Raw genomic sequence first — 72,089 nt, forward strand, 5'->3', positions numbered from 1 at the left:
GTCACAAAAAACAAAATCCAGAACAAAGCTGTCCAGTACAGAGGAACCACAGCTGGAAGACCAAAACTAAAATTTCACAATTTTATTAATAAGGTTAAACGCTTTCTTCCCTCAATGCAGGGACTTCCTCAAAACACTTTACATAAAATAACCCAGCCCTTAAATACACATCCAATTAAATCAATTAAAAACACAATTACAATTTCATTATTCAGTTAGATAATTACATATTTAACAGCATAAAATACAAATAAGAATAATGAAAACAAGCTCATGTCCCACTGAAAACAACTTATCCTAATAATTTTTTAGCTTTAAAATGCAAGATATATTAGTAGCTTCATTACTACCTGGATATTAAGTTGCATTCAGACACAACTGCCATTTTAGTTCACATATATCCAGATGTGTGCCCACACATTTACCTTGTGGATATTTAACTAACTGTTGTACCACTAAAAACTTAAAATAATGACCACTATACTCCTTAATGTATCTAAACAAGGCATTTGTAATTCTACCCTTTTTAAATATCCATTAACTGCTCATCAATTCTATTATATCCTGCATTCTAATATATATATATATATATATATATATATATATATATATATATATATATATTTCAGTGGGACATGAGCTTGTTTTCATTATTCTTATTTGTATTTTATGCTTTTAAATATGTAATTATTTAATTGAATAATTTAATTGTAATTGTGGTTTTTAATTGATTTAATTGGATGTGTATTTAAGGGCTGGCTTATTTTATGTAAAGTGTTCTGAGGAAGTCCCTGCATGGAGGGAAGAAAGCGCTTAACTGTATTAATAAAATTGCGAAATTTTAGTTTTGTTCTTCCAGCTGTGGTTCCTCTGTACTGGACAGCTTTGTTTAGGAGCATGAAATATCCTAAGAACTACAGAGAGGTAAAGGAAAACATAATAAGACACACAGTAGTATATTTATAGCCGGTAGCACAGCACACCTCTCCACTGTTAAGAGTTTCACACTAAGGTGATACACTTGAGCTATGAACAATGTACCAAAATTAATTTGCTAAATGTAGCACTATTGATAGGTGCAGTATTCATATAAATATACACACATACAACAAAAATGTCTAATGTCTAAACAAGGCTGGTGTACTGAAAGTTAAAGTACTAGAATTTATCAAACCTAAATGGACAGCATTCCCATTGTATTTTAAGTTTAATACATTATGGTGCATTAATTATACGTTCGTTAAGATAAAATTATTTATAGACACCGCATTTTTTTTTTTTGCTGTAAGTATAAGAGGCTATAACACAATTACATTGCAATTATTTAGTTATCTATTGTGAAATCTGAATGCCTTTGAGTCCAAGACAATACAGTGGCTCATATTCAAACAAGGCGAAACATTGACAATTCAAATTAATGACAGCAAGGTGACATAAAAAAATCAAAAGATAGACATATGAAGCCAGGTTGTATGATTTCAGATGAGATAAACTAAGGCTACTTAAAGTGGTAATAAGACAGCTAAACAGGGAATTAAGGAGGTTACATGAGAGCATTGTCCATTATTCCAAGCCTGTAAATTAAACATAATTTTGAAAATTCAACGCATGAAGCATATCTTAAAAGGCAAAGTTCTTTGTGTTGACTAATTCGAAAATGACAAATATGAAGAGCATCAGAATACTGTTCATAAGAAATCATCGGGCAAAAGGAGTTCTGCATCAGTGGACCATGACAAGCTTCTTTAATGGCCTTGGGATGAAATGTGGTTACAGTAGAATAAAACATGAGGAGGCCCTAATGTGCTGGCTAATCTCCATAATAACTAACACAGGATCAGTAAATAATTTTGTCGTCTGTTGGTTTGGATTCGTATAAAGGGGTACATATGAGTACTGAATAACGTCAGTCCTTAAACTCCCTGTCATCATGTAGGTTCATCCTAAATCACTCAGGTGACATTCTGCAGTAGGTGCTAGACACAGTAATGTCAAGGGATATTAGGGACATTATACAAATGGGGCACATTTGCAAAGCAGTTCTGGGGTACTTAAACATAGATGAACTGGTGGAACATAGAGATAAATAAAGAATGAATGAATGGATGAATATTAAATCATCCAGATTTTAGTGTGTATTTTTTTATTTTTATCTGTAACATCATTGGAGAGTTTTCATTTTACTTTTCATTGTTTTAAAAGGCAGAGTACACCTATGTTAACTCTTCTAAAAACTGACATCATAGGTTGCATTTATATTTAAATGACATTGTCCTGTTCAGTAACATGGTCCAATTTGGTTTCACTGTTGGTATTTTAATAATAATGGAGAGATTTGTTTAGACATGTCAAAATAAATATGTCAAAATGACTGCCAGGTTCCTTTACCAAAGTAATCATAATTTACCATTTTCAGTTACTCGTAATACATATACTCCATATAACATAAACATTATTATGTACTTCTTACAATACTTTTTATTGGCAATATCTATTTTAAAGTAGCAGATGTGTGGAAATTAACCTAAAGTGGGGAAAAAATACACAGAATTTTCTCTGAATACAAACTGCTGACCATCTTGGAATATTAACAGTGACTGTTAAGATTCTCAGGGTCTATGTTTTATCATCCGTGATTTACTCATGACAAGATTGTACTGACTCTCACATAAGGCAACATCCTTGTTAGAACAGTAGTAACCATAAACTTAACAGTCAGTAAGGCCCTAATGTTCTAACAGTTTATAACAGTATAACAAATCTTTGTTTTGCTTTCCTGTTCTTCAGAACCTTAGGCTGACATAACAACACATTTTGTTTTCTCTCTCTCTCTTTCTCTTAGTTAGCTATACCACAGCCTGTGTAGTGTATTAACTACAGAGCATAGCTGGCTGAACAATCACCCTATGCCAGTCCCACTAACCAATGCCCAACCCCCTCAGAGCAAAAAAAGAAAAAGGACTTCTGCAAAACTTGCAGGATGCTTCCTGCAGTATGTAATCTATGCCTCCCCCCAAGCTTTTCAAGTGGAGAGATAAAAACGCCCATTTCTTTTACTAGCACACCAATCAGGTGGACAGATACAGGACATGATCCCCTCCCTCCTGCCCCAGCAAACATAGCAAGCAATTGCTACAGTTTCTATACTGCACACAGTGCTACAGCACCCAGGTTTTAGTTAAAAAACTTTTTTTTTACATTTAAACTGTAGTAAACAGTTGCTACAGTTTATATCCTGCACGAAGTGCTAGGGCACTTCGATTTTACTTAAAAAAAAATCTCTTTTAAACTGTAGCAAACTGCTTGCTACAATGTAGCAAACAGTTGCTACAGTTAGACCACACATGGACTGCTACATTGCTCAGGACTGACCGGAAGTGAAAGCTAGTATTGCACTAAGAGTGATCGGGATGATGTTTGCCCAATCGGATTGTGACCTCTAACACTTTGCTCTCAAAGTATTTGATCCTTTCACCCCGCTCTAGCTATCTACTAATTAACTACATATAACATTCATTAATTCCAGCTCTGCATCTTATTCTGTTGGTTGTCCATGCTTTTCTTATCAATGTGAACTAGACATTATTGTTAACTAATATTTTCTGTTGACCAAAACATCTATCTCACAATGGCTGCTTGCTTAAACAGACTAACAACTTACAAATTATAACTTCTTGTTTTCTTTCTCTGGATTTAACTAATTATATCTCTTGTTTTGAGACTTATTTTCTAATTAAATATCAGAGCAGTCTCTCTGAGCATTATCTTCTCTGATAAATGATTACTAACTCTAATGTAGCCTGCCAGATTTTGATTTTTATAGCACAGTATGACACTGTCTTCTAGTTTCAGTCTGTCTGTCTCTCACACACGCACACGTGCACACACACACACACACACACACACACACACACACACACATGCACGCACGCACACACACACACACACACACACACACACACACACACACACACACACACACACACACACACAGAGCGTCTGCCTCTAAAATGTAGTCTGAGATGCACGTTTGTTTCCACACTAGCATTTAGCAAGTTTTCTGTTTTAACCAATTTGAAATAAATTATGTTCTTCCTTTTCTAGGTACAACTGAAAATTAAGCACTGTATCTAACACCAGTAACTTAATAAATACTTACAAAGGGCTCATGCTAGCTTAGGCAGAGTGAAAATACTAAAAAATTGGGAATAAACCCCTAAGTTATCTATTGGATTGCCAACTGACTCACTGATAGGATGCAGGAAATCAAAATAGAGGAATTTACCTACATAAAGAAAACAGTCATCATTGGAGTTCCACAGGGTTCTGTACTGGGAGGTCTCTTGTTTGACATCTACTTCTCTAAAGTAAAAGCCAGTACTGTAGGGCTTTGGCTCAGTTTGTAGATGACTGCATGCTAGGAGCAGTCAAAGAATCCCCAAATGACTCGACTATCCTGAAGGAAGGCGTGTCTCAAATAAACAATTGGTGTAAAAATCATATACTGAAACTAAATACCAAGAAATGCATTATCGTATCCTATGGGAAGTCATCGACCTTGGGGAACTACCTCACTGACAATACGCCCTTAACAAGTTGACCCTGTTGCTCAGGATTTGGGAACTTATGTGGACAATGACCTAACTTTCTTCCAGCATGTGCCCATTGTCATAAGGAAGTCCTTCTATATTGCACAGCTTTTAAGCAAATAAATTGTGTCTAGATCTGCAGATGTCATTGTCCCCCTTTACTCATCCTTATTAGGCTAGTCATTGAGTATATTGCACCCTTTGGCATGCATGTGCCAAGACACATACACAGGGATAACTTGCTAAAAGGATAGAAGGCCTAAACAACATGTCCTGCATGTTCTGACTCAAAACCTGTTGCAATACTCATTGTCCTCTATACTGTTATGAGGTGATCTGTGTCTGGTATACAAGGCATCCTCCCATCCAATATTGATGGATTTACTGCACATCAGCAACTGGGATGGCATCAGAAATACTCGGTCTAGGGATCTAAATCACTCCTGCAACATCCACAGAATAGTTTGGAGGGACAGTTATATCTCGCATCGGATATTGCTGTTCTGGAACAGGCTCCCTTTCCACATAAAACAAAGATCATCACTGTCCATACTCAAACATAACCTGGATCTACGGATGGTAAACAGAATACTTACCCCAGGACTCTCCCCTGTGCTACTAATGGACAGTAGCAACTCCTAAATGCTTTCACATTATCTATGGTATGGCTCAGTTATTCTCACAAAGATTAACATATAATTATTGACCATGGGATGGGGAAGTCCAGTGTAACACCAAATGTGACAGGTTAATGCAAGCACAAAAAGGGAAATCTGTTGAGCTTAAAATGACCCACAAGGGCAACTAGCCTAGTACTTTCCCATGAACCTATGAAAGGTCAAGTAATTGCATAACCCATACCGATCCAATAAAAGGTATTTCATCACGTCTGTGTTCCAGTGTCATTGTACATCTTACATTACGGTTAATTTCATAGAATAGATGGCAAAGAAATGGCTGTGATTTAGAGGTCATTTACATCAATCTAAAGCTTAGAAATGAATCTTCATCCAAGTTATATCCAATTATAGCAGCAGCATCAGTCCGAGGTGCACTTTCCAGAGGAAGTACGTTAATGTGTTACTTTTTCTAGACCCTTATTCCAGAATTAAGTCAGGCTAAAGAACTGAATTCATGGAAAGCAAACCTGATAATGTGATAACAGCACTGCTGTTGTACTTTACTTCATGTGGGGAGGGGAAAGAAATTAGAGCCAGGGGTAATGTAAGGAGTATGCATTTTTGTGGAATACCAAATGTAGGTTCGCTTCCATATTGAGTTATGACATCATAACTCAGTCCTACATTTTTCATTTTTTTTCACACTTATACATTCTTAAAAAAAAGTAGTCTTATCTGCATTAAATTTTAATTCTAATACATTCATATGTACATTTCAACTTTTTTGTCTTGTCAAATCTGTACCATAATTATTTTATCATAATTTGTAACTTTTACATATTTGTAAAATGTGTGTATTTTTTATCTTAACTTTTGTAACTTTTGCTTGGGAGCTTTTCTCCCCGGGTCTTCACTGAAAACGGGCTATGTGCACAGTTGGACACAACCTGATAATCAAATTTAAGTAAATAAATATATAAATAATAAATATTTTAATGTTGTGAAATGAATGCTAATATTAATTTGATTTAACTATTTTGCTACTTTGATATATAGTATGTTTGTTTATCTGTGTTGCAAAAAGGTTCACTACATTTTGGGAATGTAATGAATAAGCTCATGACATTCTTACGCCTCATACTCCATTGACCTATACATTTAAAGTATGAGCCATCACTCCACAGATACATATGGTGCAAAGAACAAGAAATCGAAATGTTTAGAATCTTGTCTGCCCGTGTTATTATGCCACAGGCAAGAACCTAGTAAAAATTAGAACACATTAACATAACTGTCCCTAAACTTCATGAGATGAAAAAATTACCTTAACAATGCAGAAAGCTTCATAAAAAAACAAGTACTTTATGCCACACTGGCCATTAAAACTTGAATGAGTGATGGACAATCATCGTGCATTTTTAATTTAGTTACTAACAAACTAGCATGTGTCAAGCAGATTTCTAATTAGGGATCTCTAGCAAAAAACAAATTTAAACAGTTGAGTGTGTGTGTGCGCGTGTGTGTTTGTGTGTATGTATGTATATATATATATATATATATATATATATATATATATGTATATATATATATACACACATACACACATACATATACAGGTTTACTATTGGACTCTGTGTGAGTCACAGTACTCTGAATCGACCCATTTGGTATAACTGGTAATTGGAAGAATTAATGCAAAAATATAGAAATGTACAACAGAAAATGCAATATAGCATTCACTGTTGTGACTTTCTACATTTTTATGCAGATCGCACTGTAGTGGGGATCGGAAAATGTACCCTTTCCCTCACTATAGTGTGATCTCGGAGTTTGTATATCTATGTAGCAGGGGGGGGTGTGGGGTGCAGGGGGCCTTGGCCCAATGCAAAAACATTCTTCACTGTGTGTTGCACAGTAATTCAGTTTGCCGAATTATGGTGAATGTTCGAATTCTGTCGAATTCGAACATTCACCACTTCCGCATTCAACTTTTTTGTTGTTTGCTGCACTGGATTTTCATTTATACGGTTCATACAAATGATAATTCGCTTGCAGTGAGTGCTATAAAATGATAGTAAACCTATATATATATATATATATATATATATATATATATATATAGATATATATATATATATATATATATATATATATATATATGAGTGTGTGTGTGTGTGTGTGTGTATAGCTGTATACACACACACACACACACACACACACACACACACACACACACACACACACACACACACACACACACACATGCACAAACACAGAGAAACATTCCATATAATCGAATATTTTTAATGATGAACATTTTTTACACTGGCAGAAGTGATCAAAACTGATTTGTTTGCTTCTGCCAGCACTGGGCGGCATAGTGGTGCAGCGGTTAACATTGTTGCCTCACAGCAAGAGGGTCTCTGGTTTGATTTTCAGCTGGGGTGCCTTCTGTGTGGAGTTTGCATGTTCTCCCTGTGTTTGTGTGGGTTTCCTCCCACATTCCAAAGACATGTATCTGGAGCATTTCTCCCCAGGCCTCCCCTGAAAACAGGCTCTGTGGAACCTAGTCAGACTTTCCTGGTCAACAAATGTTAAATAAATTAAGTCTGTGTGAGACTGTCAACAGTGGAGATAGGAAACATTGCCCTGTAGTCACTGGAGGTGAGATGAACTGTGAGTTGGCTTTTGATCTTTTGGGATCGATATTTGGCCATTTGAGATTTATGTACTACAATACACACACATATATATGTATATATATATATATATATATATATATATATATATATATATATATATATATATATAAATGAATACGTAAGTACCCAAAAGGAAACAAAACGAGATGTAAGATGCGGGGTGAAACCATGAATTATTTTCTGTACTCCTACAGTATAATAAGTTATATATATCCAGCTTCCATATATCATATCCATTTTTTTATTTATTAATTCTATGGTGATTTTTTTATCTTTTTTACTTTGAACTTTGTAGTATCAGACATTTTTATTTTTATGTGGAAAAGGCGTATGATGCATCACATCTATGCTTATCAATGGACATAATATCATTGGGATACAGGTTTGTTAATGCGATTATTATTATTATTATTATTACTCTGAATTTGTGGACTATTTTAGTGCAGAAGAGCACTAATCCAGATCACATTACATTTTGTGGATGAACCTCATTAAGTAGGAAAATTAAACTGTTTAAGCCAAGTGTTTTTTTCTTTCTGTTTTTGTTTGTACCCTTGACAGTTTTCTTCCATTTTTTTTTTCTTTTGGGAATAGGAAGAGGCCTGCTTTTATGCTTTTTTTAATTTGTTATAGCATTAGGCATTCATTAAATGTAAATAATGCAGTCATATTGCTTTTCACCTACTATTATTTGAATGTGTAACTGCCTGTTTGGCTTGGGTCATGGCTGAAATGTATCCATAGTCCAGTCCACCAACCCTGTTAACAAAGTAAACAAATTGGCCTGTTCCCTATTACCCAGTTCTGATTAGGCTTGTGCTCCTTATTGGCCTCCCGCATGCGCTATCCAACCCTCATGCAGGGCTGGTGAAGTCACACTGCTGACAGGAAGTGTTTTTTTCATTATGCCCTAACTTTCCACACATTTAAAATGCACTTGTTGAATGTCCTCGGGCAAGCAGGGAATGGGGACTTGTTAGTGTATTGTTGCCCCTCTGTGATGATATAGCCAGTATTCTCACCTATTCTCCTTAAGGACAACATCCACCTGCACATACTCAGCCACACCAGGGATCAACAACAAGATGTGCCCAAATGTGCACCTTCCCCAGGGTAGGCATGTTCATCCTTCCCTGCTACCTTCTCAGCTGCCCAAGCCCTAATTGAACCTGAGTCACCTGGGCTGTAGTCAGGGCTTTCCCCTCTATGCCGTAGCACTGGCATTAATACTATTCAGTTTTTAGAAGTTGTTACAAAATCTTCTTGTCCTGTCAACTTTAGGAAAGTCAGTAATAGGAGCTATTCCATTCACTCACTCTGTGATTCTTCACTGGACCAAAGCTTAACCATTTTCTGTATTTCCTCAACTGCATGGCACTGTAACTCTATTTTCTAGTATGGTTTTAAATTTGCCTTTTCACCAGGGTTGGTCTCAGTGTGGTGCTGGGTTACCATAGGTCATACCAGGTATTTCTGAAAATAAAACCCTATTCTTGAGTCTGAGTACCAATTCTTTAATTTCCTGTTTCTGGGCCACTGATAGTGCCTCACTTCAGAATATGCTGTGGGGTGAGGGGTTTTTTCCTCTTCAGCAAACATACAACCATAGAATCATGGTTACTTACTAGCCTAGTCCTGTATTCCCATGAAATTTTAGTGCATGTAATTAAAGTATAAATATCACAGAGCCAAGCATAACATTAACATGTTACTCCTATCTATAGGGGCAAGAATGCTAAACCAGGGGAGAATTTGTGGTTTCCCATCCATTTGTTCAGATGATGTTTGAATAGAATTAAGGGAAGTGCTTTGCTTTATGTTGAGAGGAAGACAATTCCAAAAAAGTGGTATTCTCTGTGATCCATATTCTGTCCCTCCAACATGGTATATTTATGTTATAAAAGAGATCAAGGACTCTTTAGCAGGTGTTTATTCCACATTGGACTTGTAGATGTGCAGTAGCTCAGAGAAGGCAGAGTAAGTTGAGGGTCTTTACTTGAGGCAGATAGTGACCCATCAGTAGCCTATATGATACTGAGAAGAGGTACAAGGCTTGAGATGGTCAGTGTAGTTTTTATGATTTAGGCTCTTGATTTTCCTGATGAGAAAGCACTGTGGTCATTCAAGTTGTGCTACATGTTTGGACAAGTACACACCAAGGGGGCATTATAGTCAATGTCAGGCCTAATAAGTGCAGAATACAGTGGAATGATGACATCCCTGGACCTAGATGCCATACCCTTACTAATAAGGTATGGAATAAAAAAGGACTTTCTTACAATACTGGATTCATGGTGATCAAAGGAAAGTTTGTTGCCCAAATAGTTTCCCAGGTCCTAACTACCAAATTAATTTTCAGTGGTGTGTTGTCAATGTGATAGCTACAGGGGATGACATGCCTGCCAAAGGAAACTATTATACATTTCTGGCAATTAGTTTTAGTTTGTAGTTATGACACCATCTATTTGTTTGTGAAAGTTCCTCTTGGAGAATCCTGGTGTCCTCATAATCATTTATGATGGTATCTAGTTCACATTCATCTACAAATTTGGTTAGCCAGAAACCCTTCCCATTAGCTTTGATCTCCAAGAAGTAAATGTCAAAGTGGACTGGACCAAGGACTGAATCCTGGGTTACATCACTAGCGCTAAGAATCAACTAACCTAATTTCCTGGGTTCGATTAGAGAGCCAGTTTTTTACCCACTGAGTTATTTAGAGATTAACATTTAGCTTAGAGTTTATCAATACCGTTGTGAGGTCTAAACATGTGGAGTGTACTGATTTTTCCCTCTTCTGTTGCTTCAGTAATGCTCTTTAATAGGTGTTGAAGAAGATGACCAGGTTAAGCAGGCATGTCTTGAGTTAAACGTTTGTAGGCTCCCTATGTCCTTATTTATTAAGTCCATAATGATCGTCTCTATAGCATCACGGATGAGGGTCATCAGATGTCGAAGTCTATAACTACCCAGTTCCACTGATGCCTCATCTTTGAGCAGGAGGTGACAGTTGCTGTCCTTCATTCTTCCAGCACAAAGCTTATTTGGAGACTGATATTGACTAATCTCTGTAGTGGGCTTGACAAGTCCTGTTTCAGGCTGGTCAGTGGTGGCCTAGTATGCTATATAGGGCATCATAGAAGCAATGTTCTAAGCCTTGGGAAGTGCTTTGAGGACATGTTCTTGGTAGATTTTGTGTGTGTGTGTGTGTGTGTGTGTGTGTGTGTGTGTGTGTGTGTGTGTGTGTGTGTGTGCGCGTGTGTGAGTATGTGTAGATGTGGGTATGTGATCCAGGAATGTAGGGGGAAGGGGGGTGGTAAAGTTAGAGCTAATTGTATCCAATAGCAGAGTGGACATGTTCAAAGGGTCTAAGTATGTACTGTCATTTACTATTAGCCCTGCACACAGCTGAATGTTGTTTCTGAGGTTTTTATCATAGGTGAAAAAAGGCTTTATGGTTGTCTTTTGCCTGGGTGTCTGTTTTTATCTCATGTCTAGCATTTGTTGATTTGATCATGGACTAGAGTTCCTTATTAAGTTTAGAAACTGTGCTTTTGAAAACTTGATAGTTACATTTATTACTCATTTATGCAATGACTTTTTTTCTTTTATTGTACAGCCTGTTTATATTTGGGTTCTACCATAGGGATTTATTTTTTTAATTTTGCTTTGTATTTGCTTTATTGGGGGACAGATGTAGCTATGCAGCTACTCATATGTGCACAAAATTTGCCAGTAAAGTATTTTGCATACACAGTGTGGTCATCAGGTTGGGGAGAGGGGTGCTGAATTGAGCCAGGTCATCACTCAGGTTTTGTGTATTAGCCTTTGCATAATCTCTGAATATTGAGGTCTTTAAGGATGTTTTTGGTTTCAGTATTATGGTGAATGTGACTAATTTATGATCTGATTTCATGAGGAAGAAGTTACAACTGGTGGAGACAAAGTTGTCCCATATAGATGAGGACCAAGTCAGGGAATTTGTCTCTTTTAGTTGGGATGTGAACTAACTGGTTCAAAGAGTTTGTATTTATGAAGCCAAAAAATGTTTGTGTGTACATTTTAGGGGATGTGTAAGTCTCCCAGTGGATAGTTGAGGCCCCCTAGAAGAAAACTGTTTGGCCTATTGCATAGGAACTCCATACTAGTCAGTTGGGAGCTATGAGCCATGGGGGAACATAGAGGGTGTCCTTTATTTAGACATGATGTGATAAACGTTTTTTTATGGATAATGTGGATGTGGAAGAGTTCCAAGAAATTATCTCGTCTAACAAGCCTGGAGGTGATATTTTGTTTTATAAATATAGAGATATTGCCACCTTTAGTGCCTTCATCTGGTACAGTTGCTCTGCTCACATAGTAGGTGTTGAAAGCCTGCACTGACAGACTGGCCTCAATACTCCTGAACGAGGTCTTTATGACAATGCAATCAGGGCAAGCAGTGCCTGTAGGGAGTGAAGTTTTTGTGAAGCAATACCTTTATGTTATCAGGATTGTTTTGTTAATTCAGAAGCTTTTGAAGACTAACATTGCCTAGAAAGACACTGGTGGTGGACAATGTTTTATTCAATATATGAAAGCCTTGTGGAGATAAATGTAGGCTATCACTGCAAAGCCTTTAGGGCTGTCTATTATTTCTTCATAGGTTGATATATATTGGTCCAGCCCTTGAATGACACCAGAAGCTAATCTAGGTTTTGAAGTCATTAATCCTTTGTTCATATTCCAGCATCATTCTCAGTGATGGTAAACAGAAATTTAAGTTTTTCTACAAGACTTTAAAACATTTATATGGTATAACTTCTTTGTTTTTCCACTTGTCAGTTTGTCTTACTTTGTAATTCTTCCAAGTTCTACCCTTTTCTATAGTTTTATGAAGCAAAGAGTTTAAAGTCCTCAAAACATTCAACTACCCTATCTGTTGGGGGGTGATGCACAGATGTTCTTAACTAGTAATATTCACGCAGTACTCTAGACAAGAATAGTATACTTTGGTCAGTAAGGATTTCTTGGGAAATTCTTATCCTGAGATATAGTAGTACTAGTTCTTTTTCTATAGGCTTGGCATTATTTCTCTTTAAGGGAGCTTCCAGGAACTTTGTTCATAATGAGGGATTACTAAAAAATACTGGTGACCTCTGACTTCTCAATTACACCTGCCATGTCCACGGCTATTAACTAAAATGGAACTTCTGTTAAAGGCAAAGTACCATAGGTTTATAGGTAAGTACTAGGCTAACTGCCCTTGGTGGGTATTTTAAGACTAGCCAATTTCCTTTTCAAAATTTAAAATCAAATCCTGTACCTTGTGTGATGTCAACACTTTGGGCCAGTAATCAAGGAGCCTGAATCCTCACCACTAACACTAGAGAGTGGTGTTCACTTGGAATACAAATGGATACACTCAGTATTTCCAGATACAGAACTCTCTGTATCAAGCACACTTTCCCTTAAGAGCATGCAGGGAACACATTCAGCCCGGGCTCTGGATTTCTCTATGTCTGTCTCTTCCCAGGTCCCCAATAAGTCTCCCTACTTTCACTGTGAAACTAGTGCTTTGTGTCCCTGCCCCAAGCAGCTAACACACACACTCTTTGTGATTTAATTTTCACACACACACACACACACACACACACACACACACACACACACACACACACACACACACACACACACACACACAGCTGGGAAAGGCTGACACAGATTTATTAGCTATGCCACCTTCTATCCAGACTATAAGGTAGTTTCACTGCCACCAGTTAGTTACTATAAGGCTCTTAAAAGGGTATCCAATTATACTCAGTGAAGTTAGTATTAATACAAATGGTAATGTTGACCAAACAACAAGGCTTTCAGGAGTGGCCAGAATTATCGTCAAATAAATATATACAGATACTCTCAATACTTAAATATTTTTCTAAAAGGACCAGCCACAATGAGAAGTTTAAATATATTTAATAATAAATAATAAAAGAACATGAGACTACTAAATATCTGTTTCAATTACCGGAAGTGTTAAAAATAACACAGAGGGAAAGTTTCACGCAATTATAGAAAACAGTATTTAACTAGTCTATCTATTCCTGATTGACTAAAAGAATTACTGTTCCTACTGACTGAATAGATCAAGGCAAGATAATGTGGATGAGTGGTCCTTGTTGTCATATCCAAGGCAGATTACAGAATGCTACTTAGACTTCAGTGTCTTCTAATATTAAAACATTATTTCTGTACAGAATGATATCACATACATCTGGTCATCTGACTCTGTTTCCCATGCTATCATCAAAACTAGAAGCTGCCAGGGTTTAGTACCTATGTGCTACAATACACACAGATACAGCATTGCTTAGATGTGGTGCAGCTGCTGGAAGTCATAAAACTATAAAACCATTCCACTCTTCCTACAGGAGCTACAATCTATTCTCTAGCACAGACATTGCATCTCTGGCTCCCTTCAAAACTGTGGGATAACATCTTTATGGCTTAACCCATAAAGAAATTTAATTTCAAGAATATTTTTTCAAAGTCAGGTGGATTAACCTATTCTCCCCCAGTATATTCTTTTACAATGTATGCATTTAAACAGTTACAATAATGCATGTTCATTTCTTTTCTGTCCAGCAGGAAACACTGTTGACACATTTTAACACAAGCAACTTTACAAATACATTTTTAAACACAAGCATCTGTACATATCAGGTTGATACACATATGACATATAACTCTTTACAAAATTCCAGTTAGCTGTGCTGGCATAAGTTATACATCCACTGCCCTACTTCTCCTGGCATGGCTGGCAATACCTCTGTTAGAAAAATATGTATTAGTAATATGCATGCTTAGTGCATTCGAGGTTTAAAAAGGGTTAACACATTTATTCTGTTCACACTGTATGAATCTGCATGAGCTATTAAAGACATTCCAATCCTGTTATGTCATAAAAATATGTGCAGCTATGATCTGCTTATGCCTTGGAAATTAACAGGAAAGCATTTGATTTCTGCTAGTGTCATGGAAATAATCATAGGTGTTTCATTTCTGCTAATGTCATGAGACTTAAACAAAGAGTTATTGATTTTCTGCTTATGCCGTGAGAAAGTACATAGCTGCTGAAGCTATTGATAATGAAAACAAAGGCTGCTTGAAAGTATAAACCGTAGTCAGCATTACTTGTAGCTAAGCTAGAAATCTACCTTGAAATGTAACACATATATTTTAGAACTGCACAATTGAAGAATAGAAAGTTTGTAGTGGGCTAAAAATAAGCCCCAAGGCCAGGTTGTTTTTCTCAAATGTTTTTCATAAATCCAGTCATGTCAGCAGGAAATCCAAGTAACATTTTCTATGTAACACATAGTGAGTTTTAAATCTGAACATGTCAGCAGGAAATCTAAGTAACATTTTCTGTAGAATAATACAGAAAGCTGTGTCTAACTACGTCAACCATAGAAAAGTAACATTTCATAGAACTGTATAAAAGAAGCATACTGCTTACTAGTAATTTAGACAAAAACCTGTATCTGCATGTTTTGTCTCCTTGCTGCAAGTAATAAAGGGTGCCATACTTGAACCTTACGTGAATTGGTCTTTGAAGTTTTTTCCTTTAACAGATTGGTCCTTTGGACCAGAGCCCTCACTTTACCTCGGATCAGACGGGCCAGGTGGTTGAAACTGTACGGGGAAGAAACCAAATTGGTTCTTCTTATTTGAAAAGCCCTCTGACTGAATTGTTGTACAAAAGAGACCAGACACTTTCTGATCTGCGACTGAAGGACGGGTCTCCACGAATCAGGTGATCAATCACGTAGGCTCAAGTAAGGTAAATCTACTTTTTTCTGTTTTCTGTTTTTGATCAGGGACTAGATTTGTATTGTTTTTGTCAGGACTGTATTTTACAAGTCTGTCAGGACTGTATTTTACAAGTCAGGGACAGAAAAGATTACTGTCTTGTCATAGATCGGGAGAAACAGAATAGGTAGGCAGTCATTCTGAAGAGACTATAACAAAATCTGTGGTACCATGTTAAAAATAAGAGAAGTTACATAACGATCAAAAGGGTAGAACAAAATGGGTAATAATTGCACAAAAAGACCCCAAAATCCACCGTTAACCGAAGACGCAAAATACATGCAGTCGCAGCGCGCTGACAATAATAAATACTATTCAAAATGGGTTAATAAATATGAATTTGATGGAAAATTAGAAAAATCCTCACTTATCAAGCTTGTCAAACAGCTCAAAACCGATTCCAAAGGTCGGGTAAAAAAGCAACGCCAATTAGGAATTCCTCAAGCACACAGGTGGATTGAGGAAGTCAACCGTAGGGAACAAAAGAACAACAATTCAAAAACAATGTTTTTAGATAAGGAGGACAATAACTTAGTAATAGCATCAGCCCCTCCACCTCTCTTACCAGAATATGAAGCAAGTGAACAGGTTAGTGCACCCCCATGATATCCTGTTGTCACTGAAAATAGAGACATTGTAAAAGTAAAACTGTTTATTAGAGATCCCACTGGGACCAGGTCTCGAACACGGGCAGGTAACTCAAATGAAGGCATTGAGTTATATCAAACGGTTAAAAATTCACGGTCTATGAGTGAAGAAGAAATATGCTCACTTATAGAAGTACCTAATCCTCAGGCAGGACAAGACGGTCAGGACCCAACTATTTTAGTGTATAGACCCTGGACTCCGGAAGATATCCGGAAAGCCAGTGAGGGAATTCCCCATCCAAAAGTTAATTTTAGAAAGTTCTCAGAAGATTTACAAGAAATGAGGCTGAGTTATAACTTAAATGGAGAAGAGGTAGAAAAAGTAGCTAGACAAATTGTGGGACCAGATTGGCACATGATTAGTGGCAACTGGAATCCACGTGATGCTGCACACAGACCCTTCCCACATAGCAGCGCAGAACTAGACAACAGAGCAAAAGGTCTTACAGACCGCATCTCTGAAAAATGGAAGCCTAGGGCAGACTGGACTTGCATTAATCGATGCATCCAACAAGAAGGTGAAACTATTGACCGGTATTATGCCAGATTATTAGAATGTTTTAATAACCACTGTGGAATGCAGGTTTCTGAAGATCAGACTCAAGATTCCCCATATGAACAGCAGTTAAAGAATGCATTTTTAAAAGGCAGTATTGCACCCATAAGCAGTTTTATTACACAACACATGGTAGACCATCGTACAAGCAGGTTACAGTCATTACTTGAATATGCTAGGCATGCCGAAAGACATTTTAATAGCAAAAAGAAAAAGAAAGCTCAAGTATTTTCTGTAGAAGATGGAGCAGAAGTTTATGTAGTACAGTCTGGGAAAAAGGGCAAGAAAAATGCCCAGGGAAACAGACAATCTGATCAATGATCAGAGGACTTTGAAGGGCGAAAGAAAAGGAGTGAATGTTTCAAATGCGGTAAAAAGGGACATTTGGCAAAGGATTGCAGGAAAAACAAGAGGGCAACCACGGAAGACAAGGAGGGTGAGGACTGACTATATGGTAGTCAGGAATCACTAGAAGGGGATAGCAGAGAAAGGACAAATGAGAATGTGATAGAGGGAGTAGAGGATGTGACAGAAGAGATAGAGGAAGTGCAAGAAGTTAGTGACAGTGAAGAAAATGAAATATTAGACCTAGCTTTATTGAGCCTGGAGCTCTATTTAGCAGACACAAAACCAGAAGTTACACTCTTGGTAGAAGGGAGGGAAGTCAAATTCTTGTGTGACTCAGGGGCATCACGAACCCTGATACATCCCTCCAAACTGCCAGTAAACACAGAGTCACCTGATTACATACTGGTAAAAGCAGCTAATGGACAGCTGTATCAGGAGCCCATCTCCTGTGATATTGCAATAACTGATCCTGTTTCAGGATTGACTCAGAAAAGCAAAATTGTTGTTTCTGCAAAATGCCCAGTAAACCTCTTGGGCAGAGACCTTATGCAACTATTTGGTATAGCAGCAGTCCCAACCATGCAGGGTATGGAAGCACAGTGACAAATTGATACCTTTGCAGTGCAATCGGAGGGTGAAATGTTTTATTGGTACAGCCAGGACTTGGTTACGACTGGTCCAGGGACTGTAACCGAAGAGTTAATGAATGTAGCCATCAGCAAGTTCCCCTCCCTTGACATTGATAAGCAACACCTGTTGCACTGTACCCTGTATTATTGTAACACACCAGGACCTGATAAGGAATATGAGCAAGAATTGTTTAAAAATCATGCAAACGGATTGATATTATGTAACCTGTACTGGGACACAGAAGGGAACAGTGTAGCCAGCTGTTCATTGCCCCAGGAATTCTTTGCACTCTATAAATCTAATTGATTACCACATGTTAGCTTAACCTAGGACAAAAATATAGAATGGGCAGACCTAGGAGAAAAAGTCACAAGATGGGAGAAACAGACAGAATTAGAATTGTCAGAGCAGGGAATACAAATACAGAAGTTGAATTGGATAACTCAGACCCACCCAGCCGTACACTTGCAGTCTAGCAAGGACAGCTGATTAGCACTCCTATTAAAGGAGGAAGAGAATGCCTTACAGAATATACCAGAAACTCTCTGGTCGACAGGAAAATCAGATGTAGGACTTATTCGTACAGTGGGACCAGTAACTATCACGCCAAAGTCAGCATTTAGACCACAGAAAAGACAGTATCCCTTAAGAAAAGATGCAGAGAGAGGAATCAAACCTATCATAGCAGCTTTACTTAAGGAAGGGGTGCTGGTAGAATCTCCCAATTCACCATGTAACACACCCTTATTTCCTGTTAAAAAAGCAAATGGAGAATGGCATATGGTCCAAGATTTACAAGCTGTAAATGACGCAGTAATACCAAGGTCACCTACGGTGCCAGACCCACACACCCTGTTGAATGATTTAAAACCTCAACAGAAGTATTTTTCTGTGGTAGATATCAGCAATGCGTTCTTTTCGATACCGATACACCCTGACAGCCAGTATTGGTTTGCATTCACATTTCAGGGGAAAAGGTATACATATACGCGACTACCACAGGGATATTGTGAAAGTCCAACAATATTCTCACAAGAAATGGCAAGCAACTTGGTGGGATTTACTCCACCAAGAGGCAGTCAGATTTTACTTTATGTTGATGACATCTTGCTGGCTGCCCCCACCCAGCAAGATTGTAGAGAAGATACCATAGTGCTATTACAATTTTTAGCCGCTGAAGGACATAAGGTAAACAAAAATAAACTGCAGCTTTGGAAAAAACAAGTCAAATACCTAGGATATGTAATATCCAAGGAAGGTAGAACATTAGATGAGGACAGAAAAGTAGCAATTTTGAAGCACCAAAACCCACTACCAAGAAGGAAATGATGTCCTTCCTGGGTACAACTAATTTTTGCCGGAGCTGAATTCCAAACTATGCCTTGGAATCTGCACCTCTGACTGACCTGATATATAAAAAGCCTATGGCAGCACAGGATTTGTTACAATGGACACCAGAGGCAGAATCTGCTTTCTGCAAACTGAAACCGTTAATAGCATCCTCATTAGTTCTGGGATTACTGAACTACCATAAACGTTTTTTTCCAAACTGTAGATTGTAAGCAAGGTTATATGACATCAGTGTTAACACAACAGCATGAGGACAAGCAATGCCCCATTGCTTACTATTCATCACAACTAGACCCAGTGGCACAGTCCCTACCTCACTATGTACAAGCAGTAGTTGCAGCTGCAATGGCAGTACAGGCTTCGGCCTCAGTAGTTTTATTCCACCCTCTCACTTTGAAAGTGCCTCCTGCAGTTGCGATTATTTTACTGCAAGAGAAGGTAGCATATCTTTCCCTGCTAGGCATCTTTCTTGTATAACTATATTGTTGAGCCAACCTCACATGACAATTGAACAATGCACAACTTTGAACCCTTCTACCTTGCTCCCAACCCCTGCAGATGGCACACCACACCGCTGCCTGCAGGTAATTGAGCAAAAGACACTACCTAGAAAAGATCTCACGGTTGTCCCCTTGGATGATGCTGAGGTGACATACTACGTGGATGGTTCGTGCAAAAGGGGTCCTGCAGGACAGAACCTAGTAGGATATGCAGTAATTTCTGACACTGAGATTATAGAAGCAAAACCTTTACCACACAACTTATCTGCACAGGCAGCAGAATTGATTGCCCTGACACGGGCATGTACCTTAGCAAAGGGTAAAAGTATAAACATTTTTACTGACAGCCAGTATGCTTTTTCTACTGTACATGTTTTTGGGCAACAGTGAAAAAAACAGGGAATGATAACATCTACTGGCAAACCTATCAATCATGCACAGTTTATTTTAGATCTTTTAGAATCTATTCAGTTACCTCAGAAAGTAGCTATTTGTAAATGCACAGCTCACACCAAGCAATAAGATAGGATTTCAAAAGGTAATGCGAGAGCTGACACAGCTGCAAAACAAGCAGCTTCTGATGTATTTCTTTTAAATGAGGAACTATAACCCTCTGAGATTTTAGACTTAGAAATGTTAAAGACAATACAGACACTCACTACGCAAGCTGAAAAACAAAGATGGGCAAAACGAGGAGCAATTCTCGAAAAGGGAATGTACATCTATAAAGAAGGGAAACCGATACTACCATCTAATTTGTTTAGATATGCAGCTTTGTTGAGCCATGGGCAGTGCCATATCTCAACAGGAGGGATGGTACAGCTGGTGAATCAGGTGTTCACAATGTACGGATTTACAAACTACTCTAAAAAATTTTGTTTGATGTGCCAAATTTGTAACAAACATCATGCACAAGGGGCGTTAAAGCCCAAGCAAGGGAGTTTCCCTACACCACCATATCCGTTTCACACTATCTGTATGGATTTCATAGAATTGAACAAATGTGAAAATAATACGTATTGTCTTGTCATTGTAGATATGTTTTCCAGATGGGTGGAAGCCTTTCCAACCAAAAATCCAGATGCAGTCACAGTGGCAAAAGTTCTTGTCAAAGAAATCATCCCTAGATTCGCCATTCCGGAAAGGATCTACAGTGACAACGGGACACACTTTGTAAACCAAACCATACAGCAGTTAAGTAAGCATTTTGGTATTTCTTTAAAAAATCATTGTGCATACCATCCACAATCTGCAGGGATAGTTGAGAGGCATAATGGAATATTAAAGAATAAATTAAGAAAATTAATAGCTGAGACAGGAAAGAACTGGGTGTATTGTTTGCCCCTGGCACTGTTGAGCATGAGAACTGTTCCGACTGCAAAAGGATTGACTCCTTTGAAAAACTGTTTGGAAGGGCTTATTATACACCCCAGTGGAAACTTCTCATGCCAGCAGACCAGGAAGCTGACTATACACTAGCTGAATATGAGAAATTTGTTGAATTCTAAACATCTGTTGCAGTCTAATTCTGTTTCAGATAAAGAACAACCAAAACATCGGAAGTGGCAGTGATCCCAGGGGACTGGGTTTGGGTGAAAAACATTAAGAAGAAAAATTGGACATCACCAAGGTGGGAAGGTCCATGCCAGGTGCTTCTTTTGACACCCACTGCAGTCAAAATCGCAGAGAGAGCCTCGTGGATCCACCTGACACACTGCAAACTAGTTAAGAACTTTGAACTGGACAAAAATCTTACCTCTCCATCGGGGCTCTCAGCACAAAGTCTAGCTACAAAGGGGGGTCAGATCAATAGGACTGATCCGTCTCAACCTCAGTGAAGAAACCATCGGTGCTGAAGGTCCTATTAGGGCAGAGAGTAAGATCACATGTCAAAAGCAAAAATGATAGAATCCAGAAAAATCCAAATAAAACTACTCGGAAGAGTCGGAGAAAACAGGAATGCAGAACAACCATTTCCTCAGAAGTATTGCATAATCATCCTGTTGACTGTACTAGTGACAATAATCTTTTTCTTGTGGCCATTCCTTTTCCCAGCCACACAAACTGAACTGAATAAACGTTGAGAGTTGCACGCAGAGTGGCACCCAAACTTCAACACTTACCAGGCAATCAAATATGTGTATTCTGAGACCTTCAATGTTTCGAATTGCTGGATTTGCACAGCTTTGCCAACAGCATACGGGGGGTTATTGTTAACTTCAGTTCCCCTAGGAGCCAACAAGACCTGGGAAAATTTAGTCTATGATACATCAGATGTTACATCACAAGATAAAGTAGCATTGCACTTGTCTGTTTGACAGAAGGGGACTGTGTGTTTTTACAAAAATGATACAGTTCAGGTGGGTTGGAGCAATTGTAATGTGACTGTTCCCTATAGATGCTACAATAAAACTGATAACATAGGTTCCTATTGCAACACAAGCTATGATTCATTTTTTGAACTGATGCATAGGACAACTGATGAAGTAAGACATAATGCTGACCTCTATAAACAATTGATTATAGTTGACAAAAAAAATGTTTCATCCAGAACCAGGACATAGTAAAGTTACTACCAAAGTAGAAGACTTATTTTGTATGTGGTAAGAAAGCATACAAGTGGTTACCTGAGAATTGGTCTGGCAGTTGTTATTTGGGGTACCTGGTTCCGGCCATACGACACACAGCAGTTTTGCCTCAGGGGAAAATTTGAAATGTTCGACGAGAAATCAAGAAGCCTGTCAGTCCAGTAGGGCAAATCAATGCAGGCTGGAAAAACCATCACGCTGTGGGCCTAGGGAAAAATGGACTGTCGCATATGGACTTGGGTGATACCATCATCTCGTGGGCAGGTGTATTGCCAGCATATGGAGCAACGAAGTCAATCTGGGAACTGAGAAAACTGTCTAAACTTCTCAAAATAAAGAGCAATGCAACCTTTTCCACTCTAGAATTGGTGACTGATGAACTGACTGCCATGAGAACTGTAGTGCTTCAAAACCGCATGGCCTGCAACTTCATTTAATCCAGGAGGAGTGCTGTTCGTATATTCCTGACCACAAACACGAGATAGACAATCACCTTGAGGTATTTCAGCAAGTGTTGGCTATGACCAAACCAGGACCAAATCCATTGATGGACTTTTTCCAGAGATTGTTTGGGGGGTGGGGCAGTATCCTGATGAACATCCTGATTGCTATCTGTGTAGGAATGATTCTACTGGTGGTATGTGTTTGCTGCTGCATCCCCTGCATGAAAAGACTGATTCAAGACTTTATAGGCATGTCAGTTTCAGAAACCTTATACCAAGGTGCTGAACTTGAAGAATTGTTGAAAAATTGAAAATGCTTTCATAAGTTTAAACTGAATGACTCTCTTAACTGCAAATCCTGAGTAGGAAGAGGTTAGGGGAATAAAAAAACTGTTTATGCTTATTTTGCAAGTAGAATAAAAGTATTAAAAGGGGGGAAAATGTTAGAAAAATATGTATTAGTAATATGCATGCTTAGTGCATTCGAGGTTTAAAAAGGGTTAATACATTTATTCTGTTCACACTGCATGAATCTGCACGAGCTACTAGAGACATTCCAATCCTGTTATGTCATAAAAATATGTGCAGCTATGATCTGCTTATGCCTTGGAAATTAACAGGAAAGCATTTGATTTCTGCTAGTGTCATGAAAATAATCATAGGCGTTTCATTTCTGCTAATGTCATGAGACTTAAACAAAGAGTTATTGATTTTCTGCTTATGCCGTGAGAAAGTACATAGCTGCTGAAGCTATTGATAATGAAAACAAAGGCTGCTTGAAAGTATAAACCGTAGTCAGCATTACTTGTACCTAAGCTAGAAATGTACCTTGAAATGTAACACATATATATATATATGAACTGCACAATTAAAGAATAGAACATTTGTAGTGGGCTAAAAATAAGCCCCAAGGCCAGGTTGTTTTTCTAAAATGTTTTTCATAAATCCAGTCATGTCAGCAGGAAATCCAAGCAACATTTTCTATGTAACACATAGTGAGTTTTAAATCTGAACATGTCAACAGGAAATCTAAGTAACATTTTATGTACAATAATACAGAAAGCTGTGTCTAACTATGTCAACCATAGAAAAGTAACATTTCATAAAACTGTACAAAAGAAGCATACTGCTTACTAGTAGTTTAGACAAAAACCTGTATCTGCATGTTTTGTCTCCTTGCTGCAAGTAATAAAGGGTGCCATACTTGAACCTTACGTGAATTGGTCTTTGAAGTTTTTTCATTTGGCAACCTCCTATCATCACATCTTGTGTTTGTGAAGTAAACATCTTAGACATTATGTTAAACCCTAGTCTGCTTTTTAGTCAGCTCAACTCAAGCTGACTGATAGTTTGGGGGCATAGAAGGTGCAAGATATAACACACATAGACAAAACCAATGCAGCAGTGATCATTACCATGAGCATGCACATATCCACAAGCTTGTACCACCTACATCAACATTTGTGTGCACCCTCTACTTCCCACTATTTACTGCCTGCTGAAACCCTTCCAGCCTTCACTAGAGGGCTGACAGGCACTGTAAGAAAGTATACCAGCCCCCTGTGATGTGATGCTGTTTGCAAAGACTATGCTTGAGCTGATTTTCTAGGTAGCCTAGTGACCCACTCCAGTGTGCACTTAGTGATTATTTTTTGTGATCATACAATATAAACATATGTAAAGTTTACTGTTCAAGGCAGACACTCAGCTGAGATTTGCAGTTTAGAAAGATGGGTTCTTGATCAGTTCCTTCTACACTGTTTGTGTTTTACTTACATTAAGGGATGGGGTTAACGCATTGTTCCACTTAAATGTAATATTGTCTAATGGAGAAGGGTCTTGTCCTGAACCTTATCAGGCAGGCAGATGGTCTTTTATGGCTCTACCAGCTTTTGGAAGATGTACAGGGTTTATATAATGAATACAAATATTATTCTCAGAGTGAGCCGGAAAAATGGCCCATTAGGATTAGGGTCTATAGTATATACTCAAAGTTTCAAAACTTTGAGCCTCATATGATCGAGACCATATGAACGAAGTTTGAAACTTCGAATATATAATAAAAAAGAAAAAGAAAACCTTACCTAAATGCTCTGAGCAAGGGGGCAAGCCCCCCTGCACCCCCACCCCCACCCCGCTTCTTAAATATGCCAACTCCGAGATCACACTTCAGTGCAGAAAAGGAAAATCTTCCCATTCTGCGCCGTACGGAGCCATTTGTTTTAACCTTCGAACTTGTAAATGTTCGATCATATGGTGTCGACCATGTGACATTTGAACTTTTATAAGTTTGAGGTTATAATAGGTACCCTAGGATTAGTGGTCTACTATGGTTACCAAATACAAATAAAATAAAGTAAACTAAAATATATTTTCAACTTTATCATTTTAGTTTAACAGCATTCTGTTCATATGTTCTTTCTGCAGTAATTCACACTGGTTCCCTTACATTCTACAGCAGGATGAATTATAAAATTATATGCAGTGAAACTATGTACTGGAATTACTAATACAGGTTTGAAGACCTTAGCTAAAGCAGATACAGACTGTTAAAAGAATTTAAAATCAGAACAAGGTATGAAAGCACTTATCTTTCTTTCTGTATGTAATGGAGCTATTACAATGCAACAGTAGTTTAAAATATCACAACAAGGAGCGGATTAAAAATTCTTAGACCCTTAGCTCTGAGCTGACTGGCCTGGAACTCCCTTAATGCAAAGACTAGTCCAACATATATATTCAGTACATAAGAATGAAACTAGAGTTTAATACCAAGAGTTAGACAGCTTAAATAGCAAAATTCAGTGCAACTATGTACTAATATAAGCTTAAAGACCTTTGCTAAGGTAGACACAGACTGTTAAAATGAATTTAAAATCAGATGAAAAAATGGAAACACTTCTCTTTCCTTCACTGTATATTGAAACTATTACAATGTGACAGTAATTTAAAAGATAATAGCAGGCAGCAGCTTTGGAGATCTTAGACCCTTAGCTCTGAGTGGACTGGCCTGGAACTGCCATAATACGAAGACTAGTCCTGACACACAGTCAGCATACCTCTCAACCTCTCAGAGCAAGAAATCTGGACAAAGCCAAAAAGTGGGACAAAGGCTCAGAAATAAGGACAATTTTTAAATATTGCTCTTACAAACTTAAAAAGTTGATAGAATAATAGATTTTGCATTAGTGTGACATTTCTGAAGGGTAGGGAGTCTGAAACTCAAATGTCTGTCATTATTTTATAACTTCAATATTTAATGATTTGTCACTGATTTGCCAGAAAACCACGTTATGAAAAACTGACCAAAAATATGAGGCAAAAATCTGGACATTCAGCAAAAACTGGTGCAGTTGAAAGGTATGCCTAGTAAGTACATAAGAATAAAACTAGAGTTTAATACCAACAGTTAGACCACTTAAACATCAAAATTCAGTGCAACTGTGTAGAGGATTACTAATATATGCTTAAAGACAATAGCTAAAGCAGATACAGGTTTAACTGAATTTAAAATCACAACAAGAACTGAAAACACTTACCTTTCTTTCTCTATGTAATGGGGCTGTTACATTGCAACAATAATTTAAAAGATCATAGCAAGCAACAGCTTTGGAATTCTTAAACCCTTAGCTCTGTGTTGACTGTCATAATCAAATGGTTTCTAATCCCTGGATTAAGTGTTGTCCTCTGGCAGTCCCAACACACTGCATAGAAATGTTTCATTTGGCTTCCTATTGACATGTCATCACTCCTATTACTGAATGCTGACATGACAAAAAAAAAAAAGATTGAAAGTACAGGAAAAGAGCAAATCTCAAACATCACCCTTCTCCCTTAAACTTCTTTTTTACAGGGGGTTAAGCCTCCCAGCCCCCAGACTTAGATATATACCAACTCCAAGATTGTCATACCTCGGAGAAAAGGAAATATCTTGAGAAATGGCCATCTCAGACTTAGTATTGTATGTAAGTCTGATTTTACAGCCATTCAGTGTCTGTGTTTTGGTACTTGCTGTTGTAGGCCCCAACATTTCAAATGGTTACTGTTTCATTTCTTTGAATGACAATAGGTCAATATAATCTAGGGAGAACTTTAGTCTTATCCATTCACAGATGACAACCCATGACATGACTGTGTGTTAGCTTGATTACTACAGCTGTAAAGGGCTTTGGCACCACAACCTGCTTCAGTATCTTCAGTATCTGTTTATTTTTTGCTTGAGTTACCCTGCAGAGCAAGTTGGTTCTTAGCTCAAAGTGTGGATATGAAGTGGGAATGTTCTGTTAGTCTGACATCCTACTCTTGCTACAATATCTTTGGTCTTACTTAATGTGTCATACTCCCATTGATATGGCTTATCTGGATGTCAGCCAGGTCAGTGTGTTCCTTTCATCAGCTCTCCACAATTAAAACATCTCCATCTCCCCTACTGCAAACCTTACTAACTCTTACCACTCTTTTATCTAACTGGCCATAATACAACTACCTCTCCACAATCTCTAATTATCTGACTATCCCCTCTCCATCTTCACTTCTCTTACCTTGACCTCCTCAGTACTTACACATAATTTGTAACCATCTTCATCTTATAGTTCCTTCCCTGTCTCCTGCTTAATATCTAATTATGACTGATTCCTTTTGAAAATAACTAGACGTTTATAAGTTGATTATAAACTAATATTTTTTCTGTACTCATGTTTTGATTACTGTCATTACATTACACATTCCTATTCTATGTATTTATATCTATTATGTAAAGGCTGTATAACTGTCTTTTACTCACTCTGTAAAATGGAGCATTTCTCCCTGGACCTCCACTCAAAAATGGGACATGTGCCCAGTTGGACATTCCCAATAACAAATATAATAAGCTTAACAATATCTCAATAGCAGAAAGCCACTTTCACAGTTTTGCTGTTTAACAACTCAGCATTGTTATATTTTAGGAGCATTTTTCAGGCATAGTTAGGTTGACTAACATAAACAGACTTTTCAGGTATAAAATTACTATTATTACTGATCTACACATCTCCTTAAAGCACATTTAAAACAAATTTCTTCAACTAGTAATACCTTGTATGTGTCTCTGGACCCAGATACATTTCCTAGTGAAGATGCAGGGTTAGATTTTGTGCATGCAGTTCAACCTTAAAGCTTTCCATTAATAACAAGTTCTCTATTGACATGACTAACTGTTCAGAAGACTTAGGGTCACTGTAGGCTACCCACATTCTTAAATTATTAGGAAAGGCCAATTTAAACCTATATGCAGCCAGAATTTCTGCACTTCTGTATACTTTATTCACATCAGGGTCTAACCAAAATTTAAGAATATGCATTGTCAGTCACATGTAACCTTACTGACCTGCCCACATTGAAAGTCTAGTTGTGGAATCTACACACCTGTGTCTTAAGTGATATATCAGTCATGGCTAAAAATTCTTTCTTTAGTTTTTGATGATTTGTATGCCTCAATGTCACCAAATGACTCACCAGCCAGATGAGGCAACAGCATTTTAGAACTTTCAGTCTGTTGCTATTTCTCATGTCCTCTCTGTGGTCGCGTGGGCTTCCTCCGGGTGCTCCGGTTTCCTCCCACATCCCAAAGACATGCTGTAGGTAGATTGGACACTCTAAATTGGCCCTAGGTGTGAGTATGTGTGTGTGTGTGCCTTCTGTGGAAGGTTGGGCGCCGGGCTGGCAACTCAACACCATAAATCTCCACTGCCAATCATGAGCGGACAGGTGATCCGCTGTGGCGACCCCTTACCGCGAAAAGCTGAAAGAAGAAGAAAAAGTCTGTTGCTAGTTCTCTGTCTCTGCGCACCCCTAGAATGTTATCGATATTATCAGGTGCACCTGAATGCCATAATTTGAGCCAAGCTCCTACATAGGTTGCCAGTCCTTAAAGTTCCAAACAAAGTCATTGATAGGTTCATCAAAAAATAAACAAACACAGATGGGAAAAGACTGTATTAACTGTATTATCCCTAGTTAGCTGTGTTAGATGAACTGGAATCAAGAATGATCTTAAAATGTAACACACTTAAACCCTATGGATTGAATACTGAAATTAACTGTCAGTATTTAGTTTGCTGAGATGTAATGAAATTGTTTTTTTAGCCCTTGTTCCTTTAATTGTTACTTAACTATTTGATGAGGTATGATTCATTTAAAGAAGTTTTGTTTTTATGGTGCTCTGTTTTTCCTTACTGGATGACATGTTGCAGAATTGCTAGAGTAATAAATTTAACAGTCTATTTCTTCCCATCTGTGTGTGTGTGTGTGTGTGTGTGTGTGTGTGTGTGTGTGTGTGTGCGCGCGCGTGTGACAGTGTGTGTTTATTTATTTATATTGCAGTGAATTAGATAATTGAATGGCTCATCACACTGGCTAGTCATTGCTGAAGTGAGCTGTTATGGCAAACTGATTGTCAAGCAATGGTGGATGACCTTTGGCAGTTGCTGGTTTGTTTTCTTCATATTTGTTATGGTGCTCATAAGTGGCTATGGCAGAGCTCACATGTGCTTTAGTAATCATTTCCTTCATTTTAGAGCTGGACTCAGTAACACCTGCCTACATAAAGAGGGTTATAAAGTTGAAAGTGTGCAGTTAATAAAGCAAGTTTATGTTGGCACCAAGTATTTTAACAGAAGTCTCTCCTCTTAATTTACAAATTAAGATGTCATGTCTTTGCAGGCAACACAATCCTGACATACACACACACAAAATGGTGAATCTTTTCTCTTTTCTTGGTCACTGAAGATTGCGTGTGTGTGTGTGTGTGTGTGTGTGTGTGTGTGTGTGTGTGTGTGTGTGTGTGTGTGTGTGTGTGTGTGTGTGTGGTCCCTCCACTTTAAGGCATTTTGCATGTAGCTGTACAATTTCTGCATTTCCTCAGTGGCTGTCAGTAGTAGGTATTAAAGAGCTGCCAAAATTATCTACCACTTGTGATATGAGTTGCTGTTATTATACATATATAGTTGATTCAATAGTAAATTAAGTTTTACAGATAATAAATGCAAGAGTTCAAGAATAAAAAGGAAATCCTAAAACAAGCAGTAGTATTTACAATCTTTTCTGACCAGGGTCTCTCAGAGCAAAACAAATATAGCAGCATCAAGCTAGCAGTTTAGCTTGGTAAAATTAAGAAACTGCTCCTCAGTCCTTCAGATGCCTTTCTCCTTTGGCAAGGCACAAGCTAACACATTACAAAGGTCAAGCAGTGAATTCCATAATTCTTTTTACTTTCCTGTAGAAGTAGAATAAATCCAATTCAGACAGGTTGCAGCTCCTTCAACAGGAAAGCGAGCATCTTTTTCGCGCCTTCAGACTGCTTTCTACTTCTATGTCAGGAATTTGGAACTCCTCTCAAACTTTACTCTAGGATTAGAGGCAAGCAAATTTAACTCTGTTGGTTCTCCAGTTCGATCCTCGGCTGGGGTGCCTTCTGTGCGGAGTCTGCATGTCCTACCTGTCGTTGCGTCGGTTTCCTCTGGCTGCTCCGGTTTCCTCCCACATCCCAAAGACATGCTGTAGGTGGATTGGACACTCTAAATTGACCCTAGGCATGAGTGTGTGTGTGTGTGTGTGTGTGTGTGTGTGTGTGTGTGCGCGTACCTTCTATGGAAGGTTGGGCGCTGGGCTGGCAACTCGACACCGTAAAACTCCACTGCCAATCATGAGTGGACAGGTGATCCACTGTGGCGACTCCTAACTGGAAAAAGCCGGAAGAAGACATGAACGGTTATCTTAACATACAGACTGAAGCAGCTTTCTCTCAGTACCTGTTTCCAGCCTGAAGGCTGTGCCCTCTTTTCTTTTACCATGTTCCCCCTAGTAGTTAGTATTGTCTTTGCTGTCACTATATTAAAATACGTTTTAACACACACACACACACACACACACACACACACACACACACACACGCAAACACATGTGCACACACTCACACTCACACACACACACACCTATGTATACAGATCCCTAGTCTACAAATGTACCATGAGTTTAAATTACTTGATATCTTTAATACTTACTTTGAAAGTTAAAGAATAAAGTTCAAATACAGAATGGCTTAAGATACAAAAAAACAATTCTAGGGTTCTATAATACTTTTTATCTTTCCAGATATTTTACAATTACAATCAATCAGACAATGAGCTTTTAATGTCTACAAGTGTTAATCACAATATAATGAGATATTTTCTAAGAGAGTTCAAATTGAATTGTAAACCAAAAGTTCTAAACACTTATAAATCAATGAACTAAACTGAAAACTACCCAGTTATTATGTACCAAATCATTAGTTAGAGGGAAAGCTAAAGCAGTAAGCTTAAAATAGTATGAATAAAATATTTATTTTCAAATATTGTGAGCTACCTATATGTAAGGAGTAAAATCTGCAAAGTTAATATATATAAATATGCATATTACATAACTGACAAATCTTTTACCCACCACAGTGCGATCTTGTAGTTAGTATAATTAGTTATGACGAAGCTCCCAGTTGTGTGGGTTCAAAGTGCTTCCATGTGGTTTCTTGTGCTTTTTGGCCGATGTGTACTTTCCCCAGGTAAATTCTCAGTGTTGTGTGGAGCCGGTTAAGTGATGATTCAGTGTTTTCATCTTGGTGTTAATGTTTTCAGGTATATCGTTTTTTGATATTATCAAATAGACCCATATATGAATATTTTTTATATATATATATATATATATATATATATATATATATATATATATGGGTCTCCTTTTTTCATTGAATCTCATTTCACTGAATTTCATTTCACCCCGACCACATCGCTGAAAACACAAATTACTGAAAACTCATTTCAATTAATCTCATTCCACTGAACTGAACTTATTATATATGGCACTGTGTAGTACTGTAAAGCAAGTAAAAGGTATATGCCCTTTTCCCCACTTTAGTGCAATCCTGGAGTTAGTATATATAGCTATGCTCCCCACACACCCAATGTAGGGGGCTGTGCCCTCCACACACCCCCAACTATATATACTAACTCCAGGATCACACTACAGCGGGGAAAAGGGCATATCCCTTTTACTTGCCTTATAGTACGCTATACAGTGCCATATATACTAACTGCAGTTCTCCTAAGAGTACACCGGGAACAGGTTCCAAACCTGGGAGTGGCTATATGCTTCACTTCAGGTCCCCAAATGAGTCTCCACATTAACCACTACAGAGCACTGTGTCCCATTTCTAGGTATCTGACACACTCAGACTTAAATCTCTGATAGTCACACATACACACACTTTTGGGAAAGACTGACACAGATTTACCTGCTGTGTTTCTTTGCCCAAATTACAAGGTAATGGCTGTTACCAGTCAAATACCACAATACCCTTCTAAAGGGGTGTTCCACTATATTGGGTAGAATAGATATTGATACAAATCGTATCGTAGCATGCAATCCGAGCAGTAATGTGCAGTAATGTGTTTCAGAGTGGCCCTGGTGTTATCACAATAGGGATAAACACTCTCAAGTTATTAAAAATATTCACTAAATAACCAGCAACAATGAGAGATAGTAAAACCTAATTCTAAACCTTAGTAATAAATAAAAGGATTTAAAACATGTAAATACTGAATAATTGATTCCAATAAACAACAGAGTTTCACTCACAGGAAATATGAAAATAATAATGTAGGACAGAGCTCTCACACTAATTTTAGAAAACCTCTAACTAATTAGCTGTAGTTCCCTGACTATCTGGAGTTTAACTGTTCCTATCTAATCTAAAAAACTCAGCAAGGCAAGATTATACTCTTACTTCTGCAAGGCAAGATGAGGAATTATGTCCACACTTCAGGCTGTTGTCTGTCCTCAGCGAGTGGGACAACTATTCTGGAAACAACTGAACTACTACTGCTGAACACTTCTGGAAAACAACTGAACAACTGACTCAGAAACTGCTTTTACAGTGGATTTTTTAAAAGTATTCTCTCATATCAGACTTTGAAAAGTAAACAAACAGCTGCAGTGAAGATTCAATTTTCCCAGCTCTGGCACACAATGACATCACATCTAGGTCAGTCATGCTGGTATATGTAACAGATGGGTAATTTATAATTATTTTCAAAACGTCAGCTATATCTACCTATATATATATATATATATATATATATATATATATATACAAACACACACACATACACACACACACACACACACACACACACACACACACACACACACACACACACACACACACACACATACATATCAAATTTGAAATTTACAAGTCTACCATACACTAGAATATGAACAGCAGACCAACAGCTGTAAATAACTGCAACGCAAATGGATATGAATTGTAAAAAATCATCACAATGGACTGCAAGTAAGCAAAATACAGATAGTTGATATTACAGAAAAATCACACATATTAAATTAAACTAATAAAATGAAGAAGATATCACAACATTAGGAAACTGTAGGTTTTATTTATCAGATGTCCATCAACTGCATGGCTCATTTTTCTGTGGTTCCAACCATTACTGAGTACTGCTTTGATGGGCGAAAGGAGATTGGAAAGAGTGGTTTACCATCAGTAATACCCTTCTGCCTGAGGCCATTATTGGTAAGCTCAGGAGTGGGTATGGAGTGGAAAAGAGCCTGCAGTGTCATACTGCTTGACCGAGTATCAGAAATGTCCTTAAACCCTTCCCCCAATGTGCTGATATATCACATCTGGAGTCTGGACTGGCAATTAGGGATGATGTTTGAGGGTGTGTCCACCCCAAGCCATTGAGTAGCCACACTTTCTTGATCCACTCACTCAGCCCAAGTGGGACTCTTTCTGAATCCTGGTCTCCATCAGAACCCAGTGAGAAATTTGCCTTAGTTAGCATGCTTCTCGCTCACAGGACAGGCACTCCTATACTTGCTACCACTCTGTCAGGTGCCCAAGCTATTAATCAGGGCCTTATCAATCTACACAACTGGACTGGTTACAAACTCAATGAAATTCATGCAATTAGTTCCCATTTCAAGCTGGTTGAGTCATACAGGTCTTTGCTATCTCTGTTGTGCTAGTGTAAATATCTAGAAGATTCTGTCTACCAAACTATGCACACTGCCATCGCTAGTGCTGCTGTTCCCTTGAGATTTGGAAATTTATTAAATCTGATAAATTATTTAAGGTGTTTGTACTCAATATGCTGAAGATGTGACACCGTTCTTTTGTTGATTAGTGCTACAAGATTTAAATAATTTCAGCATTTTTCTCAACCTGAAGAGGCAAGAAAAGAAGTTGGAACCATTGTTAGTTTGACAGCATGAATGCGACTGTCCAGATTTTTGTATCATATTTGTATTCTGTTCTTCATAGAATTTTGTTTTTCTGGCCGATCTTTGGCAAATCAGTGAGGATTGAAGTCAGAAAATACTGACAGACATTTGAGTTTCAGACTTCATATCCTTCAGAAAAATTCATGCTGATGCAAAACCTGTTATTCTATCAGCTTTCTCAATTGTAAGAGCAATATTTAAAAAAAACTGTTTTGGGCCTTTGTCCCCCCCCCCCATTATTTTATGGCTTTGTACAGATTTCTTGCTGTAAGAGGTTGAGAGATATGATTCTAATTCTTAAGGAATTCTACAAAATAATTTTTTTTCAAACAAGATTACACATGCGGGCAGAAAAAATGGTCATACTTCTTACTGTTTCTAGAGCTGAAGTATGCAGTTTAATGAAAAATGTCCTTAATCCTAACACATCCAGTAAAAAGACCTATACATCTGGTAAACTTATTAAAAATATTTAAATATTTAGAGAGCTATAATGACTCACTGACTATGCTGCTCAGATGGGAAAATTACTCCACAACTATTACTATAGAGAGACATTTCAGGAAAGGCATAGCTATAGGATTGTCATTGGAATAAATGAATACATGTAAAGACAATTATTATCATTAAACAACCTGACATTTAAACATGCCTTAAAATATTGCTTTAATACTAGGAAGCAGCATATATTGATGCACACAATTTGTAGACAGTTGGTTATTCCATTTTAGGGTGCAATAATAATACAGTAAAGGGTCTGGCTAAAGCTTGTTACATATGTCAGAGCAAACAACAAACAACTTCCTAATGAAAGTTTAAAAATAAATTGCATCTCTGCTAGATGAGCTATGTAACAAGAACCTGTAGAATTAAGAAAAATAACCACTGGCAGAAGCTTATTTCAGATGAACAGTCAGGAAGTTTAGTTGTGGCTGCTCACATATTCTTGTCAAGGAGTAAAGGGTTAATTATTAGTAATTAGCATTTCCTTTATATAATATGAAAGGCTTGAGTCTTATTAAACCATTCTTGTTAAAGAAGACAGAACATACACCTATGAATTTTGAGGATGATACTGGAAGTAATATAATAATTATGAATGAACCAAAACTCAGCTTTTCCCATTCTCATCCGATCTCGTACTTTAAACTTTGCATGAGAAAATATAAAAATGTCGCAGTTGTTTGTGTAAAAGTTGTTCAAGTAACAAAATAAATCTTACCTTTGATAATAGTTAATAGTACTATTCCCAGTTTTAAGTGGGGGAAGTTGGCTGAACAAAATTCATTTTAACTATGAAGAAATAAAGTACATACATTCCGAAAGTGACACATGACACAGGTTCTTATGAGACATGAAATTGTGTTTAAATAAGAAAATGGTGTGTTAAAAAAGGATTATGGCTGGCATTCATCTTCTAGCAGACATTGCACCTTAATTTTTCAGACCTATGTCATCTCATTGTGTGAGGTGTATTAAAGTAAAAAAACCTAACTAACTAACTAACTAACTAACTAACTAACTAACTAGACTGTTAAAAGAGAAAATACTCATATACAATATATAGAATGGGCTGCTTCTGCTGATGATAGTCCTGACAGCCTATGGAACTTTTAGCTGAGATAGTTGCATCTGTGACAGTGGTGATCGAAGACCGTTTTCACCTTTTGTTATAGAAGACAGACATTCTTCAGAACAGCCAAATGAGGTGGTTGCACTCTGTGTGGACATTCCACTCTTGAAAGGGGTCTTTCAACCGACCTTTAAGATTGTGTTATATTGGCAAAATCTTTTTCCCTGAAAAGATGAAGAGTGGCTTCTGGCTTCACGAAGACCTGGCTGTCTATCAAGATGTCTGACAATGGAAGTGGCAAGAATGAAGAAAAACAGCTACTTCCTTATAGCCTTACAAATACTGCAGTGTGAGAAAGGTATAAATAACTTTACAAGTTTTGCTAAAATATGCTACCGAATATTTGTGTATGCCAAAAATACAGTTAATACAAGGAGTTCTTAGTATAATGAGAGTATAGTGGTCAATTATAACTGGTTCATTATACTTCAGAACTTGCATATGCAATCACTTTTTGCTTCAGGCTAGTTCTGAGGTCTTGTACAGCACTGCTGTACCTGTTGTATTGCATTATATGTCTAGAAGGTTCCATCGTCTAACCTATGTACATTGTTGTTGTTAATGCTGCTTTTACATTGAAATTTGTACCTTTGTACCTTTCCCAGATGCACTGTTTTACTTTCCCTGAATGAACATAATCCAAGTTAGACCAAACAATGTGTTTAGTGTTCAACAAACACAAAAATATTTCGCCTCACGACGTTGCCCGTTCGATTCTCAGTTAGAGTGTCATCTGTGTGGCGACATGCGTGAATGGGCGTTCCTTCGTTGAAGGTTGTGCGTTAGGCCCGGCAAGCCAGTATGTAAAAATCTACTGCCAATCATTAGCGGACTGGAGTTCCGCTGTGGCGACCCCTAACCGGGAAAAGCCGAAAGACACAAACAAATTCTATCCAAAAGCCAAAGCTTAGATATATGTGTGTGTGTGTGTGTGTGTGTGTGTGTGTGTGTGTGTGTGTGTGTGTGTGTGTGTGTGTGTGTGTGTGTGTGTGTGTGTGTGCGCGTGTATACATATCCAACTCTCATTCTCTGTATATATATATATATATATATATATATATATATATAATGTATATAAAACTCTCTCTCTCTCTTACAAACACACACAGAAAATGAGAGTAAAAAAACATATAGACATTCAGAAATGCTAAAGATCCTTGTATTGTGAGCTGCTTTTTTTTTTTTTTTTTTTTTTATTCTTATCTAATTTCATGGACTATGCATAGAGGGGATAGTTATAAATCTCAAATACATGACAAACTACAAAACAAAATCATTCTCTGCAGAAGCACTAGGCATTTATTTTTGACCTGGTTATTCACTAATTAAAACTACTCAAAAATCCAAAGGGTGTGTGTGTGTGTGTGTGTGTGTGTGTGTGTGTGTGTTTATTTCCTATCTAATGCATAAGCACAGAAATGTGAAATAAGGGTGAAATAATTAGAAACATCATTGCAAAATTGGTTCTGCTAAAAGTATAAAGTTAAGGAAAGATGGCTCATAAGTAAGAAATGTTCTTGTAAAAGCTGTTCCATAATAAACGGCTCAGGTCAAACAGCAAAGAGAACTGAAGCACAGCCCCAATAAATCAGAGATTACAAACATCCCATGAGATCCAAACCATCTTGTCTTAGGTAAATATGAGATGGTGTAAAGTGCAATAAATAATTTTAAACAAGCCTATACTGCAGGTTTCTCGTGCTTAAACCACGATTCATAAACATTGCAGTTTTCTATTAATAAATCAGTGGGTCATTAGTGTTGTAGCTATACTAAGATGTACAGATGTTCCCATGTCACAATTTATTGATGCTTAAGGATTTTGAACATGAAATTAACTCAAAAGCTACACTTGAATGTCATACAAAATATCAAATGTGATCTTTACATCTTCAGGGAAGATATTATCTCAGGAAAACAAATGATTGCTAAGTTTTTATTTTATTTATTTTTTTCTTTGTTGACCAGTTAGGTTGGCTGGTCCCAGAGCCTTCTTCTACCACAACCAGGTCATGAGGATAGGACAAACAGTTAAGAGTTTAAGTACACAAAGAACATGCAAACAGTAGAGGCTCAGGATTATGCCATAACATCTTGATAACAAAGACTAAGCAGTGTAAGCAACTCAGTATTGTCAAATGGAGAAAAACAGGAAGTGCAACAAATACCAAGTAAAACACTAGGCACTGCAGACAGTTCAAAGTAAAAGGCACACTGAAAACAACATCTGTAAATAATTATATACTAGAGTGTTTAAGTGGCCTACACACTGAAACAAAAATACTTATGAAAGGAACAAAAATGAAAAAAAGTATATTTATTTACAGTCATGTATAAAAGAAAGCAGTTATCTGTAGGAGGCAGTAGTTTTTGCTGGTAGTCAGAATTTTGGAAGCCTACAGCAGCCTAGACAGAGTGTATGGCCTTTGTCCTGCATTTTTATAGCAGTTACATATTTGTTCTTGTATAATAAGGGTTTTAGAGCTTTTCCTAATGGTTGCAGTCTGTCTGATGTCCTGATGACTTTGAGAATATTGTCCCACAGTGACATGGCTGACACTAACATTGAGAATGCGGTCTCACATGTGGACAGAGTAGGAGGAGGCGACTGTAGAAGATCACCCTCATTGCTTCTTAGCAAATAGGTCTGATTTCTGCCCAGCAATGAAGGTCAGTAGACTATATATTAAGATGTTCAGCAACAGGGTGGCACTGGCAGTAACAAGGATACATTTATGGGTGTTAAGACTCTCGATTGTTAGACAAGTTGATAAACTTTAACATTTGGCTCTCAGTTGTTTGCATGAGAGCTATGTGCTATGCTGAGAAGAGTGAGATGATGGGAAACCCATATTCCAGTCTGAGGAAGAGCAGATTTATGGCAATAGCCCATCTTGCATTGATAGATATCTGCTTTAAGCTGTTGTAACACTTTTCATCAGTGATTACATATATAAGTGAAAAGAAAGGCTTTGGCCTAGTCTGATGGCTAGGTGTTTCTGATGTAAGGTGACAGGCAGAGAGAAACCTTGGGATCTGTAATTCAGAAGTTCTATATGTGGCCAGACTTTCTTTAGGAACCAAACAGCATAACATACATTTTTTTACATTGACAGAAAGGTTTTTGCTGATTAGCCATTTCCAAATTGTGACAAAATCATACTATGATCCATTGCTGAATTGGGTATCATGCTTACTTGACAAACATAGCAGTGTCTTCTGCATACATAATGCAATTAATATGACAGAAGTTTTTTATATAGAGAGAAAAGAGACGAGGACCAAGGACTGAACCTTGGGCAAACCTTTGCTTGATGTGCCTGGAAGGTTTGGTTGTATGGGCCAGAGATATGGAATAGGTTCATAGGTTCATAGGTAGGTACTAGGCTATCTGCCCGAGGGCATTTATAAGCCTAGCTAGAGTGTGTCGGCTTTCGCCCTATTGATTAATTAACTGATCCTCTGTCAAGTAAAGCAAATGATGTGATCCCATGGCTGTATTTTTCTGTTACCCATCCACTTGTCAAGGTTTCTCTTGAAGAGTGTTAGTGAGGGGCTCTGCCTGATGTAATTTGGAATTTTGTTCCAAAGCATGGGGAGTCTCTGTGACAGGAATCTATCCCTCCAGCATGTTCTATTTATTGTTGTGGAAAGGTTTAGCTCACTAGAGTGCGTGGCTCACAGTGACTTGGATTTCTTTAGGTGGAGCATGTCCATCAATTCTGAGTTGGACATGGCTTTGTAAGTCAGGCAGCGATCACCTCTGAGTAAGTGATATGCCACTGAGTACAGTCGGAGTTTTTTCAGTCGGGCTGCATAGGACATATGTTTGAGGCCAGTTATCCTCTTGGTGAGGTACTTTTGTGGTCTTTCCAGCTATTGGCAGTGTCTTGTGAGGTACATCTGAAATAGGGCATTGTACTCTATGATGGGTCTAATGAGTGATGAGTAGAGGGGCACTATAACCTCTTTATTTCTTGATGCAAACCCTTTAGTAATTAGATGGGCCACATAGAAGGATTTCCTAACTACTTTGGCAATATGATTGTCAAAGGAGAGATTGATATCTACCTGGATTCCCAGATCTCTTATTACCTCTTCTGTTTTAAGGGGGCTGCCACCTATGTGGTAATTCATGGGTGTTTTGTTTTTCCCAAATGGGATGACTATGCATTTTTTGGCATTTAGCTTGAGGCCATGACTTTGACACCAGGTGTCCATCTCAGTAAAGCCCTTTTGGAGGATGTCCATGTCAGCCGGAGAGTCAATTATGGCTCCCAGTTTGCAGTCATTGGTGAACTTGGTTAGCCATAGTCCTCCTGTGTTTGCCTGTACTTCTGAGAAGTATATGCCAAACAGTAGGAGTCCCAGGACCGAGCCTTGTGGGACACCACTTGTGACTGGTTTAGAGTCAGACCTGGAGCTGCTATTCTTACCGTGTGAGTTCTGTCTGTAAGCCAGCTGGCAACCTATCTTGTGACGTAGGGATTTATGTTCAGGCTGGTGAGTTTTTCTGTAATACCCGAGTGGGGAATGGTGTCAAAAGCCTTGGCAAGGTCAAGGTAGGCTGTGTGAACCACCTTTCCCTCATCTATGGCCTTGGTGACTGTCTTGAAGAAGTCAACCAGGTTTAGTAGGCATGATATGGCCTTAACAAAGCCGAACTGGGTCGGGTCAAGTGTTTGGAGGTTCCCATTGTCTTTGTTAATGAGTTCCATAATTATGTGCTCCATAGCCTTGCAGACCAGGTTAGTCAGGCTTATGGGGCAATAGTTACTAGGGTCAGTTGTGGCCCCTCCTTTGTGGAGAGGAATAACCGTTACTATGCGCCATTCTATGGGCATGTAACCTGTGGAGAGGCTGAGGTTGAACAGTATGTTTAGGTGGGGGGTTAGTTCATTCTGTACTTCATGCAAGACGCAGCCTGGGACACCATCTGGTCCCATTGATGCTGTGTTTTTGGCTTTTGAAAGGGCTGTTTTCACCTGTGCGTCTGTGATTTTTGGGACACTACACTTTTCCAGTATTGTTGTGGGCTCTTTTGGAGGTGAGAGGGGGGGTGAAGTTTGCACTGAATCTATCTGCCAGGATGTTGGCAATATCAGTAGGTTCAGTATATTTTGGGCTATTTTGCACTAGTTCAGTGCATATCTGCGAGTTGCCACTTAGATTCTTAACATAGCTAAAGAAGGCTTTGTGGTTATCTTTTTTTATCCTTGGCTATTTTTCTTTTGAAGTTAGCCTTGGATGATTTCATGAGGGACCTGAGTTTCTTACTGATACTGATCAGGGATGTCTTTCCTTCTTGGGGTTTGCTTTCTTTCTGAACTAGTTTCCTCCTTCTATTGTATAGCCTGTTTATGGCAGGGGTCCACCAAACTGGTTTCCTTCTCTTAGAGGAGTGAGTCTTAGTTTTGCTAGGGATGGCACAATCCATGCATCCTTGTAGGTGCTCATAGAGTGCATTTGTAAAAGTTTCTGCATCTTGGGCAGTGTTATCCTTTAGCGTGGGGGCTATGAAACTTACCACCTCTGTCTTAAGTAAGGTGAAGTTTGCTTTAGAAAAAATTTTTACTGTGGTTTCATTAGTTGGGGGTGGTGGTGGGGTGTGGACATCCAGAGTGATTAGTTTATGGTCTTATCTAACCAGTGACGGGTTGACCTCTGGTATGGAATACCTGTTGCCCATGTTGGTGATGACCAGGTCCAATATGTTTTCACCTCTGGTAGGGGAGTTTACCAGCTGATCCAGGGTATTTGAGTTGATGAATTCCAGGAAGCGCTGGGCCTGGGAGTTTGTACTCAAGTAGTTTTCCCAGTGAATGGTAGGGTAATTGAAATCACCCAATATCAGGGTGTTTGGTAGGACCTTCATGTTTTCCAGTGTCTCCAGAAAGGTGGAGTGGTGGTCCTGGGTCATAGAGGGTGATCTGTAGCAGACCACAGTTTGCATTGCAGATTTGCCTGATGTTAGTTGCACATGGATAATCTCAGAGGTATCATGCTGCACCATTAACCTGGAGGTGTAGGTATCCATGATGAATATGGATGCACCCCCGTTCCTTTTGTGTTTCAGTTCATGTTCTGTGGCCGAAACGTGTGGTATGAGTTGTAGCCTGGTAGTGCTGGGGTGCTCTCTGGAGCCTTGAACCAGGTTTCAGTTACTGCACAGATGTCGACGTTCTCCATACTGAGGAGTGCTTTGAGCACGTACATTTTGAGATTTAAACTCCTGGCATTGAGTAGCATAACCCTCAGTTTTTTGTTAATTGGCTGAATCTTCTGTTCTGTAGATAAACCAATCACAAGAATTATAGGAGATATAAAGCATCTGAGTCTTGTGACCATTTATGGTTTGCCAACCTTTAGACTGTGCTTGCTTTTTCCAAGAGGGCTAAAGTAGACAAGCCAGGAGTGAATTTGTGAATACCCATTAAATCCAGGGCTGGTGCTAGCATTGTGGGGGCCGCAGCAAGTTTCAAGTTGGGGGCCCTCCCCAGGAGAATATAAAGTGTGACCACATTGCCATCATGCCCCTTTCCTTGTCAAGATCACTCAGTACCTTTTAATAATCACTGTTACAACATTCAGACCATTAAAAAACTTGATGTGCCAGGGTACACACACTGACTGGCATTTAGTACCACTCTTACATGATGACAAGTCCCTGTACCACAGCAAGGTAGCTATGCAACTTGGTACACACACACACTGACTGGCATTTATTACCAATGTTACATTATGACATGCCTCTGAACCCATCAAGGTAGCCATGCACAGAGGTACAAACACACACACACTGACTGGCATTTAGTACCAGTGTTGCATTATGGCACGCCTCTGTACCCATCAAGGTAGCCATGCACAGAGGTACACACACTGACTGGCGTTTAGTACCGATGTTACATTATGACACGCCTCTGTACCCATCAAGGTAGCCATGCACAGAGGTACACACACACACTGACTGGTATTTAGTACCAATATTACATTATGACACACCTCTGTACCCATCAAGGTAGCCATGCACAGAGGTACACACACACACACACACACACACACACACACACACACACACACACACACACACACACACACACTGACTGACATTTAGTAGCAATGTTACATTATGACATGCCTCTGTACCCATCAAGGTAGCCATGCACAGAGGTATACACACACACACTGACTGGCATTTAGCACCGATGTTACACAATGACACACCTCTGAACCCATCAAGGTAGCCATGCACAGAGATACACACACACTGACTGGCATTTAGTACCAATGTTACATTATAACACACCTTTGTACCCATCAAGGTAGCCATGCACAGAGGTACAGACATACACTGACTGGCATTTATTACCAATGTTACATTATGACACGCCTCTGTACCCACTAAGGTAGCCATGCTTAGAGGTACACACACACACACTGACTGACATTTAGTACCAATATTACATGATGACACGCCTCTGTACCCATCAAGGTAGCCATGCACAGAGGTACACACACACACACACACACACACACACACACACACACACACACACACACACACACACACACACACACACACACCTGACTGGCATTTATTACTAATGTTACATTATGACATGCCTCTGTACCCATCAAGGTAGCCATGCACAGAAGTACACACACACACACTCACTGACTGGCATTTATTACCAATGTTACATGATGACACGCCTCTGTACCCATCAAGGTAACCATGCACAGAGGTATATATACACTAACACACACACACACACACACACACACACACACACACACACACACACACACACTGATTGGCATTTATTACCAATGTTACATGATGACACACCTTTGTACCCATGAAGGTAGCAATGCACAGAGGTATATATACACACACACACACACACTGACTGGCATTTAGTACCAGTGTTACATTATGGCAAGTTCCTGTGCTGCATCAAGGTAGCCAGTTTCACAGAGGTACACAAAGATATTGTGCAACATTTTCACAGCCCCTACCAAACTGCTAACCTCTCAGCATGATTCCAAAGCTGAAAATATCTGCTGACCAAAAGTGTAACATCAGGGATAGTTACAAACTTTGCTATGATAAACTTAGAAAGATATTAGAAATAGAGGGTTTGCATTAGCATTCATTAAAATAATTAATACATTCTGGAAAATTCTCACCCCCCCCCCCAATGTCTCAGCACAATTCTAGATGAGGTAAAAACAAAATAAAAAATGAGACAAAGGTCTAACATTAAAACAATATGTTTAGGAACTAATAAAGATGGTAGAATAGCATGGGAGTCACTGGTTTTCTTGGATGTCTTTTATACAAAACCCCTTTAAAAAATATGTTGACATGTTAATGCCTTGAAAAAGGGGGATCCATGGGCAGACATGCTGAAATGGCAAACAAATGAACCTTGATAGAGGAGTAAGACAGGCAAATATTAAAGCAACTCACACAAATATTGTAAAACAAGTGAAACACAACTCTGAATGGGTTCAGGTTATGTTTTTAGCACCAACTAGAAAACATTTTCGTTTTGCTAATATATGATTTTCAAGGAGAGGGCTTTCTTGCCTCATTTGTACCTCCTGCAAATCCTCAGTAAACACGTTCCTAATTTCCCCTGGACAATTACAAAAGAAGAGATAAACACCGTTGTCTAGGCCAGAAGGTAGTCGCCACAATGATCTTGGGTGACTCCTTCTGAATCTTCAGAATTACTTTGAATATCAGGGGCAGAAGACATACAGTAATACTCCATTCCAATTAAAGGAAAAGACAGCTGTCTTCTAGGCCTTCTTGCATGAAGTCTTGCAGCAGTATTTTGCTGATTGTTCATTGGGAAGGCAAAAAGGCCTACTTGAGGAACTCCCCACAGATGGATCAGATCTTGTTCTCATTCATGAAGGTTTGCCTTTGTTCTGCCCAGCTTGTCGGCCACACAGTTTTGCTCTAACAGAATGGAGAAAGGAAAGTGAGATTCTGCTGTAAAGCTATATCCCATGATAAAATATCTAGTCTGCAAAGAAGGTAAGTTCTCCCTTGCTTTTTATGTACCACATCACTGTGGTATTGTACATAACAACTTGAAGTAGTGCTGGGGACCAAAGGTGATTTAAAGAGTTGAGTACCTTGATAAGGGTAAACTTCTCTTTTACATTTATATGGTCATATCTGTCTTTGTTGTCCCAGATTCCTTGCACTTTTATTCCCCTAGCAAAGTGCAAGATAACTGTGGTGACTGGTTGTTTCAGAGGAGGAGGGGAGAGGGAGAGATCTATCTTTGGGGTACTTGATGTCTCCACCAAGTGACTTCTCTTCTCACACATCCCAGAATTGTAATCTGAAAAGATAACAGGTGTTGGCGCTGGGACCAAACAGACTTCAGATATTGTATTTTTTTCATGTGGAGTCTTGAAAGGGGCATCATGAGAATCATAGATACCAGGAGACTCAGAATCCTGAGGTATTCACTCCTTGCCCATTAAGGGGACCCCAACAGTTGCAGAGGACATTGTTAACCCCCAGTGGCTGTATGTGTAAAACCAGAAGGATCAGGGAAAATCCCTGGAATAGATCTAAATGTAGATATATTTTTTCCTCTGGAAGAAACGCTCTTTGTACTGACATTCTCTTGGATGAGATCTCTCACCAAAGAGAGAGAGATTCCTGACACTTTGAAAAAGAGACTGCATAGATAAGCAGAACATCTAAATATGGAAAAATGTGGATGCCAAGTATTCTGCAATGTACTATAACTGGAGCTAGACACTTTGTGAACACTCTTGGGGCAGTGTATAACCCGAAGGCTAAGGGAGAGAACAGGCAATGTGACCCAGATACATAAATCCTTAAGAAACATCTGAAACCTTAATGGATAGGAATGTAATGAAAAGCATCTTTTAAATCTAAGGTTACAAAAAATCTAAAATGAGGAAGAAGGGGTAAGAGATTGCGTTGGGAAAGGATCTTGAAATTGGGCACTATCACAAATTCATTCCCTCCAGTACAGCTCTTTTAAGTGGGTACCTTTAACTCCCGGTGGGTGCAGCTCGAGCCTTTAAAAAACAAAATTATCACCTTACAGTTCTAACAAATACTCATTGACAGAGGTCAAATATTAATACAGTTATGTTTGCCATTATGTATGCTTCAAGATAACATATCATGATACCTTGTATGTGGCATGGTTTTGGAATAATGAATGCAAATATGAAAAAGCAATATTTGACATCTAGAAGCACAGTAGGAGGTAATTGCAAACACCTGGAGGCGCACGCGGCTGTAAAAGATCCATAACTGATATCCACGCATTTTCTTTTTTTTTGGCTTCAGAAACATTCTTGAATGAAAACCTCTTCCCCACTGGGAAAAATGAACTATTTATATTGTCCCCTCCTGATAAAGCATGTGCTGTAGTACAGGTGGGAACAGAGGGGTTTGGTCTGGGAATGTGGAAAAATTCCTTACAAAGAAGGGACTTCTTCAAACTGATCAGTCTCAGAACCCATTTGTCTAAAACAACCTGTTGCCAAAGAGACAGAAATGGAGAATCTGACTTTCTGGAAGGGAAAACAGACTGCCAGGGTAGGAGGTGGGACAAGGCCCATTACATACTCATTCTGGCCTTTTTGACTGTCATTTGTTCTGGGGGCTCCCTGCTTTCCTTTGAGGAACCTCCCCACCGCTGTTTTCTAATGTCTGCTTACCAGCATATTGCTGAGACTGTTTGTTTTGTTTTATTTCTTGCAGCAGTTGGAAAAGGGAGGAAAAAACCTTTGGAAAATTAAGAGAGGGAGGGATACAAAAAAATTTGTGAGATTCCCTGTATATCAGCTTAACCCTCTCATCACATTTTTGATAAACTCTGCAGCAGTGGGACCAAAATCTTTATCCAAAGGTGAATGTAAAAGCTCATTTTTACATCCTCTAGTAGGTTCTGAGAATGAAGCCAGGCAAACCTCCTCAACATAGTACCAGTGGCATAAACACACTTTAAATGACTAGTAATGTAAAAAATAAAAGAAACCAAACCACACAAAGCAGATTTTTCCTCACAGGGAGTAACTGCAGATAAAACTTTCTTCATGTTTCAGTTAGTCACACTAAACTTTAACATATGAGCCTGACAACTCAAAATTATAAAAATGAAAGTTGCAGAATAAAACTTTTCCTCAAACTTAAAAATATCTTTACCATCCTTGTCAAAAGGAGAAGGATTAGAGTTAAAATGTTTGGCAGCAGCTGGATTAACTAAAGCTATAGCTATAGCTATAGCTGCTGGGTCATGTTTGGGAAGAGTGTATAAAAAATTAAAAGACTGACTAACATTCTACATTACATCAGGAAAATTGCAGGCAGTGAGACACACTTCCTCCAAAGCTGACAGAACTGGGAGAAATGGGTAAAGGTTCTGGAAATTACTTCCGCAACAGCTGATAGTATTTTCTGTGGGACTGAGAAACCTCAGTGTTCTCCCACTGAATGCACTTGCACATTCTGGAAATAGTCTCGGAGAAAGAGCATCATTGATAGGGAGATTCATGTAACATACTCTCCACTGAGTTTGAATCAGAATTCTGAAGGAAAAAAATGTATCTGTTATTATATCCTCTCTAGATTTAATTTCATGATATCCTCTCTGGATTTAATTTCTTGAATCTCTTCACGAAAAGAGGAATCACTTTTTCTTTTACCAGAAACCACCTAATAGGAAAGGTCAATAGCCTGTATAAGACCCTGAGCCAGACTTAATAAACTACTCCTGTCTAGTGACAGGTTAAGTTTAGTTTTCTGTTTCTTTTCGACAGGAAAATTAAATCAAACACATTTTTAATGGCAGCAATAGCTTCGTCAGGGATAGGCACAACATTCTGGTTAAGCAAGGATACTTTCTTTCCCTGCCCCTTCTTGCAACACCAACAAAATTGGTATACCCTTGCCAACTAAGGGGAGCCCAGTAGCTGCAGTGGACATCGCTAACCCCCAGTGCATAGCGGCTGTATTTGCCTCACAGAGTAATCTAGGGAAAAGGAGAGTGGTCTGAGGAACCAGCATGGTCACAACAGAGCCTCTCACCTTCATCTGAGGCAAATTACCAGGCTGCTGTGGTGGTAAACACCTTTATTGAATTATCCCTTAAGACACAGGTAAAATACTTTTATATAAAAGAAAACAAACCATGTGAATAACTTCTACTAAGAATTATGAGTTATGATCTTTGAGATATAACAAAATAACTATTAATTACTCAGATAAAAGTGTGTTGCCTGAGCAGCACTGAACGCTCCAAGATATTGTTTTTTTGTGGTCAAACCCACCACACATCCTGTGCACTGGTGTATTATAATCACTTGAAGTTGCTGCTTCACAATAAAATAAAAAAAGAACTGGTTTCCTGATAGGATGAATTTGCTCAGAAATGCTTCCTGCTACATTTTAATAGTTAAATTTGCCAACAGCCTCCCTCATAAGACCCATCAGGTCTATATTATAACATCGAAGTGTCAAAACTTCGAATGTTATAACATCAAACCCAAAACCTCGAAGATTGACAATATCGAAGCCACGGAACATCAAATTTTTTCCCAGGGAAAGAATTTGGTGGGCCGTTTCCACGGCTTCGCTATTTCCTCCACTGTGGTGTGATCTTGGAGTTGGTATATTTAAGTAGGGGGTTGTGGGGGGCAAAGCCCCCCACATTAGAAATAGTTTGTAGTGTATGTGTGTTTCGTGTTTTGCACTGGAACAGCGATTTTTTTCCCAGGGGGAAAAAAAAATCGCTGTTCTCAGTCTTCGGGGTTTTCAGCTTTCGTGGTTTTGGGTTCGATGTTATAACATTCGAAGTTTTGACACTTCGATGTTATAATATAGACCCAACCCACCATTGCTATAGATTAAAGTAATTAAACAGGGTTGAACTGCACAACTACCTAACATACTCACAACTAACTTACAGCACACAAACTCATTCATTAGAAATGCCCTGCAGTACAAAACTTATTACTGCCCTACTGTCCAGCAAGGGATCTCCTCTAGTAACAAATTCTTATTACTTACAAATAAGTCAAATAATGTTGAAGGAGACTTACTGTACTCCCAATATGTTGCTAAACTCTGGAATAGTATCCCTACACAAGTAAAACTCTCTGACAAACGCAATAGTTTTAAACCGCCATCTAAACAACATCTTAACCAGTCCTGGTCCTGCACATACTCATCACAAGGTTAAAACTTTGTATTCACCATACGATACTCTCCAAATACTCTCCTTAAACAGAATACTCTCAAACTTTGACTGAAATGACAAAACAATTTTCATGCATAACTGTTGCCTGTACAACCCACTAAGTTGCACGTGGGCTTTCTCTTTAGTAACTTCCACCTCTGTAAAAATCTTAGACGGCATAAATGTAACTACTGTTTGTGTATAAATGTAATTAGAAATGTAACTCCTTTGTGTTTAACTGGAACTTAGTATAATGCGATGTATGCAAATGGAGCTTTTCTCCACGGGCCTCCTCTGAAATTGGATATTACCCAATTGGAGTTTCCTGGTAAACAAAGACAAATAAAATAAATAAATAAATGTATTTGTTCAGTAATATTTTCTAAATTTTACATTGACAGCTTTTCTTTTTAACTGAAAAAAAGTAATATTACAATAAAATTACAACTAATCAATAATCAATCAACAACTAATCAATAATCAATCAATAATTAATCGCAATAAAATCACAACTAATACTCAAGCCCAATAAAACCAAATTAATGCTCTTCTCATCCAGTAAAACCAACAAATCTTCCCCCTTCCTTGTCTATTCAGCAAACAAAACCAAAACTGAAACAGTATCCCACGCTAAACTACTCAGAGTCTCCACTGATAACAATATGAAATTGGATAAACACATATCCTTAACCATTAAAAAGTTCAGATAAAACTAGGCTCCCTCTACAGAAAAAAACTATTTCTCAACAACTCAAGTAGACTATCTTTTGCCAGGACTCAGCTACTCTCTACCCTCCTTTATGCCTTTCCTATCTATACCAACCTTAAGAAAACAGATTTACCTAAACTCACATCCTGCTACAATAAGACTGCTAAATTTGTTACCAACTCACTACACAGATCTCACCACTGCACCACACTCCGACATCTTAACTGGCTAAAGCTACCCAATTTACTAACCGTAACCAGCTCACAACTGCCCATAACATAATACACCGCCCTGACAAGTACCCAACACTTCTAAATCTGCTATATCCCTATTCTAATAACAGAATCTGACGTTCCTCTGACAAACTCCTCCTTCACGTTACTAAAGTTTTGGAACAAGTTAAACATAGTTGGAGAATAGTTAAAAGGGAAGTTGATTTTTTAGAATGTAAAGAATTGTGTTTCTCCTTTAGAAGGGGCAGAAGCATAAAAGTCTTTATAGTTCATAGTAAATTTAACATGCCAAATGCTACATTTGTGAAGTCAATTGATATACAGGGCACACAAGCCTGTGGCAAATGTAGTATTTGTAAATATATAAGTAAAGAATTTATTAATATTAATGGCATTAATTTTCAAACTAATGGGTCTTTTAATTGTAGAACTGAGAGGGTTGTATATGGGCTTAAATGCCCTTGTAATAAATTTTATGTCGGAGAGATTAAAAGACAGTTTGCCTGTAGAATTAAGGAGCACATTAGGGATATTAAAAATAATAAACAGACTAGCCCTATAGCAATACATTTTAATAGGTATCATAATGGTAGCCCTGAGGGGCTACTAGTGACAGTGTTAGATAACATAAAGAGTAATATATTTATGAATGAACAACACGTAAAATATATATTAAGGAAAAAAGAGGCTCTTATGATTTTGAAATTCAATACTATGAGCCCATTAGGGCTTAATCAGGAATGTGTATGGAAAAGTTTTGTATAAGTAATGGGTTTTTACGCATTTTAAGCTTTTATTGTGAAGTGTTTTATTTAATTGACTAATTGAATAAATGTATATGATGCAGTATATAAGTAGATTAGGTTGATCAATTTTGGTATACTCTGTTAAAGGCAAGTGTGGCCGTGGCGCTAGAGAAGATCGTTGTGTATTTGACTTTCATTTTTTATTAAATTCTTTTTATTACTACTTTGGTATTGGCCTACAGTTTGTGGTATCGTTCCAGTTTTCAGTTATTTGGTTGTGGTTCATCAAGATTTATGGCCAGCGAATCCTTTTTGGGACTTCCAAGAGTGTTTTGTGATACTGCCATGGATACCACACAGAAATCCATGGATAATTTTTTGGTAGCTACAAATGGAGCGAATGGCTCGTCTACTGCATCTACTGCATCGGTGGTACAAGGTAGAAATGAAAGTGGTAGTTCATCAGAAGTTATTACCACAGTTTTGAGTAAATGGGAACAGAAGCGGAAAATATGGCAACAAAATCCGTTTTCTAAAATTGGTATAAAAACGGAAACTACACTCATTCCAGAAGTTCGAGATATGTATGTAAAAGTTGAAAAATTATTTAAAGAGACTTCAGTGTTCCTGAACTTACAAAGTTTGCAGAGATATGAGGAACTTGAAATTACCCCATGGGGACTCCGAACTGTTAAAAACCCTTCCACTCCATTTGACCTAACAGTAGCGGAAGAGAAGCAATTTCATGATAGGTGGATTGCAGCTGCTCATAGATGTAGCCTAAATTGGGTTCACATTTTGGTGGAAAGAGATATGCTTAAGAAACAAAAACTGAGAGAAGAAATTAAAAATATATGTAAGGACATTACTAATAAAATATCTCATGATGAATTGCAACAATTCCTTATAAAAACTAATGAACAATTGCTGGTTTTTGAGGAACTGATTGATAGGAAAAAAAAACAAATAGTTTCATGATCTACATGATTATGAAAACAAGCGAGCGTTTCTAGTGGCAACCAATCCTAAGGCTAAGCGGCAACAGGTTCAATTTGAACAGAAGATGCACAACGCGAACAAGGGAGGCCGTGTGTATACATCAGGGGAAAGTGGTACATCATTTACAGAAGGTGAAACGGATGCTGAAGATTTTCCAGGTTTACCTAAAGCGGGGAACAGTAATTATTTGAATACTTTCGAGGAGCCCAGACAGGTCACAAATGAAGTTGGAATGGACAGGGACACTATAAGGAACAAAATACATATCAATGGACATTTAAACGGGGGAAATGGGACTGAATTGTTTAATGTACTTTCTACTAATTGTAAGTATGTATTTAACTTATCTGGATATGAACTATCGGATTGTGATTTGAGTGTTCTTGAAAGGGGTCTGAAGTTTGTCCCCACTGTCCTACCTAGACTGCATGAATGGAAAGGGGATATTTTTTGTTTTAGTCGGAAATTAAATTTGTTAGATTATTTTAGAACTAATGTAACTGAAAATGTTATATGTGAAGATATGAATGATGATTTGATTAGTACTGATGACAGTTTTTATTCTTGTCATTCTAACGAAGATGAAAATGCTTATTGTAAATTAAATACAGATGATATTAAGGTAAAAAGTGACTTTATGCCTCCGCAAAGAAATGAAAGTATCAGGCATTTTAATATGTCACTTGGGTATAACATGGAAAAGGAATTTCATGTATTTCTTAAAGCACAAAAAGAATGTGAGATATAATATGGATAGGAAAGAATGGGAATGCCTAAATAAATTAAGTCGAAAGGCTGAATTAATATTCAAACCTGCAGATAAGGGGGTAAGTTAGTTATTTTAAGTTATATACAATATTTAACTATGTGTTACACACATTTAAATGATGAACAGGTATATAAAAAAAAAATATGGTAGAATATGAAAAAGCCCAAAAAGAATATAATGACTTGATAAATAAAGGGCATAGATTACATTATTTCTCACAAAAAGATGTGCAGGAGAAGTTTATTATTAAAAATCCTAAAATGCCATGTTTTTATTGTCTTCCTAAGATTCACAAAAGCATGATAGACCCACCCGGACGACCTATAGTTTTGGCAAGTGGTATTTTTTTGCATAATTTAGCGTATTTCCTTCATGAATTTTTATTATTTACAGTTAAGAAATTGCCATTTTATGTGAAGGATGTGTTTGAATTTTTAGATAAAATTGGTAACATAAAATGGGAAAAAGATATGTATTTTCTTGTGCTGGATGTTGTTAGCTTGTACACCATTATTAAGCATCTTGATGGCATACAGGCAATAAAATATTATTTAGGTGAAAATCCAGTTACAGAATATGTTACTGATTTAATTATGATTTGTTTGAAGAATAACATATTCGAATTTAATGGGTGTCTTTATAAACAGACTCAGGGAACTGCTATGGGGGCACCTTTTGCTCCGAGTTATGCAAATATATTTATGGGTCATTTTGAGAATTTGTATATATATACTAATCAGTTTTTCATCAAACATGTTTATACATATTTTCATTACATTGATGATCTAATATTTATTTGCAAGGGAGGACAAGATTATATTTATGAATTTATAGATGAAATACAGAAAAGTAATGTAGGGGTAAAATTTGATGGTTTACAAAGGGGGACAGAAGTACATTATTTAGATGTAGTTTTGAAGGGACAAATTGGTGCTTATATTACTACCAGTATACATAGAAAATTTAAAGAAACAAATGGTATTTTACATGGTGGTAGTTACCACCCTCCCCATACTATTAAATCTATACCATATACTTGTTTGTTAGAGTCAAGAGATTATGTAATGACTTAGACATTAGGAAAATTGAGTTTTATGAGACTTTTAATAAATTTCATGAGAGAGGCTATCCTGAAGTAGATTTAAAGGATAGTTTAAATAAAGTATTACGTAATAATAGCATTGGATATAATTATGGTGGAAATAAATATAAAAATAAAAGCAATGATGGTGAATGTATTTATTTTATTTCCACCTGTTCTATATTATCTGGTAAAGTTTTGGAACAAGTTAAACATAGTTGGAGAATAGTTAAAAGGGAGGTTTGGATGCAGGCCTTTAAGGAGAATAACAATAATCATACAGAATATTATATCCATAAAGTAGCAGAAAGTATTCAAAGAACTAAGCCAACATATGATTGGAGAAAGGAGATTCTGCTGATAGGGATGAGTGAAATTAATGATATAGACAACAGGCAAGAGGGGCTGGAATTTATTGGAGAAAACAGGCAAGGGAACCAAGGTATTGGGAGCAAATAATTAGAGTGGGAAAGATTAAAGAATGAGAAAACACCAATAATTTATATGGACTGCAGGTAAGAGGTTGCTATCCCTATCAGTGATTGATATCAGAGTATAGGTAAAGAGAAAGAACTAGGAGGCACTGGTAGACTTTTTAATAGAATCTAGAACAGCAGCTGCCATTAAAAAGAAATAATTAGTATAGCATATAAAATATTGCATGATAACTGTAAGAATCACTCAGAGGAGGATAGAAAGGATTGGGAAAAGAGATTGGATAAGCATTTCACATAGAAACAATGGGAGGTTATATGTATGTCTCCCAAATATGCAACAAAATCTAGAAGATTTAGGATTGTTGCCTGGAAATGTTTGCATAAATATTTCTATACCCCAAGTAGAATTCAGAGAATTTTTCCTCAGGCAGACAGCAAATATTGCAGGTGTGACAGGGATGAAAGAAATAATTGTGAATATATTTTCTGGGAGAATGGTGAGATGATGGGTGTGGTTTGTTTTCATTTGTATAAATGTATGATTGCCTATGTAGTAAGTGATGGTTTAATAAAGATGTTTCTTGTTTAAAAAAAAAAGGCAAGAAGTGAATCATTTATGTCATGTTGTTTAGGTTATATGATATATAGCAATCTATGTGAAGTAAATATTTGTTATGTTAATTATAGTGTGATTAATTTTATATGAATGAATATTTGCCTATGTCACAAGTGATAATTCAATAAAGATGTTTCGAAAAAAAATCATAACTTAAGAGACTTATATGTTATTTAGGGTTATAGTTTGAAATGCCATGGTATGAGACAGGGAAATGAATTGTCAATGTCCATGTATATTACACTATATTGGAGATATTGCTAGTTGTTAGTAATTAAGAAAATAAGCAATATTTCTATACGTACTCTATACTTCAAAAAGCAAGTGACTTACGAACTATTACATGACATCAGGTGAAACCTTAGCTGTTAATGAAGAAAACTGTTTTTGATATTTGAACTGTAGAGTACACATCTTTAGAGATATTCAGTGTTATTTATGTTGCTAATTATACATTAAGCATACATTTTCACATTTATGATATATCTCAATAAACATGCAGTCAAACAAAAATGTTTTGCTGTTATGTAAAAGCTTATGTCTGGTTAACAAAATTGCTCTAACAGTGCATGTCTGCATTGTACAGTTTCCAAGATATGATAATTTGTTTGTGAATGCTTAACAAAAATATTGAGTTTGTGTGGATTATATATACTGTAGTATTTATGGAAAGACAATGAAAGCATTAACTGTTATCACACTTCTTATTGATAACATTGCTATTTGTTCAGTTTTAATTGTTTGTTTTTCACAAAATATGTACATTAGTTTATCTTATGCAAAATTTGTCTATGACTGAAAACATTCCTGTATTTTACCTCTTATTTTTGGCATAGTAGGCAGAGTGAGTGCCATATCTTGGTGATGTGAAAATCTCTGGTAATAAATAAAAGAGGCACACAATCCTTACTTGAACAAATCTTGGTCCACACTGGAGCAACATGTAATGGATCTTCCTTTGTCTTATTATTACAGGGACACATCGCCCCTTGACTTCACTTCACACAAATTCTGTCATAGCAAACATTTTCTTTAAATCTCTCAGACTTTTATCTCATATAATTAGATCTTAATTATCTAGTCTTTATTTCAAACAGGCAATCTGCATTTTCATATTCACGTACGTTTCCACACACAATTTTCTGTAGTGTGCTGACTTCATCTCCTCCATCTATTCCATCCACAAAATTTTCTTTATGACTTTCCTTATACATAGAATGCAGTTCTCACTAGCTTTATGTTTCTGTATAGACACAAGTACAGAAACCCTAAAACATACTGCATCTGGATCTCACATATTTTAAAAGTTCATAAAGTCATCAATCAAAGACTGGCTTACTGATGAATGTGAAACCAGAATTTACAATGTTTAGGTGACATGAGTTTTGGTGACTAAATCATACTTTATGACCAAATTCAATAAGATTCCTTTCTGTTTATTACATGTTCATTTGAATTTCTGCACAATTCAGCTTAGTACTCATGAGTAGTTTCCCATAATTTCTAAATGTGACAGTTCTTGTATTGACATCTCTGCATGTTATTACTTTACTTTGTTCTATATTAACTCCAAATATTATCCTCATATCTCCCAAAACCTCTTTCTTTCATTCATCCCTTCTTTCTCCTCTGAATTATACACAATACACACTCACCAACAGAAATTGACCAATTATATTGTAAAAATAAGCAATTTTTCCAATATCACACCTCAGTTTACTTTAAATAATGTTACTAAATCTCTTTTGTGTCTGCCCTGATTTTTCTGTTTTCTGGCTGGCATCCCCCAAAAAAAAAATATTTTTAAACTCTCTTCTTTATCTACATGCATCACTTGTAGAGATATAATATAATTTTATAATATAGTTAAAAATGTCCATCCTTCACTTTATCTGTTAAACTGACAATCTTCCAGAATATTATCTTCAGCTTCTACCAATTTATTTAGGTGCTGTATAAAAAACAAAGAAAGGCAGATATAAATAATTACAACAACAATAATAAATAAATCAAACAATAAAACTTGAATTGAGTTAAAATGGGGTGTTAGCAACTTATCCCACTCCTTCAAAGAAGAAAGACCAGCACTACAGAAATGAAGTTATGGAAGTAGCAGGCTTAGATGAATTCATGGCTGTTATGATCAAGATGTTGGGTATCTACAGAAGAAATGTCTCTTCCGGGTACTCATAGCAGTATATCCCATATTATTGGTGAGTAAGAATTCAAGTGCCAAGTGGACATTCACAACTGTGGCTAGTAAAGAAATACCAAACTCTACTGTCCGTAGTACAGAGATATCAAACTCCTGTCACACTGCATTAAAGTGCTGGAGAGGGTGACTGATAAATGAATATGCAGAGTAGTAGAATGTACGATGGGATATGAGCAGTTTGGATTCATAGCACAACTAGCCTGATGTCTGCAGTGAAAGAGATAGCTGACTAGAAGTTGAAGATGAAGAAGGAGTCCAACTGGGCATTCCTAGACTTGGAGAAAACATATTTCAACATCATAAGAAAGCTGATTTGGACAGTCCTGCAATGGTTAAAAGTCTCAGAAACATTAGTAAGATGAATGCAGGTTATGTAGAAAGATCCATAGATCCAAGTGGGAACAGTGTTTAGACTCATAAAGGGGTTCCCAGTGAAAGTGATAATGTATCAGGATAGATCTCTGAGCCCAGTGAAGTTCATGCTGATGATAGGCTACATCAGCCAAAAGGTCAAAGGGGACAGATCCACAAAGTTGCTGTATGCAGATGATGTGGCATTATAAGCAGACTTTGAACAGGAACTTTAGCAAATTATAGGAAAATAGGTTCCTTTCTAAGTTTTACACATAGTTGTAGTAGTATCGGTATAGCATATCTACACACATATATTTCCAATGGTATTCAGGGATTCAAATCTAGAATAGATAGGAAAGAAACCTTTAGCAATTCATACCTAGAGTACACAAGTTGTCATCCGACCAGTCACAAATGGAGCATTATAAAGGGGCAATGTATTAGGGACACACAAATGACATCAGAATACAATGAGATGGTTAGTGAAATTCATTATATAGAGACTCTATTTGAGGAGAGAGGATATCCCAAATCTATTATTAGGGACATCAGTAGCTATGTTATAAATGAGTGGGAGAAAAAAATATAGCCCATTTTTAGGTGTTGGGTTAGATAAATCCAATGACATGTTAGAGAAAGACAATGATAAACAGTACAAATGATCTTGCATAGTTGAATACAGTCCTTATGTCCAAGAAGTAAAATACATTATCAGTAAGAATTGGAATATACTTTTAGTGATGTAATGGTACAGAATAAGATAGGCAATAACCCTTGCTATGTGTATAAGACAGGTCATAATTTAAAGTTTAGATATAAAAGGGGGAACATATTGGATATATAAACAATGAGGGATAGACTAGGAAGTGTGGGTGTTACAAACAGTGTCAGAACCTTTTTGGAAGAGAAATTTATGACACTAGAGGACGTTAACCATACCAAGGTATGGTTCAAGAAAGGTAATTGTTGTTCCCAGTATATAATCTATCTAGCTAAATGTGATGTATGTCCTAGTTTCTATGTTGGGAAGATGGACAGACAATTAAGAAACAGAATATATGACCATAATTATTCCATTAAAAGAGGTGACCTTAACAACGCTTTATACAGACATATACATAAGAAGAGTGATAGGCATATGTTCAAATTCTGGATCTTGGAGCAAGTTAAACTTATCCCCAGGGGAGGGAATATAAAAGCCATTTTAGGTGAGAAAGAAATTAAATGGCAGCTCAGATTAAATGCAGCTAAAGCTCCTGGTTTGAACGACCATATTCCCACTAAACCACTATTAGAAGTTAGATAGTGTAGGTAGACTATTTGTAGTGGTGAGGGAGATATTAGAACACCATCATGTTAATATTTACATGTATCGTGTACTAGCGATGCTGTGCTTTATGATAGGAAGTAAGTAAAGTTCAATTAATGTGTGTTTTTTCTTCTCTAAAATTGTTTTTAAAGTGAACATTTATATGACATTCCTGAATCCATTAGGTAGTTTGTATTTTATATTCTGATACCATCATGCTTATATATATATATATATATATATATATATATATATATATATATATATATATATATATATATATATTGTGCATCAGTGCCATTGTTAATTATGACATAGAAAGTCAGTAAAGTTTAATTCAATGTGTATTTTTCATTTTCTACTATTGCCTGTAATGTGAATATTTATATGAAGTCTTAGAGTTTATTAGGTAGTCTGTATTTTATATTTTATATATAATGACGGGAAGTAGGTTTACAACTGAATGGAGAGGGAAGTATTACATGAATATGTATGAGGTTATGAATATGTTAATTATGGATTCAAAGTGTCAGACCATTCCCATTGGACAACTAACTATATTTAAATGACTGCGTCCACTTTTTAGATGTTCTGATGAAGTCTATGTATTTTAGATGAAAGCACTTAACCAAATAGTTCGTTTTTATTTTGTCTTAAATAAATAGTTGTTACTATTTTTTGTGGTTGTGTTACAGTGGGCCGTGACATCTACAGCGCATCTTTTGTGATTTTAATCGTTCTTCTGAGTTGGGGATATGCTGTGAACTGTGTGTGTGTTTTTTTTCATAGTACAGAGAAATCAAACTCCTGTCACACTGCATTAAAGTGCTGGAGAGGGTGACTTTAAATGAATATGCAGAGTAGTAGAAAGTAAGATGGGATATGAGCAGTTTGGATTCATAGCACAACTGACCCGATGTCTGCAGTGAAAGAGTTAGCTGACTAGAAGTTGAAGATGAAGAAGGAGTCCAACTGGGCATTCCTAGCCTTGGAGAAAACATATTTCAACATCATAAGAAAGCTGATTTGGGCAGTCCTGCAATGGTTAAAAGACTCAGAAACATTAGTAGAATTCATGCAGGTTATGTAGAAAGACCCATAGATCCAAGTGGGAACAGTGTTTAGACTCATAAAGGGGTTCCCAGTGAAAGTGATAATGTATCAGGACAGATCTCTGAGCCCAGTGAAGTTCATGCTGATGATAGGCTACATCAGCCAAAAGGTCAGAGGGGACAGATCCACAAAGTTGCTGTATGTAGATGATGTGGTATTATAAGCAGACTTTGAACAGGAACTTCAGCAAATTATAGGGGAAATGGAATGCAAAACTGGGATGAAACTCAGGACATATAACACAATTGTCATGACAACAAACGAGAAATCAGAAGAAACTGAAAACTGAGATAGAATTTGAACATGCTAACCACTTGAAGTATCTGGAAGGGGTGGTTTGAGGAGAAGGAAAGTCTGAATGGGGAGATCAAAGTTAAACAGTGGTGTGAGCAGTACTTTTTTCTGGTAAAGAAACCTAGGCAATGAAGGCAAAACAGTTGTGAAAAGAAGAGGAATGGAGATGAAGTGCACGATATGGGTGGTAGGATGCACATTGTGGGACAGTTGAAGAAATGATGACATGATAGCAGAAGACAACATTTGATCCAAATGCAGACTAGGTCAAAGAGACCAGATCACTGAGGTTAGGGCAGGAAAGCATATGTGCCAAAACCATGTGTGCAGGGAAGCAGGAGATAATTTGGTGAAGAATAATTGGAAAAGACAGAAAGAAGACAAGAGGAAACAACGACTTCCATCCACAAGATGGACATGGATGGGCTGCATGATAGAAGATCTACAGCAACAAGGTATGGCTGTTGAAGAAAGTAAGAGAGTAGTAGTGAATCAAGAGAGTTGGTGGCAGTTGACAGGACACCTCAACCCCATCTGGAAAATATGTGAAAAATGGTGTTGATGATGATGATAATAATGAGGATATTTATATTTATCAGGGTACGCATGCCCTAAAATTGCCAATGTGCAAGGGCCTTTTGCATAACCATTTCAAATGACTCCCTTACCCTCTTCTTCTACATCATAGCCATCTCCTCCTAAGGACAGCACATAATCTGTGCCAGATGTTAATCTTTGGACAGTGTAAAGGCCCACTACCCATTGTACTATTTGCAGTTGCATTCTTTCTAATTTTACTCCTTCTCAGACCACCTCAGATGCAAAACAGTTTCCAGAAACATCTCCATTCTCATCCTCTTAACTCTAAAGTCTGTCTCATCTCTTCATATCCTGGTTAATCAGTTGTTCCCGTACACTTCCTATTCTCAAACCACAGAGTTTCTTCTTCCCATCAAAAACTGTACAGTTTTCTTCTCTTTGTACCTATTGATGTGAATACCTAGCCTTTTTTTCTGTAACTTTGACCACACAGATTAGTAGTGCAATCCTCCACTTTTGCACTCAGTCCAATAGATTTTTTCCACATATTAGTATAAAACTCTGTCAACATTTAGATCTTGATCTCTTTCTCTTCTTGCACACCTCTTCTCAGTCTTCTAAAACTGCATGCCCAAACTTCATCTTCTACTGCAACCCCCCCCTTTTTTATTATGTTTTCTTTCTTTAACAACTTCTACTTGCTATATTCACCCTGTGTTTTCTTTCAAGATCCATAAATCAGCAGATGCAAATCTCATAGTATTCAAAGACTTCAAACTTGCAAAATTTTCACAATTGTTTGATGAATTTTCTAAGTTTAAATGTAACCTCCAAACTGTTGACACTGCTTGTAGTTATGCAAAGAAATTCTATGCTCACTTGGAAAGATGTATAGTCTGTCATTCATTACCAAAACTAAATAAAATGGGAACAGTAAGAGTAAAGCAGCCCAGTGGTCCATATGCATAAATAAACAAATAATAAAACAATATGATAAAAGAAAAAAATACCATTAGAATATATATAGAAGAACCAAAGACCCAGAAGTCAAGCTCAACATCAAAAAGTTATCTAAGGTAAACATATTACCATGAAAGCGAAGACTTCCTATGAAATCAGGATGGCATGGAAAGCTAAGGATATTTACAAATCCTTCTTTACTTACATCCGGAAAATACAAAATAACACCTGACACTGCTCTGAAACTTATTCACAATGGCACTACCTACTCTGATTCACTGGATATCAGAAATATACAAATTCAGTGCAAATTTCACCTTAAGGGTACCTGTACAAAACTCACATATAACTAAAGATCGCAAATCTCCAATCTTTAAGAACACTTGTTAAAAGTACTCTTCAGAACAAAAAGTACATCCTCTGTGGGATGAGATAACATACCAGGCTGTCTACTGACCAGCACTAACCATGCACTGCTGATTCTTCTTCTTCTACACTTATTCAACTTGAGTGTATCCACTGGCCTTGTCCTCAAGGTTTGGAGCCCAGCAGGTGTGGTACCACTTCACAAGGGTGGTACCACTATGGACACTGGGAATTACTTCTCAATCAGCCTGCAAAGCCATAGAAAGGGTCACGATGACCTACAATTTGGCTTTGTTAAGAGTAGATCCCAGCTAGTAAATTTGGTGAATATTTTTTGAAAAGATAATGCAAGCCATCGACACAAGTCACACTGCCCATACAGCATACTTGATCTCACCAAGACATTTGATACCATACCAGATGCCAACTTTATCAACAAGTTAAATGCTCTCTAAATTGATCCCTATGTTGTTCGATGATAAATAATCGGCTGAGGGACAGAACCCACACAGTAAGGGTGGTAGCCGCACCTTCTGGAGCATGAAAGAAATCAGTGGAGTTTCTTAGAGATTTGTGAGTGGACCTTTGCTAATCATTAGTCTCCAGAATAAAAACTGGACCTCTGGTTAACCAAGTTTACAGATGACTGTAAATTCCCTTCAGAGATGAAGAAACTATAAAGCGAGCGTACACATATTAATAGCTGGTGCTCTGAAAATGAGCTAAAACTAAATGCTAAAATTGTAATATTGTGGCATTTAGTAAACAAAATGTCCACCCATTTTATAGTATAAAAAAATCCCACTCAAAAATGATGTGTACATGGGTAGATACGTCTCTGTCTTCTGGTCATCAAGGTTGCAACAGTGTTCAAGAAATCCTTCTATCTGACACAGCTGATCACTATGGGTATTTCCTCTATATCCAAAGAAGCACCTCTGTATTCTGCACTAATCAGGCCTGACATCAAATACAATGCCACCTTTGGGATGTATCTTACCAAACATATCATAGAGTTGGAGACAACTCAAAGGTTCCTGGCAAAAAAAAGGTCATTGGCTTAAAGGGTCTTAGTTCCCAAGAGAGGCTGGTGGTCTTGTGTCTGTATTCAATGTCCAGTAGACTCCTTAGAGGTGACATGTGCCTTGTCTTTCATGCCATTAGGGATCTGGAAGCCATGTCCAGTAGACTCCTTAGAGGTGACATGTGCCTTGTCTTTCATGCCATTAGGGATCTGGAAGCCTAAGACCTCTTATTTTTTCACAAATCAAACAGTCCAATGAGCACTTGAACCAGAGATCTGAACCTTTTTCAGCAAATAAGCAAAACTGCAGTAGAGATGCAGATTTGTCACTAAATGATTACTCCTTCGCTAGAACAAACTTCCTCTATAGATGAAGCAATATGACACGCTATCTACCTTTATAGGTTCATAGGTTCATAGGTGTTTGCTAGGTTAATGACCACAAGGGCATTTTTAAGCCTAGCCAAGCATCCCAAATCTCTGACAAGTTCTGCCACTCTTGATAAGTCTAAGCAGGGGGCTTAAAAGATTAAACATTTACAAGCAGGGGCCTGGGAGATGAACCATTTACAGACTGCCTGTGTCCATTAAAGACATAGGTGCCAAGCCAGGGATGAATTTCCTGTTCCCCATCCAATTGCCCAAGTTACATTTGATTTGGGTTAGGGAGGAACTCTTCTTCACATGGATTGGGAGCCTGTTCCAGAGATGGGGTAGTCTCTGGGATACATACCTGTCTCACAAGCAGATCCTATTTATATCACAGGCAAGGTTTAAGTCTTTAGAATGGGTACTCAACAGCCTGTAGGAGACAGAATACAGGGATAGGGCCTTGAGGTGGTGTGTCTAGGAAACTTTACTTATGCCCTGTATTCTTTTAGTGAGGAATCTCTGTGGACATTCCGTTTGTTGGATATGCCTGGTTAGGTACATACCAAAGGGGGCAATGTACTCAATAATAGGTGTGATGAATGCCGAATACAGAGGAACAATGACTTCCTAGGACCTAGATGCCATACCTTTGCTTATAAGTTGCACAACTTAGAATGATTTCCTCACTACTGTAGACACGTGATGGTCAAAGGCTAGATTACTGTCTATGTGTGTCCCTAAGTTCCTGACTACTGAGTTAGCTCTAAGGGATGTGTTGTCAAAATGATAGTTACCAAGGGTGGATGACTTCCTGAAGGATACTCTTATGCATTTCTCAGCATTTAGTTTTAGTCCATGGCTCTGACACCAGTTGTTTTTGTGTATCAGCCCTTCCTGGAGAAAATTTGAGTCTGTGTGGGATTTAATGACAACTCCTAATTTGCAATCACCTGCAAACTTAGTCAAGCAGAGACCATTGACACTGGCCTTGATTTCAGAAAAGTAAATGCCAAAAAGGAGTCATCCAAGGATTTATCCCTGAGGGACTCTGCTTGTGACTGGCCTCTTTGTAAAGGTGGACTCCCCAGTTTTAACTTCCTGGTTCCTGTCTGTGAGCCATTTGGCAATCCACTGGGTGACATACAGGTTTGTACCTAAAATCTTGAGTTTGTCAGCAATATTCTAGTGGGGTATTGTGTCAAATGTTTGGCCAAGTCAAGGTAGGCATTGTAAATCATCTTGCCCTCATCCATTGCTTTGTTGAACTTCTCAAAGAAGTCCACTAGCTTGAGTAGGCATGATCTGTCCTTGATGAAACTAAACTGGATTGGGTCCAGTGTCTGGAGATTTACTATATCATTATTGATCATTTCCATTTTAATTATTTCCTTGGTTTTGCATATTAGACTAGTGAAACTACTAGGTCTGTAGTTTCCAGGGTCTGTAGATGGCCCACCTTTGTGCAGATGGATGACTGTTGCTGTTCTCCATTCATGAGGCATGAGGCCTGTTTGGAGGCTACAGTTAAAGAAAGAATTAGAGAGTTTGATGGGTAGTCATAAATTTACACTCAGTATGACTTGTCTATCCCTCCTTGAAAAAAGAGATAAGATCTATGAATGGATATTGTCATGGTGTAAATTGCCACATGGTCCAGTTGCCTTGTATATTCTATGGTTCTACGAATTAATATGTGTTGGACTATACTAAGTATTATGATAAATACTGATAATGTCTGCTTTATTTTAACTGCATATGGAATTACCATTCTTGAATGAGGTAAAATTGTATTTTAATGTGTTGCCACTGCTGCTGTTACATTATCATCTTCATGATCCAGCTCATCTCATGACATTTTCCATCAAAAGTATGTATAACTCACTTATAAGTTACTTAGAACATTGGCAATGGCCATTTCAGCACATTCCTTGATGCTAGGTGCCATGGTATTTATAATGTATTGGGAATTTCCAGAATTCTTCTCAGCATCTGCAAATGATACCTTCAGAGACACCACATACCTAGGGAGGACAGCAGGAGTAAGAGAAGTTGTGACCTCCCCACTATGGGCCAGTAATCGAGGAGCCTGAATCCTCACCACTGACACTGGAGAGGGACGTTTACTTAGAACAAAAATGGATATACCCAGTATTTCCAGATGCAGCTCTCTGCATCAAGCACAATTTCCCTTAAGAGCACACAGGGAACACACTCAGTCTGGGGGCTGGTTTTTCTCTCTCTCTCTCTCTCTCCAGATTCCCAATAAGACTCCCCACTGGCAGAGCTGTAAAGTTGGGTCCTCATCCAAATCTCCAAGCCAAGTCCTCTACCACTCTTGCTGTGAAACCAGTGCTTCATGTACCTTCTCCCAGCAGCTGAGACATACACACTCTTTGAGATTTGATTTGCATGCGCACTCCCATACATGCACACACGTCCACGCGCACACACACACACACACACACACACACACACACACACACACACACACACACACACACACACACACACACACACACACACGAACACTCACACACACAAACACTCACACACACACACACACACACACACACACACACACACTGGGAAAGGCTGGTGCAGATTTAAGGTAGTTACTACCAGCAGACACTCCAAAACCAGCTACTCTAAGGGTCTTAGACCAGTATCCAATTATACTGAGTGAAATTAATATTAGTATGAATGATAGTGTTTGGCCAATGCAGTAAGGCTTTCAGGCGTGGCCACAGAGTCACCAAATGGATATAAGTACTTTCAAAGGTTAACATTTTCTCTAAAGGACCAGCCACAATGAAAAGTTTTAATATATTTAATAATAAATACTAAAAGAACATGAAAATATGGAATATCTATTTACAATTAACACCAGAGTTTCAATCACAGGAAATACTAAAATAACACAGATGAATAGAGTCAGACAGATACAGAAAAGAACAATATCACTATATTTTCCTGACTGATCTAAAGAATTACTATTCTCTGGTTCACTTACTAGAGCAAGGCAAGATGAAGTAGGTGAGGGGTCCTTCATTGTCAGGTTACAAAAGCAGACTGCCATGAGAGTTCAGTCTCACCTAGTATTAAAATATCTTTTTACTGATGGTTTACAGAATGACATCACATACATCTGGTTATCTGACTTCTGGTCCCATGATATCCCCTTGGATAGAAGCTGTCAAGATTTAGCACATATGTGTCAATAACACACACACACACACACACACACACACACACACACACACACACACACACACACATACACGCTTGTTAATATCTGCTGCAACTTCTGGAAGTTATAAAATGTTAATGTTCCTCAAAAGTTCCACATTGAAAGGGTCTGTTACACATTCAGTGTTAGGAATTTTTTAACTCATATTCAGGGTAAATAGAACTGAATCATAGTTCATTACAAGATTGTTTTTATAAGTAAAAGCAGTACATTTTAACCATCCTATGACCATCCTAGTTGAAGTTGTTAGTAAGCTGTTACTATGCGTTCCACATTGTGCCCATTTGTTTCACATTATGAGGGCTGGTGATCCTAATTTTGGGGATGGAAGGTTGAGAGCTATAAGTAATGAAGATAAGACATGTCTGCCTTCCAACGAACATTTGTTTGCCTTAATAGATACCCCACCCTTTTCAGGCTACTACACCCCTCTATAATGTGCTGATCATGTAGTAGCTTGACAGACAGTACAGAGAATTAAGGCTTTGAACTATTAATGAGCTTATTCCTATAATCTAGGGATTGATTCAGTCATCCCTCAGTTGCGTCCTGTATGACTGAGCAAGTCACATATCCAGCCATTTCTTCCAGGGTGAGTCTGAAAAAGGTCCATGTGGATCAATGCTCTATCCTACTTAACAAATACAAATAAATAAATAAACATATTCTTGCCAAAGCTGACTACAAATCCCAATGTCTTCTATATAAGCAAAATAGTCTTCAGATCCTGGCCGGATATATCAGTCTATGAACAGTTGCTGGAGCACTTTCCAACCAAAAGGGCATTTTGATAACTTCATGCTCTACAAACTGGATGGCAAAACCTGACTCCTCCCTGGCTGCAAGCATCAATGGTACATGCCAGTAACCCTTGGTCAGGTCTGTACTGGTATGATGCAGAGAACTACTCAGTTACCCCAAATTTTTATTTGTTTTGGGATAGGGTAGGCATCTGACTCTATGAGACTATTTAATGTTCTTTAGTCTACATAAAACCTGGTTCTCCAATCCATTTTTGGCAGTGGTACTACCTGCAAAGCCTAGAGACTGTTGGATTCATGAATTACATCGGGATCCATCGTCTCCTGCAGTTCTTCCCATGTGGTTTGCTCAGTCATCCTGTAAGAAACCTATTTGATTGGCCTTTATTTCTTTGTCCACATGATGCTGTAGCAATTGGAGACATCCTGGCTTAGCAGTGAAAATGTCCATAAACTGCTGTACTACTGCTTAGATTTCCCAGACTTAGGAAGGGGATAGTTGTTGTGACCACATTTAATGTATCCATTGAAGTGTCAGACTGAGCCTTACTGAGAAGTTCAACTGCACATTTCTTGCTCTGAGTCATCCTGTAACCCAGTTCAAATACTAAGCACTGATAACTCTCAGCATGGTAAAGTTTTATCATCATAGTATTGCTGAGTATACATTATCTGCTTCCTGTCTGACAAGTCTCCCACATAATTAAAATCATTTATCTGCTTCACAACAGTGAAACATCCCATGGTACCAGCAACTTATTTTGTCAAATGAAAGTAAGTAGCATTACCATCTCTGTTATTGTATGTGCTCTGCATCTGACAGTGTGATCATACCACATCTTTTGCTACTGTTGGTCTTCTATGGGAAACTTTGCCAACCACATAAGCTCCTAAAATTTATATCATAGTCCTTAACAGCCTCTTTTTTGGCAGTAACATTCATCTTTCTGCTCCTTGCGGATTAAGTCTAGGGGTGCTACATCCTAAGACCATAAGGTAGCTCACATGGTGAATCTCATGGCACTTCTGAAGATGCAGTAAAGAAATGTGGCAGGTACTTGTTTCATCATATTTAAACTGAGCTGAAGTGATTTGTGGTCAGATTCCACTGTGATATTTTCCCCAGAGATATATTCATGGATCCTTTGACATCTGAGGACAACCATTAGTATTTCTTTCTCGGTTAGTATGCAACATGCCTGCATATCAGGCAGTGCTCTTGTTGCATAGGCATCGGGTCTGTCCTCTTGCGAAAGAGCTACTATTAACACTAATTGATTGCTTCTACTTGCAGGGCTGCGTGTGTTGTATCTTATACTATAATGTAATCACTAACCCTCATCAGCAAAAAACTCCTTCCTGAGTCTAGTAACTAACACCATACTGCATCAAGCTGTAGCAGCTTTTTTAATGGCATTGTGATCTGTGACAAGCATGAAACAAACTGTGAGAGATGCTGTGCCATTCCCAGAAACTTCACCAGTGACTTCACAGCTGTGCCATTCCCAGAAACTTCACCAGTGACTTCACAACTGTGCCATTCCTAGAAACCTCTCATATATATATATATATATATATATATATATATATATATATATATATGGATCTACCTGAGATGGTCGACAGGCCATATGACTGAAACTCATTTGGTCGACAGTTCATTTGGTCGACAGACAGATTTGCCCCCTTCCCCAATATTGTGTGACCCTTGGGTTGATATATATAGTTGGGGGGTGTGCGGGGCACAGCCCCCCACATAACATGTTTGTCGACCAAATGAGCTGTTGACCAAATGAGTTTCAGTCATATGGCCTGTCGACCATCTCAGGTAGATCCATATATATATATATATATATATATATATATATATATATATATATATATATATATATATATATATATATATATATATATATATATATATATATATATATATGTGTGTGTGTGTGTGTGTGTGTGTATGTGTGTGTTTGTCCTTTAAAGAAGTCACATATATTTGGCATTTGTCTTTAAGTTTACCAGTCTGCAATCTGTGCATATGTCCAACAACTTTAAAAGCCATCTTTTGTTTTCTTATTTTGTAGCACAGCATGTTTGAATGGCATTGATGATACTGATAACTCAGTCTAGCTCCTGACATTTTGATGCAATCCCAAAAGGTAGCATCCAGAATTTGCATCTATTTAAATGTATGAAAAGTGTATAAAAAGTACAGCCTTTGTAAATGGATTCATCAAGCTTGATCTGCCAAAACCCCTGCCTTGCTGCAACCACTGAAAATACCTGGCATTAAGCAAAGTTGTTGCTACATCTTCAGTAGTCTACCTAAGTAATAAGTGCAGTAAAAGTACAACATTTGGAAATGGCTTCATCCAATTTGATCCATCAAAAATCCTAGTTTGCACCAAACACTGAAATGAAATTGGTATCAGTCAGTTAGTTCCTCATGATCCATCTGTTAAGGTCTTGTGGATCAATACAAATTCTAACCTTGTCCTGCTTTACAACTGCCTCCATGCTATCACCCAGTGTCAGCTGGTGATTTCAAATCAAAGGAGGGGGGCTGCAGGAGACAGCTGAATGCGTGGGGTCAATGGGAAGGGGTGTGGCCAACTATAAAGGAGAAGGGGTATGCTCAAAACCACAAAAACTGGTACTTTAATTAAATACACTGGCCTGGGTGCCAAACTGTCATTATGAGAGTCCAATCAAGACAAAATGAACTGGAGAAGAAAAAAATATTTCAATGCATTGGCTACATGACAGCTTTCTTAATATCTAGATGGAAACAAAAAGGTTGTGAGGCATGAAAAAATAAATTACTTTTTAAATACATTACTGGAATGCCAGTCAAAATCAAGTATAAAAAAACAAGCAGCACTCAACTCAAACCACTACTCCTTGCACTGCAGTTCTAATTATAATTTATATTCAGCTTTATAAAAGTACCAAGTAACATGCTGAAAGTAGCAATCTCTGTGATACCTCCACTTGTAAAAATGTTTCATATCCAAAGAAGATCTGCTGCCTGACAACAGCTATCTAATTGTTTTCATGTTTTGCTTGTTGTCATGGGGAAAACATTATCAAAGTAAAAAATGAACAGCAAACAAGAAACAAGCTCAAGATAAATTGCTTAAAGGATTACTGCACAGGTTATAGACCACACATGATAGATTGGCATTCTGTTTAGTTTACGGATAAAGCCTGCAAAGATGACTGCATGTCTCCAACAAATGTAATGAGCTTCTGAAAATACTATAATCCTGTCCTTTATTACAAATACTGTCATATGCATTTCAATACCTAAGGCTTATACTTTTTCTAGTTATGTATATCTTTTCTGCATGGCAACAACAAAAAGGCTTTCAATGTTGGTAATTATTTAACGGTATGCTTATTAAAGCTTACTTGTATCTTACAATCTCAGACAATCTTACCTGATGGTCATTAAAGCATTGCTAATTAAACACAGAGCAACAGGCATTGCAACAACATGCATTTTCTGAATAATAAGAAGCATAAATCAACAGTATAAAAATACGGCAGAAAACCAGAACATTCTGCAAAATGAAGGACAGATGAACAGCCACTGCAGTACTTGTGTCTACCTTGGATAGGGGGATACTCTGCACACTTACACTTCATAACTGCTCATTGCCTTGCTTGGACACATACAGTCACTACATGGGGGAGTGGGGTACAACAAGTATGTCACAATTTGAAATGTCTCTGGCTGACGGTGATGGTCCTGACACATTTGTCATACCTCTCAACCTCAGAGCAAGAAATCTGGGCAAAGCAATAAACAGAAGTAGGACAAAGGCCCAAAAATAAGGACAATTTTTAAATATTGCTCTTATAAACTTAGAAAGATAATAGAATTGTAGGATTTGCATTAGTAACGATTTTCTGAAGGGTATGAAATCTGAAACTCAAATGTCTATCATTATTTTCTAACTTCAATCTTTAATGATTTGATACTAATTTGCCAGAAAATCATAATTTTATGAAAAACGGACCAAAAATGTGATGCAAAAATATAAAATAGCCACACAATACAGCTGGGAACCTGTCAAAGAAGGGACACTTTTTAATATTAGTACTGTTAAGTTGAGCAGCTGACAAAATAAAAGAATCTACATGCATTTCTGAATAAAAAAGTAATCTATAAATCTGATCATTATGACTATTTATTAATTGTAAACCCTCCACATTTTCTTCCAAAATTTCCATTTTGCGGAGGGATTATTAGGGGGAGAGCAACATTTTGAGCCAAAATTGGAGACAGTTGAGAGGTTTGGATATACCTAATTATATAAAGAGATTTATTTGCGCGTACCTCACAACCTCTTAATGCAAGAAATCTGGACAAGGCCAAATATATTGGGGGAACATACAAACAGTACTAAAAATTGCTGTTGTATAAACTTAGTTGACAGAATAACAGGTCTTGCTTTAGCATGCATTTTCTGAAGGGTATGAAGCCTGAAACTCAATGTCTGTCATTATTTAGTGACTTCATTCCTAAATGATTTGCCAATAAACCACAAATTTTATGATGAACAAACCAAAAATAAGAAACAAAAATCTATTCATTCTGTGAAAATCTGGAAAGTTGAGAGGTATAGTTCAGCCAAGGCTGTCTTTGAGTTTGCTACCCTTCCCCCCCTGACAAAATCATGGTCGAATGTGGCCTTCTCCTTTCAGCCATTCTGATGTTCCATTACTTGGCTTTTTCACCCCATTTACCATAAACACTGTAATGTGCATACTGCTTTACTTCTACAATGATTTGGATTTCATTTAAAAGTTTTATTTTACATTTTATAGCACAAACACTAATAGACATCTGCTAAAAAAGCAACAAAGCAATGCAGTCTCACAATGAAATAGGCTTAGCATTAACACTTCTCTGCCCTTGAAA

The sequence above is a fragment of the Protopterus annectens genome, chromosome 2.part0 (assembly GCF_019279795.1).
Source record: "Protopterus annectens isolate FY-2018-M chromosome 2.part0, PAN1.0, whole genome shotgun sequence".
NCBI lineage: Eukaryota > Metazoa > Chordata > Ceratodontiformes > Protopteridae > Protopterus > Protopterus annectens.